General features: G+C 40.9%; 1 protein-coding gene across 1 annotated transcript; it reads right to left on the reverse strand.

The window, feature by feature from the left end:
* Positions 1-18,086: 18,086 nt before the first annotated feature.
* Positions 18,087-60,254, reverse strand: LOC149281546 (radical S-adenosyl methionine domain-containing protein 1, mitochondrial-like). The gene is made up of 12 exons (XM_089499132.1): positions 60,249-60,254; positions 59,531-59,641; positions 58,085-58,197; positions 57,233-57,338; positions 38,449-38,582; positions 38,044-38,248; positions 37,352-37,717; positions 36,884-36,947; positions 22,236-22,383; positions 21,829-21,883; positions 21,602-21,705; positions 18,087-18,192 (listed from the first exon to the last, which is right to left on the reverse strand). Exons 1-12 carry the CDS (start codon positions 60,252-60,254, stop codon positions 18,087-18,089), a joined length of 1,518 nt encoding a protein of 505 aa, XP_089355258.1.
* Between the last annotated feature and the right edge of the window lie 7,995 nt (positions 60,255-68,249).

Genomic DNA, 68,249 nt, shown 5'->3' on the forward strand with positions numbered 1-68,249 from the left:
ATACAAAAATAAAAAAAAAATATTAAAAAGATAATAATTTTTTTTTAAAAAAAACCTTATATATATTGGCAGCAGAGTCTAATATTTATATATATTGGCTGCAGGGGCTAATATTTATATATTTGGTCCCTGTCCCCCCATGCTCCCCCCTAAATATGAAAGCTGGAGATGCCACTGCAGAAATGGACAGTGACACCACACAAAAAAAAAAGTTTTAGATTTTAGAAAAGCTGACTTTTCTAAAATGAGAATGTGTGTAAAGGAGTCACAATGAGACTGGGGCCATTTTAATGGAGTCCAGGAGAAATGAGGTTATTTAAAAGTTGAATTATTGAACAGAAAATTGTACTAGGAGAGTCAATAAAGTAAAAAAATTAAAGAAACCACTGTACTCTGCAGGAGTGGACAGGATAGTAAAAAAAACAAGAAGTTAGCATAAATATAAAAACCAAAGTGAGAAAGATCTATAAGATTAGGAAGAAAGATGTAAAGTAAGTTATAAGAGCTGCCAAATCACACGCAGAAGAGACAATGTCCCAGTTAGTAAAGAATAAAAGAGATAAACCATTTTTTAGATATATAAACAAGAAAAGGAAAGTAAAAAAATTAGTTAGACTAAAAACAAAAGAAGGAAGGTATGTAGAAGAAGATAAAGGTCTAGTTGACTTGTGCTTTCGTATTCGGGCAAACATGAAAACGAACACAAAGGGTGCGTTTTCGTTGTTCAGTCCGAATACCGAAGAAACGAACATGTACACGAAGACAAGGAGACACAACACAAAGAATCTTAGTGTTCGCCTTCGTCTTCATTAATATCTCCAACTAATCTTCCTGGTCCCTTCCCCATCTAGCCTACCTTATCTACACAGCATCGCAGGGGTTAACAGGAGCGGAAATCCATAGGTTCGCGCAAGGAGTTAAAGGTGCGTGCTGGCGACTCTATTAGAGGAGCTCCCTGCCTGCAACCATACTTTTGGAGCGGGGAGACCAGGCGGAGTTTCGTCATCAGGAGTTAAAGGTCCATACGAGCACTTCATTGGTTGATGGCAGACCAATAGAGTTGCTTGTGCGGACCTTTAAAATCCTGGCGCCAAAGCTGCTGCATACTGCCTTCACCCCCTATTAACCCCTTCTAAAAAAATAAAAATAAAATGATCACTTAGATTGTACACGAATATTCGCCCAAACCGAACACAGGGACAGGTGAATATTCGTGGAATACGAAGATTTTTTTCCCAACAAAGACGAACACGAAGAGTTGGCCGCGCCCAAGTCTAATATTTATGTTCAGTTTTTTACAGATGAAAATGAAGAAAAGCAAAAAAAGACTAATGATTCATTTGATACATATGAGTTTATTGAGGAGGAGATTCTACTTCAGTTGTCTAAGGAAAAGACAAATAAGTCGATTGGGCCTGATGGGATACACTCCACGTTATTAAAAGAATTTGGTGGTGTAGTAGCAAAACCGTTAACCAATTTATTTAACCAATCATTGTTACAGACCAAAAAATAATTACAGATGGACTCACAAGTAAAATTGCACAGAGAACCAGCTTAAGTGCAAAAAACAGCTTATCAAATATGCAGGTTTCTCTTTAGCAGAAGACATGTTACTGGATAAGAGCCTCTCAAGCCATCAAAGGGTGTCCACCAAATTTAAATGTCAAACCTTGCATACATCCATCGAACAAATGATTTAAAGTACTTTAGCAAAGGTGGTTTTAAAGTGCTCTTGCAGAATAGTAAAATCCTGGGTCAGTGCCAGAAATAATAATCTTAAAAACAAAAGTGTCTTTCTTTAAATTAATCTATTTATTTCATGAAGAATTCAATGGCGAAATTGGCATCATCTGTTAGGATTCATTACCTATTCGGGTTAGGACACACAGAAAATCTCATCAGCATTCTCACCACCACCACCATCTATATGAGGAATACATAATTTAATCGCATCTGATCTGCAGATTAAAATAAAGTAAAATGACACAAAACCTTTACTCTTCCTCTCACTGATTTCTGGGCCTTGAAAGTTTTGCGACTACAAATTCAGGATTCCCTAGATTTATTCTAGGGATGAACTAAAATGAAAATTCTGGACCAAAACATTCAGGGTTCACTTAGCCAAAACCGAAAATGACCCCCACCTTTAAAAATAATAATAAAAACTCACATGTTTAATAAAAGTAGGTAACACACAATTGGACAAAATTAATTGGACAAGTCAGCCAGTACATGCTGGTACAGGGTGGCTGTAAGTGCAGACCCCATACTGCTCGCAGCATCACTACACAAGGGGGGCAGCTGGCCAGGTTTCAGCATGTACTGGCTGACTTGGCATGATAGGAGTGTGATTGCTAACAGCAATCACAGTCCCATCATGCCTAGGTTCCAGCACTTACACATCCATGCTATCACACACACTCATTTATTCATATAATCATTCATTCACAGATTCATTCCCTCAATCACACACACTCATTCAAACACCCTCCCCACCCCCTTACCTGCACTGCAGCTCCTCGATGCCGCTCACAGACTTCAGCAGGGGGCGCGGCCTCCCTCTGCCTTCTCTGCTAAAGCACAGAGGAAGTAGGATGTCACGTGAACTCCGCTTCTTCTGTGCAGTCCAGAAGACCCTCCCACAAGTAAGTAGCAGGGCTTGAGGTGCGGCTCGCGTAAGATCGGTTGCCCTGGCCGCATGTTGGACGCCCCTGCCTTATTTAAAAAAAAAAAAAAAAAAAAAAACGGAAAAAAGATTTCGGGCGGCCCCTTGGCTTGGGCCCCCCTGCCGCCGGGGCCCGGTCGCAGTCGCGACCCCTGCGACCCCGGTAGTTCCGCCACTGCTTCTACAGCAATGTAATATGTGTCCACACCGCTCAGCAACTCAACTCACAGGAAGTATAAGATTAATATTTGGGGTGCTGAAAGTTAGGGGAGGTGGGGGTTAATTTAGGGGCAGTTACGGTTAATGGGGTCTTTAGGGTTGGGGAGGACTGAGGAGTTAATTTAATTTAATAAGGTTAACTTAAGGTGCAGTTAGAGGTTAAGGGGTGCAAACTAAGGGGAATCTAAACTAGGGACAGCGAGACTGAGGCCTTGCGCTCCAACCACAGGACTTCACCAGGCTAAGTGAACTGCAAAGGGGGGTAGATAGTGAGTAGGGAGAAGAGAGAGGGTAGATAGTGAGAAGGGTGGTAGAAGGGGTAGACAGTGAGTAGGAAGGGAAAGTGGGTAGATTAATTGTGTGAATGAGTGAGAAAATGAATGATTTGGTGTATGGATGAATTGTGTGAATGCATTACATAATAAATGAATTAATGTCTGTGAATTGTGTGAACATGGGAAATAATGAATTAATATGTGGATGAATTGCGTGAAGGAGTTGGTATAAATTAATGTGTGGATGAATGTTGAGAATGAATTGTGAGAATGCATTAATGAATGTGTGTAAATGATTTATGTGAATGAGTGAGAATGAATAATTGTGTGAAGGAATTGTATAAATGACAGAGTGAATGAGTGAGTGACTGTATAAGTGTTTTGTGTGTATCTGTCATGTTCCACCCTTCGCAGCCTGGAATACTCAAGCCTCTGTGCTGCTCTTTTCCTTCAGCAACCACTAGTGGCTGCCCTTCTCACTCTGAAGCACCCAGACCTGATTACCATGTTCAGCTGCACCCTGTTACCAGATCAGCCTTCCTATATAAACCTGCCCAGCCCTTCAGTCAGGGCCTTTGAAGTTAGTGGGCCATTTTGCTCTGGCCCTGAGTACCTGATTCCTGACTTGCTATTTGGCTTCCTGAGTACCTGATCCTGACTTGTTCCTGCCTTGAGCCCTGCCAAGCGGGCTTACCTGTCATGCGCTCCACCCAGAGGGCTACCCGTCGTGCTCCCCATCCACAGGGCTTCCTGCCCTGTGCCCCATCCAGAGAGCTTCCTGCTGTGTGCCCCATCCAGATGGCTTCCTGCCGTGTGCCCCATCCAGAGGGCTTCCAGCCTAGAGACTTAACACCTGTATTTGTTGTTTATATCATCTGCAAAATACATCATATGCGCCAGTCTGTAACAACCCCCAAGTCATTATGCATCGCGGGATACAGACGGAACCCCTTGTATCCCCTGCACCTGGGCTCCTACCTGGTTCGTGACTGTATCATAGATATATAAGTGATTTGGGGAAAGGCAAAGATGGCACAAGCAGGGTGTTTGAGCTTTGGGGACCAAGATGTGCAGGGTGTTTATGGGGCAAAGATGGCACAGGGTGGGCTGTTTGGGGACAAAGATGTCTTGCGCTGGGCTGTTTGGGGCCAAAAATGGCTCAAGCTGGGCTGTTTGGGGACAAAAATAGCTCATGACACCAGGGCTGGCTTTGGGGTGTGCAACCTGCGATCTATGCCTGTAATTTAGTTTTTTTTATCTATACCTTTAATGCTGAGTTTATATGTGATTTCCAATTGATCGATACCCGCAAAGCCGGATTTGTGTGTTATTCTGTTGATCTATATCTGATATGCTATGTTTCCATACATTATTTATGCATGCCTGGGTTTGTATATCTTATTTAGTTGATATATACCTGTAGTGCTGTTTCCATGTGTTGTTTATTTGATTTATCAGTGCTTCAGTGCTGAGTTTACATGTGATCCCCAGTTGGTCTATACCTGCAAAGCAGGGTATGTGTGTTATTCTGTTGGACTATATCTGCAATATTATACACGCAAGTATTGTTTACATGTGTTGTTTATTTGATTTATACCTGAACTACAAGGAGGAAGGAAAAGAGATATGGCATAGTGAATGTGGGGACAAAGGGACTCTGGGGATGATTACGGGGGAGAGGACCTTTCAAAGTCACAGTGAGTCAGAAGGAGGGAAGACTGCACTCATTCACTCACAGTCTTCTCTTAATCTGCAGTTAGTGTGGCAATTTTTTTTTTTTTGGTGTGGGAGCGGAGGGAGTGATTACATGCTAGGGTGCGTGGAGGGAGTGCAAAGGAAATAATTGCCTAGTGTCCAATTTTTTCAGTATTTAAAGGAAATTGTTTTGTTACAAAGATTGTTTTTTTCCTATATTTAACATATTTAAGGTACATTATTGTTACGAATGTTCCCAGTTATATATTATTGTACTTGTTTTCACTTGAACATAAATAATCTCTAATTACAACTAGTTGTTTGTTACAAGACTTTTTTCCCTTCCTTTTTTGTCAAGGGGGGCACCAGAGAAGTAATCCACTCAAGGCACCTGAACACCTAGGGAAGGCCCTGTATGCACTGATCTTACGATTCCCTGACTCTACCTACCTTTACCATTAAAGTGGATGCTTCTGAAATGGGAGCAAAAGCTATTTTTTACAGTAAGACCCGAAAACAAAAAAGATGTATCCCTGTTCATTGTTTTCAACACAATTTACCGCAAGTGAAAGAAATTATAACATTGGCAATAGAGAACTTTTGACCAGAAAAATGGCCCTCCAAGAATGGCAACATCTTCTACAAAGTGCTTCAGTTCTTATCACAAGAAATTGTTATACCTAGAATCCGCAAAAAAACTAAACTGTAGACAGGCTAGATTAATCTACATTATTACGTATCGACATGAGCCTAGCAGACGCCTTATCGTAGATGCATTAGGTTGTACACCCTATCCTTTAGTTTCAAACAAAACTGAGAAGGCACAACTGTTCTTGTCAGGACCCATTCAGGCTGCGGAGCTGCTTATCTCTAGTTTCCCCGTCTCGCTACAGTTCCCCTGTCTCGCTACAGTTCCCCCAGTTCCTTTGTTTCAGTCCTGCTCTTAGCTTCTGTTTCCTTTATAAGTTGTGCCCCACCTGTTTGTTATGTTTGTCTCAGTCTGCAGTCTAAAGGTATGTACTTTTCTGTTCTGTGTTTAGATGTAATGTTTAGTTCCAGCTTATTAGTAATTCAGTAGACAGGGTACTGAAACAAGCATATTCATCTCCTTCATCAGACCATCAAGGACTAAACAAAACCCTAGAATTAATGTCTTTTTCTCAGCCTCTCAGGAATGCTAGATATTTTAACCCAAGCTTGAACTATATGTTCTAGATATTAATCTCCTAGATCAAGACCCTACTGTTACATCGTTTACCAGTACGCTCACAACTTTGGCCACATATTGCCATGGATTTTGTGGTAGATATTCCTATATCACAAGGCAGAAACACTACATTATCATTGTGACAGGGCCAGGCTAGCTGGCTCATATGACATATGAAGTTTAGCCGGGTCACGGAGCACTTTTGTGTCCGGTTCTGTATACTGTGACCCGGTAATATATTATATTGTGTTTATTGACACCAGCACTGATGTGGCTGCAGCTCCAGCCTTCAAGGAGACGATCCTATAATCTGGCTGGGGCTCTTAATCAGCCAACACAGCCCTGTCTGCCCAGACGGCACCCGCACTACAGGGGGGATAACACAGGTGGGGGAACCCATTGTATTCTGTAATCCCCTCACCTGATACATCCCCTGTATACTGACGGGATTTGTGATGGGATGTGGCTGATGGGATTGGGGGTTGGGTTCAGTACACATTGCATTGAGATTGTATATAAATTCTGTGTGTTTGTAATAAAGAGAGTTCTTCTTGGTTTGCTACGAATGGTGGTCTGGATGATCCGTGGATAGCTGAGTGCTATCCGTATGAGGGACTGACTGGTGATTCCTCAGCCCTCAAACAGGGGACCCAGCCTTGGGTACGGTGACCCTGTAACAATCATAACATCATATCCCTGGCCAAGCTCTGATGTGTCAAGCCCTAGCAGACATTAAATAAGTTATCAGGTTATATGGAATATCACAATTCCCAATTCAAATATCCGTTCTGCAAAGCACTATGTAGATCTATGAGAATAGAATTGCATGCTTCCTTCCTTATCACCCACAAACAAATGGTCAGATGGAGAAAAAACAACCAAACCCTGGAACAATACCTCTAAATACACAGTACATAGTGTACATAGTGTAATATGTCATGTGTTGTTGTTTACCTAAGGTCGTATTCACCTAATTTTTAGACCTGCAAAGGAACAGGTGATCGTTATTATGTCCTGATATGTAAAATCACAGAGGTGTACTTTCTGTAGGGTCTCTCACAGTTTTGTTGTAACATAGTAACATAGTAACATAGTTCATAAGGTTGAAAAAAGACCAAAGTCCATCAAGTTCAACCTATATACATATTGTGTCCCTACTGTGTTGATCCAGAGGAAGGCAAAAAACCCTTATGAAGCAGATGCCAATTGCCCCATACCAGGGGGAAAATTCCTTCCCGACTCCAAATATGGCAATCAGAATAAATCCCTGGATCAACGTTCTGTCCCTATTAATCTAATATCCATAACTTGTAATATTATTGCTTTCAAGAAACACGTCCAGGCTCCTTTTGAACTCTTTTATTGAGTTTACCATCACCACTTCCTCTGGCAGAGAGTTCCATAATCTCACCGCTCTTACTGTAAAGAACCCCCGTCTGTGCTGGTGTAGAAACCTTCTTTCCTCCAGCCGTAGAGTAAGGGACTGGCCCACCGGGATACCTAATCTAATTGAAAGCTGCCTCCTCGGGCGCCTAATGAAATTAAAGGGGCTGGCGTACATGCACCATGCCGCCCAATGGCCGTGCCTCAGCACTTCGTCCCACGTTTTAAAAGGGGAGGGACGAAGAGCTGAGGCACGGCCATTGCGTGGCGCGGTGCGTGCACGCCGGCCTCCTCCCGCAGCCGGGAGTGGTAAGTCGGGGGGGGAGTTATATGGGGGGCATAAGGCTTTTCTGGAGGCAGAGTGCCCCATGATATTCCTTTTAACCCCCTTTTTGTCACTCTGCCTCCAGAAATGCATTTTAACCCCCTATATGCCACTCTGCCTCTAGAAATGCCTTTTAACCTCCTATATGCCACTCTGCCTCCAGAAATGCCTTATACCACCCTATTTGCCACTCTGTCCCATGATATGCCTTTTAACCCCCTATATGCCAGAGTGGGTTGACAGATATGATTCAATATGTAATTTGTTGAAAAAAAAAACTGTTGTGTAAAAATCATGTTTTTTGGGGGGGTTAGGGGGACTTAACATATTCTTGCACCGGGGCCCTGACGCTTTTAGTTACGCCCCGTCTCTGAAAATGTATGTCTTGGATGACAGCTTGATGCTAATAAAAGAGTGTTACCAAAGAAATCACAAAGAATCAACAAATAATGGGATTTAAACCATTTGATTCACCATTAATGAGAACTATATTTATTCATCTTAACTTTTAATAGGTTTTGGTTTCTATAGTTATATTTATTTTCGTCTCTCAATTTAAGTTATAAAATTTGCTAATAAGGGGCCAAAACATGTACAGCATTATGTATGCGATGATTTTGTAAGGTATTTTCACTTTAATTACTCACTACTACTATGCCAATCGCTCTTGGCAACAAAATGATACCACTTAGGAGTCTCACAAAAGGGTTAAACACATTTGGACGTGAAGGTGCTTCTTTGACTTAATTTGAGTAAAGCATAAAATGTTTTTTTTTCATCTCTTTAGATGATGATCAAGTGAATTCATTTTATCAGCAGTCAGTCTCATAAGTGTTTTATAGTTTGGAGCACATATGTACTCCTTAGACATAATATTATTTATATTTGATATATGATAATTATTATGGTTATTGACACAAATAATACCTAATACATATTAGCTTATAACTTTGAAGCTACTTTTTTTCAATAGTCTCTCTTTATGTATTTGATTTATATAATTGTTTATCCAGCTTATGATCATTTATTCATGCATTGTGTTGTTTAGTTAAGGGTGATTTGACTCTTCCTTTAAACCCTTATTTTCAGGTCTACATATGTGCTTGAGCTTTTCCAAAAGTTAGCCTATGATTAAGAGCCATAAGCAGGGCCGGCCCGACAATGGAGCCGAGTGGGGCAACTATGCCGCCCCAAGCTTTTTTTTTTTTAAAGCGAAAGAGAGAGAAAGGGGCGCCGAGCTTACCAAGCTGTCAGTACCCGCTCGGCGCCCCTCTCTCTCTCCTCTGCGGCGAGTCTTCCTGTTCGGTCTCGGTGCCGGATTGTAATGCTGAGTGCCGGAAGATTTCCAGCGCTCAGCATTACAAGCCGGCACCGAGACCGAACAGGGAGATTCGCCGCAGGACTGCTGAAAGGTAAGTACAAGGGGGGGGGAAGGGTAGATAATGGGGGGGGCGGCGAGGAAGGGTAAATAAGGGGGGGGGCAGCATTTTAAAATTCGCCCCAGGCAGCATTTTGCCTTGGGCCGGCCCTGGCCATAAGACTCAAAATGCATTATGCTTTTTTTCTATTCCCTGTCTTTTGTCCCCTCATGTTTATAGATACCTTTTTGGTGGAATTTGAGTTTGGTTTCGCGGTCTTAGTTTGGGAGTGTTTGATTATTTTCTCTGCATCTTTGTTTTGCATTGGTTTTGGCTTGGACGCCGGATCTGAAGCCTGCTGATCGGGTAAGCCTTGGAGCGATATATATCTTGCTATAGTTTAGCGCTTTTCCAGTTTGTTTTTTGTCGGTTCATGACCTGTGTCTCTCTTTCACCATCATAACCTCTTTCCATACTTTCCCATGTGCTGTACTCTTTCTCTGGAATTCCGTACCTAATTCCATCAGACTTTCTCCCTTGTACGTAAATTTAAAAAGCTCTCTGAAAACCCACCTTTTTCCAGAAGTGAACAACCATTCCTTCCTAACACTTTGAGGCTAGGTTTCCACTTGGTTTTTTTATGCTAAAAACGCCCATAAAAACGCCAATAGCGCCACCTGGCGTTTTTTTAGTGGAAAAACGCAGCAGCCAGATGTTAGCTGTTTTTCAATAGGAAATCGCAAAATGCCATTTCCACTTGGCGTTTTTCTGTCTGGCGTTTTTTCAGTCCTCTTTGGCGTTTTTCTGCTTTTTTGGGCTCTGTGGCAGTTTTTCAAAATCGCAGCATGTTGACACTCAAGGAAATCTTGGCGTTTTTCTCCAATAGAAGTCTATGGGAGAGAAAAAACGCCATGAAAAAGCCATGTGGGTTTATTGCCTTGGCGTTTTTATGGCGTTTTTTCCACAGTTACAATGCAGAGGATGGACCCAGTATCTGTGTGTCCTACGAGAAATAGGCTGAAAACAAACAGTTTCACACAAAACAAAGTCCTGGACTGGTTCATATTGAATTTTACACCATTTGGAACAAACATGCCATTACAAACAAACATACCCGACGCATCAACTAGATCCTGCGTGCCAAAAGCAACAGCAAACAATTTGCACCATCATTTGGGGCCAATCTTCCTAGAGGAGCAGACATTCGGAATAAAGCATGCCTTACAAACCACAGAAAAGAGACAAAGGGGTCTACCAAGTAAATGACATCGGGGGCAGATACTTGCCATTTATCCTAATCCCTTTTAGCTGGGTGAAACTGCTAACTTGTAAAGGCTGGAAAAACTGCCTAAGGTCAAAAAAAGCAATTTCCACAGAAAGGCTAAAACGCCAGAAAAAACTCCAGAAAAAACGCCAAAACGCAGGAAAATGCAGTGGCAGTTTTCTTGGCGTTTTTCATCAAGAAAAAAAACGCAGGACAAAAACCCAAGTGGAAACCTAGCCTGAGGCAGATAAGAGAAGGCTAACTTTGGTTGCCCCTTTTCCCCAGGGGAAGTACTTCACAGCTGTTGGAAAGTGAAGGCTAAGGTACAGTACTAATCAGTAAGCAAGACAAATGGTCAGGGCAAGTGGAGTCCAATCAATGGTCAGAAACAAATTGAAAGGCCTACTTCATTGAAAAAGTAGAACTGTATCAATGTTCAGATCTGTCTCAGAAAACAAACAAAACACCGGAGGGAAGTGGAATAAATACCCTTGCATGAACAAATGCAGGAGACAGCAAGGAAACAATTTTGTACACTAAGTGCAACCATGCACATCTCCATAGCAGACAATGCAAAAGAACATGTCTGTGTATCGTTGCTTCAACCGCTACAGGCAAGGCCCTGAGAGTATATGGTGATTACTGTATGATGGGTGCAAACAGCTTCTGTAACCTACCATCCAGAACTACTACTTAGGTGTGGCTCTATATTCAGAATCTGTGTCTAACCACCTACTTCTTTCCATAACATTGTTGGGCCTCCTTCTGATTGTACCTTATGACAAACCTTTTTCCTTACATCCCCTGTACATTGTTTTATTTATATGGACTGCCATACAAAAACACACAATGCACTTTTAAGCCTTAAGTGACACAGGACTTTTTCTCTTACCTTCTCCAGGTCCTCATGCTTGATGGCAAGATCCTGCATCATAAATCTTGGGAACACATTTTTAGTGGCTGGCTCTGCTTCTTCTTGTACTGGTGAGGTTAGCTGTTCTGAACATTTCTTCTTTTTCTCTGAAATGCAAATAGTTCAAAATTCCCAGAATTATGTATATGTGTATGTATGTATGTATGTATGTATGTATGTATATATAGAGAGAGAGAGAGTGAGAGTGAGAGAGAGAGAGATCTGATCATTATGGCAGCCCTGGATGACCCTGCCCTAGAAAATGAGAAGGGTCTAGGTAATAATGAAAACCCCCCAAATTATTAATAAAAAATACATAATTATTACCTGATCACTTGCCAATGACATTTTAAGTCGCTGATTATTGATCGGTCTTTTTTTTATTTTTGGTTAGACTGACTGGAAGGCGCTGGTGTGGAATCAGCTCCATGGGACAGGCCAATATGGCCCTAACTAGATTGCCTGAGCGGTCTAGTTTTTGGAAACATATAGTTTAAGAGGGTTAAAATGAAATATGGGACGTCTAATGAGACCTGGACCCAGCAAACTGATCTCTCAAAATTCCATGTTTGAAAACTGTAATGTGCATGTTCCAATTTTGAACCTTCAGTGTCGAAGAGACATGCCCTACCCATGCATATGGGGATTATCCCTGTACTCGGGGGTGTTTCTGAATACAAATTATATAGTTTTGTTTAGCAGTTTTTCTTTTTCTGGCCACTATTGGGGCACATTTCCCAGCAGACCACATTTTTGGAAAATCTTGTTTAGAAACAGCGATGTCATTCATATTTAACGCTGTAAGTGCCAAAATAAATGAAAATACCAGGCATATGTGGTGTTTCCAAAAACAGGACAAATACCTAAATACACTTTTGGAGTTTTTCTTTCCATTTGCACTGGTTATATATGGCTTTTTGAATCAGTGAAAATGTTTAAATTTTTTCCTAATTTTCCCCACTTTTTAGATATTTTTCATACTAAATGATGGTTTATATATAATTATTATTTCAAAAGAAAGCCCTACTTGTGCTGAAAAAACAATATATAATGTGTGTGTGGGTGCAGTAAATGAGTTAGTGGACAATCAAAGTTATAGCAAAAGCACAAAAACTGCTCTGGTCATTTAGTCCAAACATGGTTAAAAAAAAACAAAAAACGGACCTGAGATTAAGACGTTTAAAAACAAACAAAAAAACCAACTACAATATTTTTGAAACCGTATTTTTAATCAGATACTAGTACTAAAAATGGAAAGAAGTTCTCTTTTAATTTACAACTAGGTGCTTATTCTGATTTAAAATAGAAAAAGCCTCCAGGCACTCAAGGGTTCCATCAGGCAGATTTATTGAAGGAGAAGGACAACAACGTTTCAACCTCACGATGAGGTCTTTATCAAGTTAACCACACAAGTAAAAGTAAAAGTTTAAATAGCACATATCAATAAATGGATAGCCAATCAAAAGACCGATCTAATCTAACACCATGTGTAGTATAATTGATAATCATGTATTAACATAAGTAAATATTCAAAAGTATACATCCCATAGTAAATAAATGATACTTGCAGATGTTAAAAGAAACCAGTGACAAATAAAGAAATATCTTAAGATCCATATGTATTAAATAACCAAAGGGAATATATTAAAAAAATACCCATAAAGTATGTGCAATCAGTGTCTGTAATAGACACTTACAGAGATTTAACTAGTGCAGTTCCATGTATAAACAATCAGTGTTAATACTCCAAAAAAAGTGTGAATTAAGTCAAACCAAACAACCAAATCGGCAAAAGCAAGTATACTGATTAAAATAAGAAAAAAAAGGCAAACATTTGTCAGCACTAAAGCGTGGTGACGTTCTGCGCATGCGCAAGCTTATTCTATGCATGCGCAGGAGCATTATCTCTGATAAAATGGTGCAGGTGTAATCATAAGGTGCAATGGCATTACCAAGTGCATGTATCATCAGATCACCATCTGTTGTCGTAAAGACCAGACAAATAGTAAAGAAACGATCTATTGTGAAGGAATAAATAGTTATATGACACATATTGTGAATAAAACAAATAAAAGTCACTGGTTCTTATAATATAGATAAAAAACTTGAATATTTACAAAAATAAAAAATGGCAAAGTCATCATAAATTATATTAATATAAAATGGTATATTATAATGTGGCACAATCAAATAAAGTGCAAAGTAGGTATAAAATTTAACCAACTCTAAGAAAGTTAATAAATTGCATTGATAATAGAGTTCAGCGAAAAAGTGTAACACATTCAGTGATGTATTTTAGAGAGGAGAAAGTTTTATTTTGCACAGAATACCTTAAAGTGACACAGTGCTATTAAATTATCGATGAAATCATGTGAATTATGAGGGTCTGAAACTAATATAGGACGACATCAGCACATATAGAACGAACAGAGAGTAAAGAAGTTGAATCTAAAAAAGAAAAATTGATCATAAAAAATGGAAAATAAAGAAAAAACATACATTTTAAATAAAATCAAATAAGAGGCATCAAGTCAAATTCATAATTAAGACCCCTAGGAAAGATGGTATCCAATTCTTTAATCCAAAACGCCTCCCTATATAATGTTTGCCTTTTTTTTCTTATTTTAATCAGTATACTTGCTTTTGCCGATTTGGTTGTTTGGTTTGACTTAATTCACACTTTTTTTGGAGTATTAACACTGATTGTTTATACATGGAACTGCACTAGTTAAATCTCTGTAAGTGTCTATTACAGACACTGATTGCACATACTTTATGGGTATTTTTTTAATATATTCCCTTTGGTTATTTAATACATATGGATCTTAAGATATTTCTTTATTTGTCACTGGTTTCTTTTAACATCTGCAAGTATCATTTATTTACTATGGGATGTATACTTTTGAATATTTACTTATGTTAATACATGATTATCAATTATACTACACATGGTGTTAGATTAGATCGGTCTTTTGATTGGCTATCCATTTATTGATATGTGCTATTTAACCCCTTAATGACAATTGCCGGTCCTGGCACGGCACGGAAAAGCATGTGCTTTACGACAATTGACGTGCCAGGACCGGCACGTCTTTAAACGGGTGCAGAAAGCGATCTACTATCGCTTTCTGCACCCAAAAAGCGTTGCTGAATGCCTCGACCTCGAGGCATTCAGCAACGCCGCGATCGGCACGAAGGGGCCATCTCTGGCCCCTCCACGGGGCGTCAACATCCGCCATACTTTGTATGGCGGCGGACGCCCGTTTTAAAAGCGTTTAGGAGGCGATCGACGATCGCCTCCTAAACTTAAATGGTGTCGCTGGAATGCCTCGATCAGGAGGCATCCAGCGACACCAAACACTAACCTTTTGATGGGCTGTGACCGCTCCGGAGAGCGGTCACAGCCGCAGCTGCCGGCAATCTTCGCCATCAAGGAAGATGGCCGCCGTCCTGTAACAGGAACCACAAATTTTAAAAGTTCGCTAGATAGTCCAGACCATCTAGAGAACTTTGGCTCCACTTGCAGGTTGAATACAGGTACTGCATTCACCATGCAAGTCAATGGAGCCCAGCTTTCTAATCACAGTGTGATTAGTAAAAATAAATTAAAAAATAAAATAAAATTAATAATAATTAGAAAAAAATAGTAAAAAAACAGTAAAATGTAAAAATCATTTCCCACTGATGTCACTATCAGGGGAACCTCCAAGTTGAAAAAAAATGTTAATTTAAAAAAAAAATATATATATATATATATATATATATATATAAAAAATATATTTTTGTGAGCAAGTCCTAAAATTAGCATATTAGCTTAAAACAATTCTCGCATGGAAAGAGTTAAAATACTGGCATATTAAATGCCCGTGGGGTGTCTACTTTTAAAAAATGTATGATTTGATGGGGTAAATTGAATGGGCCAGGTTCAACAACGTCCCAATTAACACGGGGGGAAGGATGGCCACACATCTAATTTCCAATTAGAAAAATGCACACGTACCAAATGTGGCCTTTTAGTTCCCCCCAAAAATGACACACCCATGCATGTGGGGTATCACTGCACTCAGGAGATGTTGCTGAACACATTATGGGGTGTCGTGTGACAGCGGCATATACCAGGAGCTGTAAATTCATACATAAAGTAGGTGTGTGTGGGAAAAATACACACACAAAAATATTACTGCAAACTTTGAAAAAATGCTGGTGGTAAAATATGTGCATGCAAAGAGTTAAAATACCAGCATTTAAAATACCCTGTGGTGTCTAGTTTTGAAAAATATACGGTTTTGTTGTGCACACTGAAATGGCCTGGCTCAAAGATGTACCAAATAGGGCATGGGCAGTGGATCCCAAAGTTCAACATTGAAAAAAGCGCATGCCCCAAATGTGGCCCTTTTGCCCCAAAACAGCCAGGCAAAATCATTCATGTGAGGTATCACCGCGCTCAGGAGATGTTGCTGAACACATATTGGGGTTTTTTGTGATAGTGACATATACGAGAACATTTTAATTCATACCTGAATTAAAATGTGTGTGGAAAACCAAATGCAAAAAAATGACTACCACAAAGTTTGACAAAGACTGGTGGTAGATATGGTGCATGGAAAGAGTTAAAATACTAGCATTTGAAATACCCTGGGGTGTCTAGTTTTCAAAAATATATGGGTTTATTGGGCACACTGAAATGGCCCGGCTCAAAGATGTACCAAATAGGGCATGGGCAGTGGATCCCCAAATGCCAAAGTTCAACATTGAAAAATGCGCATGCCCCAAATGTGGCCCTTTTGCCCCCAAACAGCCAGGCAAAATCATTCATGTGGGGTATCGCTGCGCTCAGGAGATGTTGCTGAACACATATTGGGGTGTTTTGTGATAGTGACATAAACTAGAACATTTTAATTCATACCTGAAGTAAAATGTGTATGACAAAACAAATGCAAAAAAATGACTACCATAAAGTTTGACAAAGACTGGTGGTAGATATGGTGCATGGAAAGAGTTAAAATACTAGCATTTGGAATACCCTGGGCTGTCTAGTTTTCAAAAATATATGACTTGATGGGGTAAATTGCATTGGCCGGGTTCAAAGATACCCGAAATGGCACATGGGGGGAAGAATTACCAGATTTGGAAAAAATGGCTTTGAAATAGCAAAACGCTACCTGTACTTATTGCCCCATAATGGGTAGAAAAAAGCAAAAAAACATAAAAACATTGGGTATTTCTAAACTCAGGACAAATAGTAGAATCTATTTAGCAGGTTTTTTCATTACCTTTTATAGATGAGTAAAAGATTTTTCAACTAAAAGTTAGAAACAGTCATTTTTTTCTAAATTTTTCACCATATTTTATAATTTTTTTAATAGTAAATAATATGATACAATCAAAACAATGTCATCTAAAGAAAGCCCTTCTTGTCCTGAAAAAAACAATATCTAATGTGTGTGGGTTCAGTAAACGGGAAAGAAGAAAATTACAGCTAAACACGAGCAGCGCAGAAATGTTAAAAAGGCCATTGTCACAAAGGGTACAAAAAGTAAAATCAGCCTTTGTCTCGAAGGGGTTAAACTTTTACTTTTACTTGTGTGGTTAACTTGATAAAGACCTCATCGTGAGGTCGAAACGTTGTTGTCCTTCTCCTTCAATAAATCTGCCTGATGGAACCCTTGAGTGCCTGGAGCCTTTTTCTATTTTGATTTACTGGGGAGTTGGCCCTTCCTGGCACAGCTAAGCACCTGAGTTCCTGTGGGGAGTGTGTGTGCAGATTCCTGATTTTGGTGACTTATTCTGATTTAGACATAACCTCATCTTAGACATTACTTTGATATTATGGAAATCTGAACTTATTTTATTTTACACAAATTGGTGGCACTTTCCTTCCATTAGTTCTAACACATATTGACATAGTAACAAAATTAGTCAGTACACAGAAACAAATCCATATCAATAATCATTAACTTTAATCAAGACCTCCAGTAATATTTTACACGCCAAGACTAAGCTGAGCTAACTATAAACAAGTCAGGTTTCTAGCTTGAAGATTAGTAAAGCACGAACACCTATTTCCGCTTGCAATCATGTACCAAAACAATTATTTTTGTTCTTACTGGAGCTGCCACAATTAACACAACATGCACCGTATATATCATTTGGCAGCAAAGACAAGAACAAGAAAAATATAATTTTGTTCTTGAGGCACTTAGTTTCGCATTTAGCAAAACTCACACGCATTTTGAAAATCAAACACCCAAAATCATTAACAGACGACGTAAATTACCCGGTGGTGTCCTTGTTCGGAAATCTCTCTTCCCCTGTTTGTTCGCCATGTTCCGTTAGTATAGCGTTACTGTCTCCAAGGCAACAGATCACGCCTTTACCCGCACCCCACAAACGCCGTTTGAAACTACAGTCAAAACTAGGCGTTGCTTACCAAGTGCCCAATATTAAAAAAAGCAGCAACGAGTGGGCTGCAATAATTGATTTATTGAATGAAATGTCTATAATCGTATCCTCCAATTCTAAGCATAATGAAAGCAAAGCTTGCAAGTGTTCCTTTCCCTGAGAGAAAATGATATGGTTGCATTTTTTTCAGTGACAAAAAGCATTTTTTTAAGCTACACTTCAAAAGGGCATCAAGGGACACCGCTGGATGTGTAACTTTTATTGAGGCACTTTTTATTTATGCAACTGAATCGAAAAACATTTAAACACACGTCATTTATCCAAATAGAGGGACAAGGGTGGGAGAATTGAGTCTGATGATGGTAACTGTGTATGCTTCAGACATCCATAATTGCATCAGTCCATGAATCTTGGATCTGTGACACAAGCGGCACCAACAGACAGTCCAGAACAGCAAGTCCTTTCCACGAGCACCGGAGACCCCTGGGGGGATAAAAGAGTACATTAAGCAAATCTAACCAGAATATAAGTGCTAAGTGACAGTTATTATTGTTATAGAATAGTAATAACAATAAAAATGTCTGTTCCCAATTCCTCTTTTTTTTGTTTAGTTCACCCACATAATTTATATACATATATTGAATACATTTAATGCAAATGACTTGTCTAGAAGTTTTGAAAATTAAACTTTTCACATGCACTTACACTTAATTGCCAACTGTACTGATTTAAGGAGCTTGGCCTGTAGTTGCTGGACCCCTGCCTACTGCCTTTTTGTGAATGGGCACAACATTTGCTAATTTCCAATCCCCAGGGATAACTGGTTACCAATGATTCGTTAAATAAATCAGTTAATGGTGTTGCTAGTATACCAGCAAGCTCTTTTAATAACATAGGGTGTATCCCAAGCCCCATCGACTTATTTGTCTTTACCTTAGAGAACTGAAGTAGAACCTCCACCTCGATAAAGTCACATATTTCAAATGACTCAGTGTTTTTTCCTAACCGAGGTCCCGTTCCCTCATTTTTTTATTTGTAAAAACTGAACAGAAATATTAATTGGGGCAGTCACCTACGTCTTTATCCTCTTCTACATACATTCCTTCTTTTGTTTTTTAATCTAACTAATCCTTGTTTTATTTTCCTTTTCTCATTTATAAATCTAAAAACATTGTTATCTCCCTTTTTTACAGACAGGGCAATTTTCTCTTCTGCATGTGATTTGGCAGCTCTTATAACTTTCTTTGCTTCTTTCTGCCTAATTTTATAGATCTGTCTATCTTCCTCACTATGGGTATTTTTGTATCTACTTATGATTTTGCCCACTTCTGCAGAGTACCTCAGCGGTTTCTTTAATTTTTTACTCTTACTGACCAGCATAATACAATTTTCTGTTATCTTCAATAATACAACTTTTAATAATCCCATTTCTCCTGGACTCCATTTAAGTTGCCCCAGTCTGACAATGACTCCTCTACACATATTCTCATTTTAGAAAAGTCAGCTTTTCTAAAATCCAAAACGTTTGTTTTTGTGTGGTGTGACTCTTGTGTCACTGTTTGTATGTTAAACAACACAGACTGATGATCACTAGATCTCAAACTTTCCCCTACAGAAATATCAGTTAACAAATCTAAATTTGTGAACACTAAAGCCATCAAATTCCGTCATTGCTAGGGGCCCCATCTAAACTCTGCTCAGTGAGCAAGAGACTCCTCTCCAGATTGTTATATATATATATATATATATATATATATATATATATATATATATCCATTTTCAATGTTTAATATTAATTGAATCCGGAATAACCCAGTCTCATATAATCTACAATATACAATGCTAAATATTTTTGAAGATTGACTTGTTATTTCAAGCATTAGGCACCACTATTGAAAATGCAGAGTGAAAGCTGATTTTCAAAAAATGCAATCTTCAATATAATGTTAAATTATCGTACTTTTGTTTACCTTAATGTTAACTTTAATGTTCAGTTTATTTGGGTATTATTTTTCCCTTTATGTATTTATTATCAGGACCAGGCTGGGGATACTTTAATGCTGTCACGGAGCTGGTTAGTCCGACCGACTACCTCCGCTGTCTTGTGCTCCCTTAGCCTGGGACAACACACTTTCCCCGGTTCCCCAGTCACTAGCCGAGACTCAGTGTAGGGTAAAACCAAACGAAGACTGATTTATTTTGGACACACAGAGCTGGATATATGCAGCAAAACACGCATTAACATAAAACAAGATATTGGGACACAAACCACCCCCTTAATTTGCCTCCCAGAGAGAACAGGGGCAGTAATGGGATTAACAATTCAATAAGGGGGGGGGAGAGACTGATTTATACAACATAATAATGCACCATAGGGTGGAGGGGTCTGATATTAAATTAAAACAATTGCGGTCACTCCCTGCTTGCAGATCCTGGCTGTCTGCTGGAGATAATCCCCTCAACCAGTGATGACATGATATACTACTGGGGTAGCCACAGAGGTCTTTACAAACCCAGGGCCCATAGTCAATAGGGAGGAGGCTGGCAGTCAGGCCTCTCCAGTGGTCCCAATGATGGAGGGTCCCGTCACAAATGCCATTAGTCAAATAACATAACTATATTTGTCGGTTGGATACATGCGGCCGCAAATCACATTTTTATACTGATGCAGTATGCGCTAGGAGTATGGAGCTTTGTCAGCCAGTGGCCCTCCAGCCATTTGCCCAGTTTGCCAGATGGCTAGTCCAAGTTTATTTGTTATTATTCTTTTCACTTCTTTACTTACACAAGTAACAACCAATATAGTAATCCACTCTCCACTTACTGGTCTCCCCTCTCCCACGTTTCACCTCTCTAATCCATCCTGAACACTGCTGTCAGACTTATTTTCCTTTCTTACCATTGTTCATCTACTGCTCCACTGGGCCAATAACTCATGCACACATACTCCCTATGCACCCTAGAATTAAATTCAAACTCTTGGCCTATGATATTAATTATGATATCAGGTGTCTAGCACAAAGTTAAAAGGTCTGATCTCTCTTAATATGCTCTAGGTGTAATATCATTTTCTAAGTGGGTGAGGCTTCTACAAAAAATTATTTGGCATGCATGGAAAATAATGTGAAAACAAATATTTATTTTGTATTTGCATTCAGTTTTCTGCTTGTGTGCTTAATTGCTTATTTACTTTATTCCTGTCATGCATTATCACATGTCACTTCCGGTTTTATTTACAGCTGTTGTAACTTGGTAAGATGGTGGCAAAGTTGACTAGAACCAACAATGGTTTTTAATAAAAGTTAGTAGGAAAACCAGCAACTCTGTAAGTAAGCTTGAATCAAATAAACTAAAAATAATAAAAAACATACCTAAAGGTAAATCTGATTTTAGCTTTCAACTGGAACTGCAAAATTGACATCAGTGAAAATAGTAGAACACAAAATCTATTTGTAGAGTTGTGCATGTCCTGTAGATGTAAGGTCTCATTTCTCACCATTTTCCATGTTATACACCAGATAATCAGCATGTGGTCTCTGGCAAATGTATAATTTGAAAAATTGCAGACTCCAAAAATATAGATTTTTTTCCCCCCACTATTAGGGATTACATTTACAACACATTTTTTGTAACATTGTTCTATACAATAGAAATAGGATGTATAATCCATATTTCATAATGAGATTTAAGATGAGATGTAAATTATGATGTGCCTAAAAAAAATATTATTTAGAAAGGGATTCCTCAAAAATCTAAATCAAAATCATCTGTTATTACCAGGTAGACTGTACCTGTAACTGTAAGATTTTCTATGATCTAAGAGACTTGGAACTTTTTCTATACACAAATCGTAATCCCACAAACCCACATTCTTTGAAAACATACTCCTTACCTTTCATCAAGCAGGAAAAATTCCTGTTGCCGAAGCTCCCTTAGTTCATCAGATGCATCAAAAATATGCTGCAAACCGAGGAATGGAGAATGCTGTTGCCAGCTCTGCATGATAGAAAAGGGACGTGAGGTACTGATTTGTTCCAGATTTCAATGTTCTTACCTAAAATGAGCCAATGATCCTGACAAACACTCATACTGCATCTAATTGCAATGTAGCGTTCTCACCTCATGAGTTATTCCAATGTCTGTTCGGAGCCCAAGAGCCAGCACTTCTAATAGTCTGTATAGAACAGAAGATGGAAAGTAAGAAGTAAAAACACAGCAAAGTAGCCAATAAGGATACCAAATTGGTCATTTACTGATACAGATACAGGCTTTATAAATAGTTCATTTAGACAATGAGAGTTCAAATCTCTGTTCAGAAATTTTATATTTTACAAAGATTTCAATAAAATGATATCTGAGAATTCAACTTGTGCATTTCCCATTGTCATTTCACATCTGAAATATCTCAATACAGATGATAATTCAGAAAATCTAATGGGGTTGATATGGTATTAACATCTCACCATAAAATCTTTAAGATCGCCTGTAATCATACAGAGTTTAGTTACAAAAAAAAAACCACTAACACATCCAGATGACTCTGTTCAATCACTTTCCGTGTACCATGCCCATGTTGGATCACTTCCATCATCCATGGATCAGGTTCTAGAGTCTGAATACGGGCCTGTCTTCGAGTACCACCATTTGCCCGAGCCACAAACCTGCCATGCGCTCCTGCAGAAAATTATACATATAAAATAATCCATGATAATCTTGAGATTGGATTACTATCTTGGATTACCAACAAGCAAAAACACCACTGATTTGGTTTCAAGACCTCTACATTAAGATAGCATAAAGTTAAGAAGCAGTGGTGTAACTACAGGGGCCAAAGTGGACGCAACTGTCTGTGCCTGTAATGTCTCCAAAATTGTTCAGAATTAAATTGTTTCAATTTTGAACCAGCACAGACAGGTGCATGACCCAGCAGTGAAACCGAGGCTGCTCGCACAGTGTGAACTGACATCTGCATGAATGGTAAGGAGGGAGGGAGGGAGCGGAGGTATGTTTGCATGTATATGAGCATGCATGTGCATAAGTGAGCATTACAAAGTCTATGTAAAAGTGTATACACACTTAGGAGACGTTCAGACAGCACCTTAACTGCACAAGCAGGGTTCCACCCAACACCCTCAAATGTAGTCAAGAATCACAAGGTGCTCAGCAATGCGAGTAAATCAGTGTGGTTTTATTTCCACATGAGTGCTTTTGCAAAGTTTGTACACCTTTACGCCACACCTTGAGCTCTTTGACCGGATTTACTGGCTAAAGTGCTGTCTACACCTAGAAAAGGTCCATGGACTCATGAAGTGTGATATTCTGCTCTGGGGTACAACTTTCACTGAATTTTGTACAAAAAAATTAAATAATAATGGGCCTTATCTATCGAACTGAGGGTCAGCTCTAGGGGGCATTGGGAGTTCAAATGGAGAAATCCTAGCATATTCAAATATCTGAACTTTTCATAATATAGCATAAGAATTTTTCTTATAACACTGAACAGTAGGGTCAAGGCACAGAATTTTCTCATTTCAAATGAGTCAGTGGGGTACCAGGTCTGACACCGCAGACCTGAGTAACATAAATATTAGATTGAGTTGTTAGGAGCTCAAAAAAAAGAATTAGGGTAAAACAAATGAAAAAAACGAATTGGCTCACTGGTAAAAAACCCTTTGAGACAATGTCTGATTTTATTTTTTGTACCCTACGTGTTTTTTACATTTCTGTATTTTCCATTTCCATTTTTACATTTGCTCGTGTTTAGCTGTAATTTTATTCTTTTCTGTTTACTGAACCCATACAAGAAGGGTTTTCTTTAGATGTCATTGTTTTGATTGTATCATATTAAAATATGGGGAAAAACTTTTTGAACTTTTACTTGAAAAATCCTTTACTCATCTATAAAAGGTAATAAAAAACAGGACTACTATTTGTCCTGCGTTTAGAAATACCCAATGTTTTTTTTCCTTTTTCTGCATGTTATGGGGCAATAAGTACAGGTAGCCCCAAGTGCTATTTCGGGTATATGAAAAGCTGGCTAATGCAATTTACCCCATCAAACCATATATTTTCGAAAACTAGACACCTCAAGGTATTTCCATGCACTAATTCTACTACTACCCTTTGTCAAACTTTGTGGTATTAATTTATTTTGTGTTTTTTTTTAATCACTAAAATTGCACTTCAGGTATGGATTTACAGCTCCTGGTATACGTCACTTTCAGACAAGACCCCAATATGTGTTCAGCAACATCTCCTGAGTACAGTGATACTTCCCATGCATGGGTTTGTCAGTTTGTTGTTTGAGAGGTAATTTAGGAAGTGTGCATTTTTTAACTTGGAACTTTTACATCTGGTCCTACCATCTTTGATGGTAATTCAAATTCTAGTATTTTAACTCTTTCCATGCACTAATTCTAAAACCAGTCGTTGTCAAACTTTGTGGTAGTCATTGTTTTGCATTTTTTTCACACACATTTCACTTCAGGTATGAATTATCAGGTCCTGGTATATGTCACAAAACACCCCAATATGTGTTCACAAACATCTCCTGAGAACAGTGATACCCCGCATAAATGGGTTTGCCTGGCTGTTTGGTGGCAAAAGGCGCACATTTGGGGCATGCACATTTTTCAGTGTTAAACTTTGACATTTGGTGATCCACAGCACATGCCCTATTTGATACATCTTTGAGCTTGGTCATTTCAGTGTGCAGAATAAAACCATATATTTTTGAAAACTAGACACCCCAGGGTATTTCAAATGCTGGTATTTTAACTCTTTGCATGCACACACTTTACCACCAGCATTTTTTCAAAGTTTGCAGTAGTATTTTTTGTGTGTATTTTTCCCCACACACGTACTTTAGGTATGAATTTACAGCTCCCGGTATATGTCGTTGTCACACAACACCAATATGTGTTCAGCAAAATCTCCTGAGTACAGTGATACCCCACATGCATGGGTTTGTCGGGTTTTTGGGGGCTAAAAGGCCACATTTGGTGCATATGCTTTTTTTTAAATTGGAAATTAGACGCATGGTCATCCTTCCCCCGGTGTTAATTGGGCCATTGTTGAACCCGGCCAATTCAATTTTCCCCGTCAAATCATACATTTTTTAAAAGACACCCCATAGGCATTTAACATGCCAGTATTTTAACGCCTTCCATGCAAGAATTGTTTTAAGCTAAAGCGCTAATTTTAGGACTTACTCATAAAAAAATATATATTTATTTTTTTTTTACATTTTTTGGAACTTGAAGGTTACATATTTTTACATTTTACTTTTTTTTTTTTTAACTATTTCTTTGTTTTAATCATTTTTATTATTTTAAATTTATTTTACTAATCACATCGTTCTCCGGAGCGGTCACGGCACATCCTGGGGTGGGAGTTTGGTGTCCCTGAATGCCTCTTGATCAAGGCAATTCAGCAACACCATTGAAGTTCAGGAGGCAATCGGTGAGCACAGGCTCACCAAAATTGGACAATGGAAGACTGGAAGAACGTTGCCTGGTCTGATGAGTCTCAATTCCAACCACGACATTCAGATGGCAGGGTCAGACTTTGGCGTAAACAACATGAAATCATGCATCCATCCTGTCTTGTATCAGCTGTGCAGGCTGGTGGTGGTGTATTGGTGTGGGGGACATTTTCTTGGCACACTTTGGGCCCCTTAGTACCAATTGAGCATTGTTTATATGCAGCAGCTTACCTGAGTATTGTTGCTCACCCTTTATGACCACAGTGTACCCATCATCTGATGGTTACTTCCAGCAGGATAATACACCACTTCACAAAGCACAAACATGACAACGAGTTAACTGTACTCCAATGGCCTCCACAGTCACCAGATCTCAATACAATAAAGCACCTTTGGGATGTGGTGGTAGGGAAGATTCACATCATGGATGTGCAGCCGATAAATCTGCAGCAACTGCGTGATGGCATCATGTCCATATGAACCAAAATCTCTGAGGAATGTTTCCAGCATCATGTAGAAAGTATGCCACAAAGAATGAAGGCAGTTCGGAAGGCAAAAGTTGGTCCAACCCAGTACTAGCAAGGTGTACCTAATAACATAATTACATAGTACATAAGGTTGAAAAAAGACCAAAATCTATCAAGTTCAACCCTTTTACCTAATCTTGATTCAAAAGAAGACCAAAAAAACCCTAATTAAGCTACTTGGAATTCTGGCATCAGGGGGAAAAAATCTTCTTGACTCCAAAAGGCAATTGAATTTCTCTTTGGATCAAGAAGATCTAAAATATGAATTCTGTTTATAGCCCTGTGACCAGTGAGTATATATATATTTATATATATATATATATACATACATATATATACACATATATGTTTGTTTCTTTCATGGTTTCATCTCCTTGAGGTCATTTGAAAATATACTTACTATACTCACTTTCCACTTGGGTCATCACTATGTGTACCTATAATTATTGAGATATTGTATCGTCCTTGATATTTCATCCATTTGAAGCCATTTCATGTCACTATTTATAAATATTTGAGTGTTCCACCAAGTTGTACCACTTTCTTCTTTGTTTGAATTTGCTTTTGTGTAATAAGGAGTACACTGATTCACTAGCAGCTGGTGTAATGGTTAAGCACCATAGTATATACTTTTTTCTTTGGTCTTCTGGTAAATAAAGAAAGCCCTGCTTGTCCTGATAAAATAAAAAATATGTAACTTGTGTGGGTACAGTAAATGAGAAAAAAGAAAATGACGGCTAAAGATGACGAAGGGTACAAAAAAAAATAGCTCTGTCCTTAAGGGGTTAAACGACACGTACTGATGATCACTGAAATCCCTAAAGTTACAGCTGAAATCAAAATCTGTATCTAAATACTAATAAACTGTTACGTACCTCACCTCTGTAGCTGCGAAGGAGGGGGAGACCCCCAGCCTCTGCACAGCAGCCTCAGCCACCGTGAAGAAGGGGGAGACCCCCCACCTCTACTCAGCAGCCACATCCGCCGCGAAGGCAAGGGAGACCTCCCGCCTCTACGCAGGAATCTCAGCTGCCGCAGGCTAATAAACCCATTAAAGAAATGAATAAATAGATAAAAATACAGTCACAAGGAGAATCCCTGATGAAGTCAATGTTGACCGTTGGTCGTAGTTGGGACTAAGTGAGCTTCCGCAGCTGCCACGATAACATCCAGATCTGGAAAGTCTTAGTGCAGAAGACTTTTTTTTGTTTATCAGCTGGGCTTTGTCGTTAAGGGGTTAAACAATATTTTATTATGTATTGAGAGGCAGATACTAACTATTGTAAGGCTGTCAAGGGGTTAAATATGTTGATTTGAGAGACTATATAAACGCTATGGATGCTGCTTAGAAACATAGAAACATATAAAGTGACGGCAGATAAGAACCAGTAGGCCCATCCAGTCTGCCCAACCTTTGAGTACTTTCCTTTAGTGCCCTTATCCTATATCTAGCTTGGCCTTATGCCTATCCCATGCTTGCTTAAATGCCTTTACTGTATTTAGATCTACCACTTCTGCTGGAAAGCTATTCCATGTTTCCACTACCCTTTCCGTAAAGTAATATTTTCTGATGTTACCATTAAACCTTTGCCCCTCTAGCTTATGGCTATGTCCTCACGTGGTAGTATTTCTCCTTTTAAATAAACTATCTTCCTTTACCTTTATGATTCCCTTTAAGTATTTCAATGTTTCTATCATATCCCCCTGTCTTCTAGGCTATATAGGTTAAGATCCTTTAACCTGTCCTGGTAAGGTTTATCTTGTAATCCATAAACCATTTTAGTAGCCCTTCTCTGTACTTTCTCCAACATTTCTATATCCTTCTGGAGATACGGCCTCCAGTACTGTACACAATACTCCAAGTGAGGTCTCACCAGTGATCTGTACAACGGCACGAGCACTTCCCTCTTTCTACTGCTAATACCTCTCGCTATACAACCAAGCTGCTAGCATTACCTGCTGCTCTACTGCATTGTCTGCCTACCTTTAAATCCTCAGAAATAATTACCCCTAAATCCCTTTCCTCACACGCTGAGGTTAGGACAGTATCAAATATTCTATACTCTGCACTTGGGTTTTTATGCCCCAGGTGTATTACTTTGCATTTATCCACATTAAATGCCAATTGCCACAGCTCTGACCATTTTTCCAGTTTACCTAGATCGTTTGCCATTTGGCTTCTTCCTCCAGGAACATCAACCCTGTTGCAAATGTTTGTGTCGTCAGCAAATACACATACCTTTCCATCAAGACCAATATCACTAATAAAAATATTAAAGAGAATGCGTCCAAGTACAGATCCTTGAGGTATCCCACTGGTAACAAGACCTTGTTCTGAATATACGCCATTGACTACAACCTTCTGTTGTCTGTCACTCAGCCACTCCCTAATCCATTCAACAACATTGGGATCTAAACCCAGAGATTGCAGTTTATTTATGTCTTCTATGTGGGACAGTGTCAAAGGGCTTACTGAAATCCAGAAACGCAATGTCTACTGCACCACCTTGATCAATTACTTTAGTCACCCAATCAAAAAAATCAATAAGATTTGTTTGGCATGATCTTCCTGAGGAAAACCCATGTTGTTTTTGATCTTGAAACCATGTGACTTCAGATGTTCAACAATCCTTTCCTTTAACATTGTTTCCATTAATTTCCCCACTAAAGATGTAAGACTAACTGGCCTGTAGTTGCCCGACTCCTCCCTACTGCCTTTTTTGTGAATGGGCACAACATTCGCTACTTTCCAATCCCCAGGGACGACTCCCGTTACCAATGATTCGTTAAATATATATGCTAGTACACGTATATATATATGCTAGTACACCCCCAAGCTCTTTTAATAACTTGGGGTATATCCCATCAGGCCCCATCAACTTATTTGTCTTTACCTTAGACAACTGAAGTAGAACCTCCGCCTCGATAAACTCACATATTTCAAATGATTCAGTCTTTTTTCCCAACTGAGGTCCCATTCCCAACTGAGGTCCCATTCCCTCATTTTCATTTGTAAAAGCTGAACAGAATATTCATTGAGGCAGTCAACCTTTATCCTCTTCTACATAAATTCCTTTTGTTTTTAGTCTAACTAATCCTTGTTTAACTTTCCTTTTCTCATTTATATATCTAAAAAAAATTTTTGCTCCATTTTTTACTGACAGGGCAATTCACTCTTCTGCATGTGATTTGGCAGATCTTATAACTTTCTTTGCCTCTTTCTGCCTAATTTTATAGATCTGTCTATCTTCCTCACTTTGGGTATTTTTGTATCTACTAAAGCCTAACTTCTTGTCTTTTACGATTTTGGCCACTTCTGCAGAGTACCACAGCGGTTTCTTTAATTTTTTACTCTTACTGACCAGCCTAATACAACTTTCTGTTATCTTCAATAATACAGCTTTTACATAATCCCATTTCTCCTGAACGTCAGTTAAATTGTCCCAGTCTGATAATGACTCCTCTATACATATTCTCATTTTAGAAAAGTCAGCTTTTCTAAAACCTAAAACTTTTGTTTTTGTGTGGTGTGACTCAGTCACTGTTCGTATATTAAACCACACAGACTGATGATCACTAGATCCCAAACTTTCACCTACAGAAATATCTGTTAACAAATCTCCATTTGTGAACACTAAATCCAATATGGCCTCCTTACGAGTTGGTTCCTCAACTACTTGTTTTAAAGATAATCCCAGTAGGGAGTTTAGAATATCTGCACTCCGGGTACAACCAGCTACTTTCGTTTTCCAGTTCACATCAGGGAGATTAAAGTCACCCATGATTATAACATCCCCCTTCACTGTCATTTTAGCTATTTCCTCCACTAGTAGATTATCTAGTTCTTCTACTTGTCCTGGGGGTCTATAAATCACACCTACGCGAGTTACTTTACTTTTGCCAAATTGTACTGTAACCCAAACCGACTCTGTTCTCCTCACCAACTTGTATTAAGTTAGATTTCTTGCCCTTTCTGTCTTTTCTATATAAAGAGTACCCCGGTATTGATATGTCCCAGTCATTTTTCTCATTATACCATGTCTCAGTAACAGCCACTATATCAACATTCTCAGTTGCCACAACTATTACAAGTTCATGGATCTTATTCCCTAAACTGCCAGCATTTGTAGACATGACCTTTAGCTTGTCATTTAACACTGATGCTGCAATCACTTTCTGTCCTTGCTTTAGGGAGCAAAATATATGCTTCTCCCTATTATCTGTATAGACCAAGCCCCCAGATCCACCCACCCGGTTACTAAGTAAATCGCCTTCCCTTTTTATACTGTCTAGCCCGGTATTTATTTCCCCCCCACACCATTCCTAGTTTAAAATCTCCTCCAACCGTCTAGCCATTCTCTCCCCAAGCACATTGGACCCTCTTACATTTAGGTGCAACCCATCACGACTATAGAGATTGTACCCCAAAGCAAAATCAACCCAGGGCTCTAAAAACCCAAAGCCCACCAAGACTTCATTAATGCATTTAGCTGCCTAATCTCCCACTGCCTTTCTGGTGTAGCGCATGGCACAGGTAGGATCTCTGAGAATACTACCTTGGGGGTCCTTTTTTAAAATTTTTACTCCTTAAATCCCTAGTTACCTTTTAGGACAGCTGGATCCTCGCCAGCCCCTCCCAATAATCTATCCACTCTGTCCGCAACATGCCGAACCCGGGCACCTGGGAGACAGCAAACCATTCAGTTGCTGCGATCAGAGCTACAGATTACCCTGTCTATTTTCCTAATTATTGAATCCCTTACCACCACAACCTGCCTGGGCTTCCCTTCCTTTCGGATCCCCTGCACATTGGATGAGCTGCTCTCCTGGCTGTTAGAGAGAACAGATTTTTCCAGAAAGCCCACCTCCGAGTCTGCCTCCTCAACGTGCTCACTTAAAAGGGCAAATTTGTTGGGATGGAGAAACTCTGGGCTGGCTTCCCTCTTCCTTTTCCCTCCCCCACTGCAACCACGTCTTACTGTTACCCAGCTATGGGCCTGACTCCCTTCTGCCTGATCTCCTCCCTCATTGCTAGGGGCCCCATCTAAACTCTGCTCAGTGAGCAAGAGACTCCTCTCAAGATTGTCAATGTCTCTCAGTGTTTCAATGTGCCTCTTCAGAGCACCAACCTCAGCTTCCAGAGAGACCAATTGTTCACACTTACCACAGCGATATGGACCCAGGAACTGCTGTTCCAAGCATGCATACATATGGCATGATGTGCACTGAGTGAAATCTCCAAGCTTGCTCATACTTTAGGGAGGGACGTGAGCACTTACAGAATGTAATCAATTGCTTTATGTCACTTACCCTCCTTTCTCTTACACTCTTGTGTTGCACTGCTGTGGTGCAAAAACTGGCCACTTACAGAAAGCAAGTCGCTTAGAAAATGCAAGCCCCTTACAATGAGCAAGCTCTGTGAGTTTAACCACTTCCTTTATACAGACCAACACAGTTAATTGATTATAAACCCCACCCTTAACTAATTACACTCTAGAAAATGTGGGGGGGGAAACACACAGGTTTTTTTTTGTTTGTTTTTTCGTCACAAACCCTTCAACCTTCTTGTTGCTGGTTGAGATACAAACCCACTGTTGGTATAGTTATAATACCACTTCTCTGCTGCTGCTGCTGCTGCTGCTGCTGCTGCTTTGGTGCAAAAACTGGTCACTTACAGAAACCAAGTGTTACTCCTTCAGTACCGGAAAGGTGTGGGCGGACGTCTGCTCGCACCCGCCAGTCTCAGAAATCTGTACTTACCAGGGCACGGTCCTCCTCTGGTCCTGCTGACATCATAGGGGGCGTGGCTAGGCAGGGCAGGAGGCTTGCTGCAGTGATGCCATCTGAGGGGCGGAACTTTGGGAAGGCAGTAGATTTAAAAACCAGGAAGTGCTCTCTCTAGTTACCTTGTTGTGGTCTTTGTGCTTCAGTATTGCTGTGAGTTTGTTTCCTGTGATTTTGACCATTTGCTTGCCTGACTTCCCTACTGCTTATCGATTTTGTACCTCTGCCTGTGATATCCGGTTATTTATTTGGCTCGTCTGACTACCCGCTCTGGTTTTGATCCCCGGCTTGTACGACTACCTGATTTGTGTACTGACCTGGCTATCCTGACCATCCTGATTGTGTTAACCCCGGCATTGCGGAGTTCCTCTGTGAATTCTGTTCTACGCTGAGTACTACACCTTGCAATCTCAACTCATACCTACCTCAACAACATACACCTCAACTCATGCTAGTTGCTGCTCAGGAGGGTCTCCTTTGGGAACGGTACTCCAGGTGGAAGAACTTCTGAGGTGAGTGCCGTGGTGTCAGCGGTCGCGACAGCAAGTCACTTAGAAAATAAAAGCTCCTTACAATGCTTGTGTGTAATTGCCCTGAGGGATGAAACGTGTTGGCTGAAATTGTTCGTCTGAGGACACCATAGTTTCCTGTTGCCGGTAAGGAGGTGTGGCTGTTAAGACTTTGGAGGTTTTCAGAGTTGGTGTGTGTACTGTACAAAAAAACGTCACTATCAGCCTTCGGTCAGCTTAGTTAAGCACTTCTTGGACTCTATTCGGTTTTTATGTGCTTTGGATCCAAATGGATTAACCCCTTGATGACAATTGACTGTCTGGGCACGTCACGCAACAAAATTCAGTTAGCGACAATTGACTTGCCAGGACCGCCATTGCTTTAAATGGGTGTAGAAAGCGATCTACATTTGCTTTCTGCTCCTAAATGGTGTTGCTGTAATGCCTCAATGTCGAGGCATTCCGCAACACCAAGATCTGCATCAGGGGACATGTCTGGCCCTTCCCCAGGGCATCAACGTTCGCCATACACTGTATGGCGGGGAACGCCCATCTTAGAGTTTAGGAGGCAAACTTCAATGATGTAGGCAAAATGCCTCGATAGCGAGACATTCAGCAACACCCAACACCCACCCCAGGACTCGCTGTGAACACTCCCCGGGTGCTCGGGTCCAGCATGTTGCTGACAGAGTGGATGGGTTATTGGGAGGGGCTGGGGAAGACCCGGCTGTCATGGTCCATACTGGTACCAATGACAAAGTCAGTGGAAAATGGAAGGTCCTAAAGAATAATTTCAGGGAATTAGGAGATAAACTGAAGAAAAGGACCTCCAAGGTAGTATTTTCAGAAATATTACCTGTGCCATGCGCAACAGTAGAAAGGCAGCGGGAGATCAGGGATGTAAATGCATGGCTAAAGTCATGGTGTAGGAAGGAGGGTTTGGAGATGGGGGAGGGGCAAGATCAGAACAGAGGAGGTATGTATTAATAAAAAATCTCACAAAATTCAAGAGACTCAGGGTAATATTAAATGTATGCTTGCTAATGCAAGGAACCTAAATAACAAAATGGGAGAACTAGAGGCAATAGCATACACTAAGCAATATGATATAATAGGCATAACAGAAACATGGTGGGATGAGACCCATGACTGGGCAGTTAACTTAAAAGGTTATATGTTATATAGGAAGGACAGAAAAAGCAGGAAGGGAGGAGGAGTATCCTTGTATGTTAACAACGAGCTAAAGTCAAATATTAAGCATCTTGAAGACGACAAGGGAAATGTGGAAGCTTTATGGGTAGATATCAACTTGGGGCAAAAAAAGGAAAATAACTACTGGTTGGGATATGTTATAAACCACCTAATGTTAATAATGATGAGGAAGAACAGCTGTTAGAGCAAATTGAGAAAGCTGCACATCTGGGTAACACTTTAATTATTGGAGATTTTAATTACCCGGACATAAATTGGGATAGAGGGACTAGTAGTTCTGCAAGGGGATTCAGGTTTTTGAACCTGTTTAATGACACCTTCATGTCACAACTGGTACAAGCACCAACTAGAAAGGATTCTTGTCTGGATTCGGTGGTAACAAACAATGTTGATCTTGTGTCTAACATTCAAGCAGGGGAGCACTTGGGTAATAGTGATCACAATATGGTCTCTTTTGAAATAAACTCAAAAAAGAAATTGCCCATGGGGAATACTAAAACGTATAATTTTAAGAGCCAATTTCAATAAGATAAGGGCAGCTTTACAACTTATTGACTGGCAAAAACTCTTCAGGGATAAAAACACTGAGGAAAAATGGGGTATTTTCAAACAAATATTAGCAGGCTACACTTCTCAGTATGTACCACTAGGAAACAAATATAAAAGAAACAAATTGAAACCAATGTGGCTTAGTGGGGACGTTAAGCAGAAAATTAAAAATAAGAAAATGGCTTTTACAGCATTTAAATCAGACGAATCAGAGGCATCCTATATAAGCATGCAAAAGGGTGATTATATGGGCTAAACTAGAAAATGAGAGGGTGATTGCCAAAGAGAGCAAAACCCCCAAAAATTGTTTAAGTACATAAATTAAAAAAACCAAAATGAAAACGTAGGTTCATTAAAAACAGAGAGGGGAGTGTTGGTCAAGGAGGACCAGGAAAAAGCAGAAACTTTAAATAACTATTTTTCCTCAGTATATATTAAGGAGGAACCTATGGCAATGGATATACATAGGACTACTGAAAAAAATCTGCAGTCAAACTGTGATTGGATGACTCAGGAGAAGGTGCTGCAGCAACTAAAGAAAATTAATGTTAACAAAGCTCCGGGGCCTGACGGAACTTAAGGAGCTGAGTCAGGAAATAAGTGAACCTCTGTTTCTAATCTTTCGGGAATTGTACCAGAGGATCGGAGGAAGGCAGATGTGGTCCCTATTTTCAAAAAGGGTTCAAACTCTGTGCCCGGAAATTATAGACCTGTGAGCTTAACTTCTGTGGTTGGGAAAGTATTTGAAGGGCTTTTTAGGGATAATATTCAAGAATTCATTGGGAAGAACAGTATTATTAGCAAAAATCAGCATTCTTTGAAGAAGTAAGTAGAAGTGTAGATCAGGGTGTTGCATTGGATGTAATTTACTTGGATTTTGCCAAGGCGTTTGACACGGTTCCACACAATAGGTTAGTATTCAAACTGAAGGAAATTGGTCTAGATGCAAATTCTTGTTCTTGGGTAAAACATTGGCTTAGAGATAGAGAACAGAGAGTTGTTATAAATGGTACATTTTCAAGCTGGTCAAAAGTGGTAAGTGGTGTCCCTCAGGGTTCTGTTCTGGGACCAATTTTATTCAACATATTTATAAATGACCTGGCAGTAGGCGTTGAAAGTCATGTTTCTGTGTTTGCAGATGACACTAAACTAGGTAAAGTAATACAGGACAAGCGGGATATTACAGTGCTGCAGAGGGACCTAGATAGACTGGGGGACTGGACACACAAATGGCAGATGAAATTCAATGTAGATAAATGTAAAGTTATGCACTTCGGGGTACAGAACGCATAAGCAACCTACACCCTAAACAGTAGTGAATTAGGGGTAATGACAAATCAGAAAGATTTGGGAATTGTTATAGACAACAAACTAGGCAACAATGTGCAATGTCAGTCAGCAGTTGCCAGTAAGGTATTGTCGTGTATAAAAAGGGGCATCAAGTCGCGGGATAAAAATATAATTTTGCCTCTGTATAAATCAATGGTAAGGCCGCACCTTGAATATGCTGTGCAATTTTGGGCACCTATTCTAAAGAAGGATATCATAGCACTAGAAAGGGTGCAGAGGCGGGCTACAAAATTAATAAAAGGAATGGAGCACTTTAGTTATGAAGAAAGGTTAACAAATTTAAATCTGTTTAGTTTAGAAAAAGGCACCTCAGAGGGGATATGATAACATTATATAAATATATTCGGGGCCAATACAAACCATTGTGTGGAAATCTGTTCATAAACAGGACTATGCATAGGACACGTGGTCATGCGTTTAGACTGGAAGAAAGGAGATTTAGTCTAAGGCTGAGGAAAGGTTTTTTTACAGTAAGGACAATAATGATGTAGAATTCTCTGCCTGCAGAGGTAGTTTTATCAGAGTCTGTACAGACATTTAAACAGAAACTGGATGGATAGTTGGAAAAACATAATATTCTGGGATATAATCTTTAATTATGGGTAAACAGCTTATTGATCCAAGGAGACATCTGACTGCCATTTTGGGGTCAAGAAGGAATTTTTTTTCCCTGGTTACTGCAAAATTAGAAAGAGCGAAACTGGGGTTTTTTGCCTTCTTTTGGATCAACAAACAAATTAACAGATATAGGAAAGGCTGAATTTGATGGACGCATGTCTTTTTTCATACTATATAACTATGTAACACTCTGGAGAGCAGTCACAACCGCCACTGCTAAATTTTGCCACTTGCAAAATAGCACGTCCTTTAAAAAAATAACCAAGTTGCCAAAGCTTCCAAGAGGGTCTTGCAGGTTGAATACAGGTCAACCATGCTGGAGCCCATCTTTCTAATCACAATGTGATTAGTAAATTATTTTTTCAAAAATAATAAGAATAGTATGGTAACATATAAAAAAAAATTGATGTCACCATCAGGGGAACCTTCCAGTTCCAAATTAGTTAATTTTCCAGGTCCAAACACATGTTAAATGATGTATGATTTGATCGGCTAAATTGAATTGGCCAGGTTCGACAAAGTCCCAATTAACACTGGGTAAGGATCATTTCCAATTTGAAAAATGCACACATCCCAAATGTGGCCTTTTAGCGCCCAAAACAACCTGACAAACCCATGCATGTGGGTAAAAAAGTGGAAAGAGTTAAAATAATAGCATTTGAAATACCCTGGGTTATAAAATATATGGTTTGATGGGGTAAATTGCATTGACCGGCTTCAAAGATACCCAAAATAGAAAAGATACCAGAAATAGCACGCTACTCGTACTAAGTGTCCCATTACGTGCAGAAAAAAGCAAAAAAATAAATAAAAACATTGGGTATTCCTAAACTCAGGACAAATAGTAGATGATATGATACATTTAAAATAATGACATCACGAAGGGTACAAAAAATAAAATCAGCCATTGTCACGAAGGGGTTAAAGAGGATCTGATCATTTTTTAAACACCTTTACACGCAGCTCCACTGCTGTCTTTGCTTACTTATTGATGATGCCAACCATGCTTTCTGGGTTAACCATCTGAGTGCTGAAGGACTCAGATGTATGTTTTCCAACCATAATTTTCAGCACCGGAATTCATCCTGTCACAGTGATATTTCTATTTCATAAGGAAAATCAGTGTCACCATGTAGCCTTACCTGGACCTATTCCAATGTACTGCTTCCCAAGCCAATAGGATAGATTGTGCTTGCTGATTTTTCCCTGTGGAAAAGAGGAGCTTTGAAATTAACTTGAAAATCAGTGTGGTATTACCATACCTGGAAACTCCGGGTTTGACCTGGAGATTTCCGGATAAAGCACCGCTTCTCCGGGTCAAGACCCGAATCCTCCGGGTTGCGGGAGCGGGGTCTTGACACGCCCCGCTTCCCGCCCATTTTCCCTTTAAATGGGGGTGTTTCCCGCCACCGTCAGCAGGAACCCCCGTCAGCGGGACCTCCCACTGACGTCAGTGGGAAATCCTACGGACGGCACAGGACTGCCTGCTGTCGTCAGTGGGCAGTCATGGCCGTGTCCTGCAAGGGAAGACTCTGGGTAGCCGGAGCCCAGAAGTTCCCAAGTATGGGTATTACTAATAACTTCAAAAATTATGAGGAAATCATACTTACATTTCTGGCAAAGTTGGAAACTTCATATTGCTGGAAACCAGCCTCATGCAACATTTTTCTGGCACAATCATACATTTGGGCAGTCTGTTCTTGGTCTGGGACAGAAAGGCATCCTGACTGAATTAGTTTGAAGAGACTAGTTCCTCTTTCCACAGTTAGCTGGTATAAGGACACATGATCATCACATTGTGCCAGTAGCCTCCTCAGGGTACTACACCAGGATGTCAAACTTTGCCATGGTAGCCCAAACATTACATCCACGGATGTATAGCCAGGAAAGAGCCTGCAAGCCTCCTCAATAGTTTGCTGAGCATCAAAGGCAGAGTGAGTTCTACCCAAAAGGTGCAGTTCAAAATCGTCAAGTGACTTCCATTCATACCGTGGTTATATATTATGGGAGATATGAAAATAAAGACAAATTCAAAAGTTATGTAGAGAAAAAAGGGTAATTATATATAAAAGGAGAGAAAATAATGCCAAACTACAATAAAAATGACAATAAAGAAACTGACAAAAAACACTACAGTATAGGTACGTAATCCAAGCATAAACAATTACTGCTATGCCACCAGTTTTTTTCTGTGAGCCTCTATGAATTGTCTCCATGAATTGTATCAGGGTAAAAACAATGCAATTTTCCTAAAATAATCCTAAGTGTGCTGAAGACTTTGAGTAAATGTTTAAAAACTTACTTGTACACCAATAGAAATGCGGTTAACCCCAACCTCACGGAACTGCTGCAGCCGACTTTTGTGAATAGATGTAGGGTTAACCTCCAGAGTAACTTCAGCATTTAATGGTAGCAATGAACTCTGAGATATAACTTCTAAAATAGCACCAATTGTATGAGGGCTGGCAAGGCTAGGTGTGCCACCACCGAAATACACAGAAGAGATCCTAAGCACAAAAAAAAAAAAACCCAAATAAATATAATATATATGATTAATACCTCCTATGTCTGGGATAGGAAAATGTTTTACCCAAATAACAGAGACTCCCAACAAATGATCTACAGATAACTAGATTTCAGTATTTAATGGTTTCCCACCAGGAAAAAGCATAATATTTTTATTTTTGTTGGAAAAGTAACTGCTTACCTGCTGACTTGGCTGAGTTTAATCAGTGTGCGAGCTTCCTTCAGAAGACAAGCTTGAATAACATCCTCATTATTAAAATGCTGAACATACTTGTTGAAGTTGCAGTAAATACAACGTTTCTCACAGTATGGCCACTAGTGGGTAAAAACAAATAGAAGGAGCAGTTTTACTATAAATTGTAATGCCTTGTCTTTACTATAACTTGTAGTGCAGAGGCCCGGTAATATTTTGACTGCAAATACATTTGGTAGCAATACACAGTCCTTTCTAAATCACATTCAACAGAAGTAAAAGCACAGAAACCTAGCACAGCCTAGCAAGGTTGAAAATGCTGACTAAATGGCTTACTCATAGGGTGACCACATGTCCCAGATTCAGTGCCCCCTCTATTGAAATGTCTTTTTTTTTGTTTTTCATGCATAGGAGAAGGAGGGGCACCAAGCAGTTGCTCATTAATACGTTTTCAGCAATCGCTCGGTGCCCCTTGCTCTCCTCAGCGAGGCCTCTAGCTTGGTCGCACCGCCGGAATTTCAAGTCCTATGTGTGTAATTTGGGTGCTGGCCAGGTTCTATGTTGGCAATGTGGATGCCAGGGCTGGCCTTTGGTGTGTGGAACCTGTGATCAATGCCTTAATTTAGGAGTTTTTATTTATACCTTTAATGCTGAGTTTTTATGGGAATTCCAATTGATCTATACCTGCAATGCTGGGTTTGTGTGTTATTCTGTTGATCCATAGCTGCTATGCTATGTTTCCAAACATTATTTATGTCGTCAAGACTTGGGTAATCAGGTCGGGTAGGAGCCCATGTGCAGGGGATACTTGGGGTTCGGTCTGTAACCCACGATGATTGATTATACAAAGACACCACAAGCAGAAATCTAGGTAATGCAATGTATTGTATGTATATGACAAGGCAAGCAAATAAGGGTTATACAGTCTGTAAGCAAGAAACCGGACGTATGGCAAGATAAATAAATACCGGTAATAAGTCTTTTGGCAGGGAGCCCACTGGGAAGGGCACAAAAGGCAGAGAGCCCACTGGGAAGGGCACGAAAGGCAGGGAGCCCACTGGGAAGGGCACAAAAGGCAGGGAGCCCACTGGGAAGGGCACAAAAGGCAGGGAGCCCACTGGGAAGGGCACAAAAGGCAGGGAGCCCACTGGGAAAGGCACAAAAGGCAGGGAGCCACTGGGAAGGGCACAAAAGGCAGGGAGCACACTGGGAAGGGCACAAAGGGCAGGGAGCCCACTGGGAACGGCAAGAAAGGCACGGAGTCCACTTCATAAGGACACAAAAGCAGGGAGTCCACTTGATAAGGACACAAAGCAGGTAACCAGGAAAGGTACAGGCCACAGCAGAATGGTCCACATACTTCAATACAAATGACCTGACTGAAGGGCAGGGCAGGTTCATAAAGGCAGGGTAATCCAGGTAACAAGGCCCAGCTGCTTGCAATAACGAGGTCTGGGTGCTCCAGAGAGAGAGGGGCGGCCACTAGTGGTTGTAAAACAACATGAGCGTCAATAAGTAGTGAAAAATTACTGCATAGTCCTGGCAGGCAGGGTGGATCCTGACATACCATATGTACACCTGCAAATACAGGGATTTTATGTTTTACTCAGTTGATCAATACCTGCAGTAATGTTTCCATGTGTCGTTTATTTGATCTATACCCTCAGTGTTGAGTTCGCATGTAAATTTCAAATGATGTAAAGCTGGGTTTGTGTGTTAATGTGTTGATCTATACCTGCTAAGCTATGTTTCCATACATTATTTATGTTTGTCTTATTCAGTTGATCTATACATGCAAGTGCTGTTTACATGTGTTGTTTATTTGATCTATACCTGAACTACAGGGAGTAAGTAAAAGAGAGGTGTGGCTTAGCGAATGAGGAGACAAAGGGACTCTGTGGGTGATTAAGGGAAAGAGGACCTCTCAGTGTCACACTAGGGTCAGAAGGAGCGTGAGACTCTCACAGTCTTCCCCTAATCTGCAGTCAGTGTGGCAAATAATTTTTTTTGGTGCAGGAGCGGAGGGAGTGATTGCATGCTAAGGAGCGGGGAGCGGAACCCAGGGAAATGCTTGCGCAGTGTCCAATTTTTTGTATTGGCAGAAGGGTCTAATATTAATATATATCGTAAGCAGGGTCTAATATTTATATTATATATATATATATATATATATATACACACCGGCAGCAGGGTATAATATTAGTATATATTGGCAGTAGGGTCTAATATTAAAGAATGAAAACTGCCAGCTGTTATTTTGAAATCATATTTCAATCACAATCTTCACTTCAAAGAGATAAGTACATATTATGCATGTCTAACGCATATATAGCATTTTATAATTAATTATTATTTATATATTTATATATATTTGCAGCATGCTCACACTGTTTGGTAGGCCTCATATTATACATTTGTATTATTTGAGCCTGAGACTAGCTTAGCGCACCGACATTTTTTCTTTTCCCTGTTTGCACATATTTGAGGTTGTTGGCTCCTCATCAGTCTGGTTGCAGCTTGCTGTCCAGGGGTTAAATGGGAGGAGGTTTAATTGCACCTCCCCCAATACATTAATCTGGTTTTGGTAGCAGTATAAACTGCTTTGTGTGCCCACTATGTAGGAGGTGAGAGTAGGTTCTCACCCTATTGAGAGTGTGCCTTGACGTGGCGGGTGAGCTTAATTATGCTTTGGCCAATTCATATAACCAAAACCTCTCATTTATATTATGTTTATATATTTGTTGCCAACTTTATTAGGGTGAGAAGCGCAGACAGTATTTTGTTTTTTGTATACATTGTACAGCCAACACACTGTATTTGCAGCATGCTCACACTGTTTGGTAGGCCTCATATTATACATTTGTATTATTTGAGCCTGAGACTAGCTTAGCGCACCGACATTTTTTCTTTTCCCTGTTTGCACATATTTGAGGTTGTTGGCTCCTCATCAGTCTGGTTGCAGCTTGCTGTCCAGGGGTTAAATGGGAGGAGGTTTAATTGCACCTCCCCCAATACATTAATCTGGTTTTGGTAGCAGTATAAACTGCTTTGTGTGCCCACTATGTAGGAGGTGAGAGTAGGTTCTCACCCTATTGAGAGTGTGCCTTGACGTGGCGGGTGAGCTTAATTATGCTTTGGCCAATTCATATAACCAAAACCTCTCATTTATATTATGTTTATATATTTGTTGCCAACTTTATTAGGGTGAGAAGCGCAGACAGTATTTTGTTTTTTGTATACATTGTACAGCCAACACACTGTATTTGCAGCATGCTCACACTGTTTGGTAGGCCTCATATTATACATTTGTATTATTTGAGCCTGAGACTAGCTTAGCGCACCGACATTTTTTCTTTTCCCTGTTTGCACATATTTGAGGTTGTTGGCTCCTCATCAGTCTGGTTGCAGCTTGCTGTCCAGGGGTTAAATGGGAGGAGGTTTAATTGCACCTCCCCCAATACATTAATCTGGTTTTGGTAGCAGTATAAACTGCTTTGTGTGCCCACTATGTAGGAGGTGAGAGTAGGTTCTCACCCTATTGAGAGTGTGCCTTGACGTGGCGGGTGAGCTTAATTATGCTTTGGCCAATTCATATAACCAAAACCTCTCATTTATATTATGTTTATATATTTGTTGCCAACTTTATTAGGGTGAGAAGCGCAGACAGTATTTTTTTTTATTTTTTTTTATTTATATACTGCAACCCCCCTACTTTGGTCCCTGTCCACCCATGTGCCCCCCCTAAAAATTAAAGCTGGAAACGCCACTGGCGTGAGAAGTCTGAGTGACCCTTGCTGTGCCTAAAATATGATTATATGTTGCTCTATTATACGTGAGTGTTTATATTATATGTAGGAATATGTACTAACAATTATATACATACAGGACATCCTATGTTATGTTGTGTCATTTTTTTGTATTTTATGTTATTTGCTGCCAATCATTGGAATATTATAGAAAATTTTCCTTGCTTTTTCTTCAAAGATTTCTTTATTTATTTATTTATCGCTCACCCTATATTTTATAAGACCTGTGGCGTATACTCAACACATTCAATCCAATTCATACCTTCAAAAGGCTTGCACGTGTATACTTAAATCTCAGCTTCATTCTAGCTCACAACATATTTATCCCAGCATACAACAATACTCCATGGATGGAGACACCCAACATAATACATCATCATATTATATTGCCGCAATACAACACATAGAGTGAGATATTTTTACATGAGCTCTTCACAGAGTGGGTCAACCCTGTCTTATTGGTAAGTTCCGCTCACACCTTCAACATCGGAGGGATTGTTGGGTGGTCTCCTGAGCCGCAATACCCCCTGCACTGCGGAAGCCATGCCACCACCGGCACAGGGACCGAAAAATATTTCTGCTCCATTGTCTATGAGCTGTGCCTTAAGTAGCCCCCTCTTCACAATTCTAATGTGGGAGAGTCGAGTATGAGTGGTTCCAGTTAAGCTATCTAGCCCTGGGTCTAAAGTCTCCCCCTAATACTATAATACCTTCCGCCAATTCATCTAAATGTTTGATTATCATTCTAACAAACAGATGTTGTCCAGGGAAGCCCAGGCATAACCTCCCAATAAATGAATGAATATCCCCCTCTGTGCACTCAAAATTCTTTTAATTTCATAAGATATAAAAACAAAACAAAGAGAGAAGGAAAAACAATTGCACAGTATCTAAAACAGGGTGTACTAAAATCCAGTGCACTTACAGGACACATCTCTGCCACTACAAGGGAGATCAGGCTGAGTTTGACAGCCTAAGCTGTCAGGGGGTCAGCAGAAGCCAGGCTTGCTGGCTTTCTGCTACCTGGTCTCTTGTAACGGCTGCCAGTGCAAGCTCTGGAAAGCTTAAAATGCCCAATCGTGCGATCGGGCATTCTCTTCTGCGTCGCGTCACCACGAAGTCATCGGAGGACAGGATAGCCTGTGTAGACCCTGCTGGGATATCCAACTGCTCCTCCTTAGCACTGATGACGGACACTGTAATCCCTATGGAGACTTGCATGGAGATCACAGTGTGATCTATGCAGGGGGGATCGCAGAGAGGAGAGTGAGAAACCATGTTTCAGTTACAGTTTTAAATGCGTGATCTGGCATTCCCTTCCGGGTCGTGCCACATAAAAGGCTCGTACATAAAATGAGAATGCTTGGGCTGGGGGAGAATGTGTGTATGTGGGTAAGTAACTGGCTCAGTGATAGGAAACAGAGGGTGGTTATTAATGGTACATACTCTGAGTGGGTGACTGTTGCTAGTGGGGTACCACAGGGGTCAGTTTTGGGTCCTATTCTTTTTAATATATTTATTAATGACCTTGTAGAGGGATTGCATAGTAAAGTATCAATCTTTGCAGACGATACTAAGCTCTGTAACGTGGTTAACACAATAGAGGACAGCGCACGATTACAAATGGATCTGCATAGGTTGGAGGCTTGGGCTGGGATGTGGCAGATGAGGTTCAACACAGATAAATGTAAGGTTATGCACATGGGGAAGAAAAATCCAGGCTGGGAATATGTATTAAATGGGAAAACACTGGGGACGACTGACATGGAAAAGGACTTAGGAGTTTTAGTTAACAGTAAATTTACCTGTAGCGACCAGTGTCAGGCAGCTGCTGCTAAGGCAAATAAAATCATGGGGTGCATCAAAAGGGGCATAGATGCCCACGACAAGGAAATAATTCTACCCCTGTACAAGTCACTAGTCAGACCACACATGGAATACTGTGTACAGTACTGGGCACCAGTGTACAAGAAAGATATAGTGGAGCTGGAGAGGGTTCAAAGACGGGCAACCAGAGTAATAAGGGGAATGGGAGGACTACAGTACCCAGAAAGATTATCAGAATTGGGGTTATTTAGTTTGGAAAAAAGACGGCTTAGGGGGGACTTAATAACTATGTATAAATATATAAGGGGACAGTACAGAGATCACTCCCAGGACCTATTTATACCCAGGACTGTATCTATAACAAGGGGACATCCTCTACGGCTGGAGGAAAGAAGGTTTCTACACCAGCACAGACGGGGGTTCTTTACAGTAAGAGCGGTGAGATTATGGAACTCTCTGCCAGAGGAAGTGGTGATGGTAAACTCAATAAAAGAGTTCAAAAGGAGCCTGGACGTGTTTCTTGAAAGCAATAATATTACAAGTTATGGATATTAGATTAATAGGGACAGAACGTTGATCCAGGGATTTATTCTGATTGCCATATTTGGAGTCGGGAAGGAATTTTCCCCCTGGTATGGGGCAATTGGCATCTGCTTCATAAGGGTTTTTTGCCTTCCTCTGGATCAACACAGTAGGGACACAATATGTATATAGGTTGAACTTGATGGACTTTGGTCTTTTTTCAACCTTATGAACTATGTTACTATGTTACTTCTGACATCACCCAGAAGTTCACCGGAGGACAGGATATCCCCTGCAGGGTCTGTGTAGACCCTGCTGGGATATCCAATCACTCCGATGAGGCACCTGTAACAGCTTTCAACGCGAACGCCGTAAAACTGTTAGTTTGAAATGCCACATCCGAGGCAGTCCCCCAGTGCCACCCATCCGGCAGTAATATCACACGATCGCTGTGATGATGAGAACTCCAGATGTTCTCCCTCTCTCCGCCATCATTGTGCTCTGGAGGAGAGAGACAGAGCATCGTGTATTTTGTGCATTTGCAATAGAATAACATTTAAAACTGCCTATAAGATCATAGATCATGAAGCTAGATATATCATACTGATTTGCTATCTGGAAGAGAAACTGTATACAATTATCAATATCTATGCCCCAAATATCAATCCAGACTATACTGGATAAAATAGAAGGAAAGGCACAAGGCCAAGTCCTGATAGCAGGACATTTCAACGCAGTGATAGATCCAGAATGGGATAAGAGTTTAACCCCTTAAGGTCAATGGGTGGTCCCGAAACCCATTGAAACGATGCATTTTGAGCCCGTACATGTACGGGCTTTGTCATTAAGGGGTTAAGGCAGCACCAAAAATATTCGAAAGAGGCTGCAAGCAAGAAAATTCCTATGCTGTATATGACTCATGCGAGTATTTAATCTTCGGAACAGAGATTTCACACACTTTTCAATGGTCTATTGTATATAGTGCAGTATCCAATTATAAATTAAACTAGAGTCTAGGTATGACTTTATATGGGTCAAAAAAGACACAGATTATTTGGGTAGAGAGATATCCTGGTGGGGGATTAAAAACATTAAGTCATATACTTCCAAAATAGCTTTATATACCGTATTTGCCCAAATACAGGCCGCACTTTTTCCCCCCACTTTAAGTCTTTAAAGTGGGGATGCGGCCTAACTCTTTCCATGGACTAATTCTACCACCAGTCTTTGTCAAACTTTGTGGTAGTCATGTTTTTACTTCAGGTATGAATAAACAGGTTCTGGTATATGCCCTATTTGGTACATCTTTGAGCCGGGCCATTTCAGTGTGCCCAATAAAACCATAATTTTTTTTTTTTTAAACTAGAGGGTATTTTAACTCTTTGCATGCACACATTTTACCACCAGTATTTTTTCATATTTTGCAGTAGTATTTTTTGTATTTTTTTTTTCCCCACACACCTACTTTATGTATGAATTTACAGCTCCTGGTATATGTCGCTGTCACACGACATCCCAATATGTGTTCAGCAACATCTCCTGAGTACAGTGATGCATGGGTTTGTAATTTTTTGTTTGAGCCTTGGGGACAAAGATAGCATAGGACGGGTTTTTATGCGAATTCCAATTGATATATACCTGCAAATCTGGGTTTGTGTGTTATTCTGCTGATCAGTATCTGTTATGCTATGTTTCCATACATTATTTATGTATACCTGCAAATACAGGGTTTGTATGTCGCATCCAGTTGATCAATACCTGCAATGCTGGATTTGTATGACTGATTCTATGCCTTCAGTAGTGAGTTCACATGTGAATTTCAATTGATCTATACCTGCAAAGCTGGGTTTGTGTGTTAATGTGTTGGTCTATACCTGCTACGCTATGTTTCCATACATTATTTATGTATACCTGCAAATATAAAGGTTTGTATGTCTTATTGATCTATACATGCAAGTGCTGTTTTTCTGTGTTTATTTGATCTGTATCTATTTTTTGGTGTGAGAGCGGAGGGAGTGATTGCATGCTAGGGAGCGTGGAGCAGGGGCAAAAGAAAATGCTTGTGTAGAGTCCAATAATTCCAATATAAAATGTATTGGCAGCAGGGTCTAATATCTCTCATATATATCTATATATATATATCTATATTGGCAGCAGGGGCTAATAGTTACCGTATTGGCCCGAATATAGGCTGCACTCCCCCCCCACACTTTAGGTCTTTAAAGTGGGGATGCGGCCAGTGTTCCCTCTAAGCTGTGCGCTTGTGCGCGCGCACATAACTTTTCGAAGGAGCGCACGCGTTTTAACATTGTGTGCACAGTACCTAACGGGGAGCTGGGGGGGGGGCGAGCAGTCCGTCCAGGGTGACGCTGGCACTCCTCCAGAGACGGACATTAATGCCTGCCGCTGGAGGAGCAAGCTCGGTTGGGGAGATCAAAAATCTCACGGCAACCAGCTTAAAATCAATCAAGGGAGCAGGAGGTTAATACAGACCTCCAATCCTGCTCCCTTGCTATGCGCGTGGCAACTGATGCTGTGCGTCGGGATTTGATGTCAGATCCCGGCACACAGCACTGAAGCCACGCCCACCTTCTTTACTGCACCGGAAGGACAGGACACAGAAGAAGAAGAAGAGTCAAGAGGAAGAACGAAGAGGAGGAGGAAAAGTAACAGAGGAAAGGTAGGAAAACATTAAGTGAGATTAGTAAGTGTGTGAGAGTGATGGGTGTTATGCTATAGTTTATGCTGAATGTTTGTGAATGAGTGTGTGTGATAGCATGGATGTGTAAGGGGGGGGATAGCATGGCATATGGAGGCTGTAATCACATTAATATGATGCCCAGGTTCCAGCATGTACTGGCTGCCTGTGCATGATAGGAGTATGATTGCTGTTGGCAATTATATATATATATATATATATGTGTGTGTGTGTATATATATATATATATATATATATATATATATATATATATATATGTATGTGTATATATATATGTGTGTGTGTATATATATATATGTGTGTGTATATATGTATATATATATATATATATATATATATATATATATATATATATATATATGTGTGTGTGTGTATATATATATATATATTATATATATATATATATATATATATATATATATATAATATTGTTGTTGGGGGTTTTTGTCCAATTTTGGTGTGTTATTTTTAATGAAGTGGGTTTTGTTTTTTTAAAGGGGGGGTCATTTTCAGTTTCAGTCAAGTGATTGCTGAATTTTCGGTCCAGAATTTTCATTTCGGTGCATCCCTATATACTAAGCCAGACACTGAAGCAGTATGCCTACACCACATCAATGTTTGGCTTAGTATATAGTGATAGGGGTTATGCTACATTATTGGTAATGTCTGGCTCAATGTATAGTGATAGGTGTTATGCTGTACCCCAGTCAATGTGTGCTTCAGTATATAGTGATAGGTGTTATGCTGTACTGTATATATATATATATTGATCCTTTATGCAGCCCGGAGCCCCCGCTCATGATTCGCTCATAATTAATTTTTGCGGTGAGAATTTCACCTTTAGAATAGACCATGGAGTCAAAAGGGTTGAAAATATATAGCTCCACCCCCTTGCAATGTGATTTTTTTTTTCAGCTCCACCAACTTTATATGGACTGTAGAAGCATATTGTGCGCACAAAATTTTGGCTCTGGGAAAAATTTTGCACAACAGAAATTTTCTGCGCACATCACCCAAGAAAAATTAGAGGGAACATTGGATGCGGCCTATATTTGGGGTTTAGTGCAGGGATGCATGGTTTTTTTCACATATTTATTCATCCCTGCTGCGGGATTCCTCTCCGGCAGCCGTGGACGTCTGCGCGATGCGCTTAGACAACCTCCGCTGCCGGCACTTCCGTCGGGGCTTCTTCGGTGCTCCACCATAGAACTCCCGGCGAAAGTGTCGGCAGCAGAGGTTGTCTACGCGTATCGTGCAGACGTTCACCGGCTGCAGCGATGCATGTAGACAACCTCTGCTGCCGGCACTTCCGCGGGGGCTTCTATGTCGGTTGTCTGCACGCATCGTGCAGATGTCCACTGGCCGGCCGGCCTCGCTAGACGCCAGGGAGTCTGGGGGTGCATTGGTAAGTTAGAAGGGTATGGCATTTCAGGGGGGCAGAGTGGCAATTCAAGGGGGCAGATTGGCACATCTATAAGTAAGGTGCACTATGAATTAGGGGGGGGGCTTAAAATGGCTATTGGTTTTCTGTCTGTATATAACATATGCTGACAAACTGTATGATACCAAAAATGTTAACATACATGTATTCCTGTGTATTAGATAAAATACTGTTTTACCATTTCACTCATGTATTTTTTCTTTAAAAATATTTTTTTCTTAAAATAGCACCAAACTTTAAGGGTGTGGCCTATATTCGGGTGCGGCCTATATTTAAGCCAATACAGCATATATTAGTAGCAGGGTCTAATAATATCTATCAGCAGTAGGGGCTAATATTAAAGAAACTGCCAGTTCAGCTGTTATTTTGAAAACATATTTCAATCATAGTCTTTACTTCAAAGAGATAAGTACATATTATGTAGTTAAAAATGCATGTCTAACGCATATATATATATATATATATATATATATATATATATATATACACACACACCCCTGTGTGTGTGTGATCTAATGCACTCCATAGTGTGTCCCTGAATGGCACCCTACCTCAGAACTGATAACAGGATAGTTCAAAACAAGTACAGGAGTTTTGGGAGGCACATTATTTTTAGGGAGACAATACACCCCCCTCCCCCACCCAGCATTATCTGGGGCTTGCCACCTCAAAACAAATCCTACATGATCTAGGTCGATCATGGACGGTATACCCTGATTCAGCCTATTTGCAAAAAATTTTGAATACAATTTAATCTCGGAATTAAGTAACAAAATTGGGCAGAAATTCTCGCATTTCGTTGTAGGCTTTCCGGGCTTAGAGTTCATTAAAATGGGAGAGTCTAGGAGCTCACTTCATACAGTACCCTGGGCAAAGATGAAGTTGTAAAGTTGATGAAGGTGAGACATGGGGCTGAAGGCATCTATAAAAAAATGTTAGTCCGTCAGGCCCCAGGGCTTTACCTGCCTTGAGGGCTTTAACTGCTGCTTGTACCTCCTGTAACATTATCTGTTGCAAGATCTTGTTGATCCATTCCCAGGGGGTGGACTTTGTGAGTGTTAAGAAACGTATAAATTTCCTCTTCCCTAGGTTGGTGCGTATCTGTATCTTGATTAAGATTGTACAATACGTGATAATATTTAGCAAACAATTTCCTTGTCACTTTCTCTAGCTTGGAAATTATTTCCTTATCGTTAAACAAGGACTCATTCAGACACCAAGTGCCATGCCTCCTAACTGCAGTCAGGGAGGGTAAATCTACAAACACCGGTGCATGATCAGACCATGTTATATGGCCTAACTTGTAAAGTGAATTCATCTACAAATATGAAATCAAATCTCGAATAAGTATTATGAGCCTCTGAGAAAAATGTGTAGTCCCTAGCAGTATCATTCAAAATTCGCCACGCATCATAAAGCTCATACTGCAACAAAAGATCCTGAAAACCCATACACAATACACATCCCAAACCAGATCCAAAGGGAAGATTAAAATTCCCGCAAACAAATGACCCTGCTGGATCTTAGAGAACTTCTCGACACAGGCACACAGAGAGGAGCTGCTCAGCACTGGGAACATACATACTCGCTATTGTAATGTCTTGATGATTCAGCTTCCCCTCTAGAATCTCCCCTGCGGATCAGTATTTTTTTTTTAGAAAGATAGAAACCCCTTTTGTTTTATTAGAAGCCATAGCCGCATAGTGCGTATCTTTTAGAATAAAAAGTCGGCGGGCATAAGAGAAATGAGTTTCCTGAATCACACAACTGCAGCACAAGCCTTACCTACTTCAGATAGCATTAGGTGGTGCTTGTGTGGGCTATTAAGGCTGTGACGGATCGTCCTGTGCCCCAGACTGGACACATCTGCCCGTCAGCTCCTTCCCTCTCCCAGTAAGAAGACACGCTGTGGCTGTCCGAAGAAAGCAGCCACAGACCAGCACTTCCCTCAATCATGAGACAGGACTTCATGCTTTGAGGTTAAAAACAGAACTCTCTTTATTACAAACACACAGAACTTATATACAATCTCCATTCACTGTGCACCGAACCCAACCCCCAATCCTATCAGCCACATCCCATCACAAATCCCATCAGCCACATCCCATCACAAATCCCATCAGCCACATCCCCTCACAAATCCCATCGGTATACAGGGGATGTATCAAGTGAGGGGATTAAGGGATACAATGGGTTTCCCCCACCTGTGTTATCCCCCCTGTAGTGCGGGTGGCCTCTTCCCCTTCACTCTCAGAGCTTTTGTCATGTGATGGGGATTGAGAACGCTGGCCACAACCATTTGCAGGCCTTGTTTAACCGTACGTGGGGTGAAGAAGTGTGCCGGTTTATCCTGTTCGCCGTTGGCTTCTGAGATGCCATGACCGCCTCTCCGTATCATTTGCAAGGTATAGTAGAGCTTGTAAACCCGCCACCATGTATAAGCAGCTGTAGTCCACCCTCCGTGTACATAAAAATCTATATATACACAAACATACTTTTATTTCTTCATTTAAACATAATGGAAAGTGGCTGTGTTTTAGCTTTTTGGTATATACAAGGATAAGTGGTATAATTACAGAGGCTGTATACACAGGACGGAAGACAATACGTTTGAGAAGTGTGATGACTAATGCGAAAGGACCGCATGGTCAGAGCGTGCAAAAAGCAAGTACAGTGAAAAAAAACTATGGATTACCTCTATGCTCCACCTGAAGAAACCACTTGTCTTTATTTGGGGAAATGCGTTTTGGGATTGAGTATTTGGAATAAATTGTCACATTTTTATTATTGACTGATTTTTATGTTATTATTTCTATTAATTTGTTTATTGATATATGTATTTATTTACCTATTGAATGAAATTATTCCGTTGATTAATTATTTCCACTGGGACCTTGATCCTTCCTAAATGAGATCCAGCACAAGCACTTTTAACAGAAGACACTTTCCTGAAGAAGCATCTTAAAGATAATATGGCACCTTAACCCTTAAGGACCAGGCTTTTTTTGTTTGATCATATCAGTTTCCTATAAAAAAAAATAATAAAATTATAAAAAAAATAAAAATTATTTAAAAAAACCCTCACTTCTATTTGAAAAATCTTTTACTCATCTAAATAAGTGTTCAGCAACATATCCCCTGTACAGTGATACCAACCACGCATGGGGTTTTGTCGGGTTGTTTGTGAGGTAAAAGGCCACATTTGGGAAGTGCGTTTTTTTTTTAACTTGGAGCTTTGACATACGGTCCTTCTGCCACCATGTCATATTTAGGACATCTTTGAAGCTGGTAAGTTGAATTTACCTCATCAAAAGCATATATGTTTGAAAACTATATACCCCAGGGTATTTCAAATGCTGGTATTTTAACCCTTTCCATGCGCTAATTTTACCACCAGCCTTTGTCAAAATTTGTGGTGGTATTTTTTGCTTGTTTCTTTTTCACACACATTGTACTTCCGATATAAAAATTAACGGTCAACCCCCCCCCCCAATGTGTTCAGCAACATATCCCAAGTACAGTGACACCACCCATGCATGGGTTGTTTGGGGCTAAAATGCCACATTTGGGAAGTTTGTGCCTATGCCCTATCCTTGAACTCCAATTCACCCCATCAAACCAATTTTTTTTTTAAGTAGACACCCCTTGGGTATTTTAAATGCTAATATTTTAACTCTTTCCATATCAGAATATTTAGAAAGATACAGCGCTAATTTTAGCACTCGCTCATAATAAACTTTGTTTTTTAATTTTATTTGTTTATTTTACATTTTGTTGGAACTGGATGGTTCCCTGACGGTAACATCACCGTCATTATTTTGGAATGATACCACTTTTTTTTTTTTTGATATTTTTATTTTTTCCATTTAAAAAATAAAATACAATTTTACTAATCACATTGTGATTAGAAAACTGGGCTCCATTGACTTGCATGGTTGTATGCAGTACCTGGCGTAACACTCAGAAAATGTCTTTGAAGTGAACGGCTTTTTGTCCCTCCCTGTTTGTTGATATAAGCCGCTACTGTGATGTTGTTGGAAAGAATACGGACTGCTTTGCCTACTAGGAGCAGTTCCCAGTGAGTTAACGCTTGCCACACCGCCAACATCTCTAGAAAGTTGATGTGATGAGTGGCCTCCTGAGGAGACCATAGGCCTTGAGCAATGTATCCTTCCAAGATGGCTCCCCATCCTTTATGGCTGGCATCCTTAGAAATGATTGACCTCTCAGCATATTCTCTTCTTTGTTCCAATGAAGGGACATGAGAACAGGAAAGCTGATGTGAATTTTCTTTCGTAGAGCCGATGGAGAAGGTCCAGAGTTGAAGACAGGTGAGAATTTAACAGACTTGCTGAGTGAGCTGCTATCAGCCAGTTGTCCGGGTAAGGTATAACTCTTATGCCTTGTAATCTGAGGAAGGCAGCCACTACTGACATAATCTTTGTGAAGATGCGTGGTGCCGAAGCCAAACCGAACGGAAGAGCCTGGAATTGAAGGTGTTGGATGCCGCAATTCGATGACACCGCCAAACGAAGGAATTGTTGATGCTGTTTGTGGATTGGAATATGTAGATAAGCATCTTGGAGGTCTATTGAGGCCAGGTAGTCTCTCTGAGAAACTCTGTAGTGGACTTACATAGAAAGTGACGGCAGATAAGGCCCATACAGTCTGCCCACCCTCTGAGTACTTTCCTTTAGTACCTGCCCTGATCCTATATCTAGCTTGGCCTTATGCCTATCCCATGCTTGCTTAAATGCCTTAACTGTATTAACATCTACCACTTCTGCTGGAAGGCTATTCCATGCATCCACTACCCTTTCCGTAAAGTAATATTTACTGATGTTACCGTTAAACCTTTGCCCCCTCTAGCTTATGACAATGTCCTCTTGTTGCGGTAGTATTTCTCCTTTTAAATAATCTCTCTTCCTTTATCTTGTTGATTCCTTTTAAGTACTTAAATGTTGCTATCATATCCCCCTGTCTTCCAGGCTATATAGGTTAAGATCCTTTAACCTGTCCTGGTAAGGTTTATCCTGTAATCCAGTATTATTACCCCTTCTCTGAACTTTCTCCAACATATCTATATCCTTCTGGAGATACGGTCTCCAGTACTGTACACAATACTCCAAGTGAAGTCTCACCAGGGATCTGTACAACGGCATGAGCACTTCCCTCTTTCTACTGCTAATACCTCTCGCTATACAACCAAGCATTCTGCTAGCATTACCTTCTGCTCTACTGCATTGTCTGCCTACCTTTAAATCCTCAGAAATAATTACCCCTAAATCCCTTTCCTCACATGTTGAGGTTAGGACAGTATCAAATATTCTATACTCTGCCCTTGGGTTTTTATGCCCTAGATGCATTACTTTGCATTTATCCACATTAAATGCCAGTTGCCACAAGCTCTGACCATTTTTCTAGTTTACCTAAATCATTTGCCATTTGGCTTCTTCCTCCAGGAACATCAACCCTGTTGCAAATTTTTGTGTAGTCAGCAAATAGACATACCTTGCCATCAAGACCATCTGCAATATCACTAATACAAATATTAAAGATAATGGGTCCAAGTACAGATCCCTGAGGTATCCCACTTTTTACAAGACCTTGCTCTGACTATATGCCATTGATTACAACCCTCTGGGTTATTATTATACAATAATACAACTTTTAAATAATCCCATTTCTCCTGGACTCTTTTGTTTTTGTGTGGTGTGACTCAGTCACTGTTCATATATTAAACTACACAGACTGATGATCACTAGATCCCAAACTTTCACCTACAGAAATATCTGTTAACAAATCTCCATTTATAAACACTAAATTCAATATAACCTCCTTACGAGTTGGTTCCTCAACTATTTGTTTTAAAGATAATCCCAGTAGGGAGTTCAGAATATCCGCACCCCGGGTCCAACCAGCTACTTTCGTTTTCCAGTGCACGTCAGGGAGATTAAAGTCACCCATGATTATAACACACCCTTCACTGTCATTTTAGCTATTTCCTCCACTAGTAGATTATCTAGTTCTTCTACTTGTCCTAGGGGTCTATAAATCACACCACGCAAGTTACTTTACGTTTGCCAAATTGTACTGTAACCCAAACCGACTCTGTTCTCCTCACCAACTTGTATTAAATTAGATTTTATGTTATTTTTCACATATAGGGCCACCCCTTCCCCTTTCTTGCCCTTTCTGTCTTTTCTATTTAAAGAGTACCCCGGTATTGATATGTCCCAGTCATTTTTCTCATGATACCATGTCTCAGTAACAGCCACTATATCAACATTCTCAGTTGCCACAACTGTTACAAGTTCATGGATCTTATTCCCTAAACTGCGAGCAATTGCAGACATGACCTTTAGCTTGTCTAACGCTGATGCTGCAATCGCTTCCTGTCCGTGTTTTGGGGCGCAAAATATATGCTTCTCCCTATTATCTGTATAGACCAAGCCCCCAGATCCACCCACCTGGTTACTAAGTAAATCGCCTTCCCTTTCTATACTGTCTAGCCTTTATCCCCCCATTCCTAGTTTAAAATCTCCTCCAACTGTCTAGCCATTCTCTCCCCAAGCACATTGGACCCTCTTACATTTAGGTGCAGCCCATCACGACTATAGAGATTGTACCCCAAAGCAAAATCAACCAAGTGTTCTAAAAACCCAAAGCCCACCAAGACTTCATTAATGCATTTAGCTGCCTAATCTCCCACTGCCTTTCTGGTGTAGCGCATGGCATAGGTAGGATCTCTGAGAATACTACCTTGGGGGTCCTTTTTTAAAATTTTACTCCCTAGATCCCTAGTTAGCTTTTAGGACTCTTCATCTTTCTCTTACTATGTCATTGGTGCCAATGTGCACCAAGACAGCTGGAGCCTCGCCAGCCCCTCCCAATAATCTATCCACTCTGTCCGCAACATGCTGAACCCAGGCACCTGGGAGACAGCAAACCATTTGGTTGCTGCGATCAGAGCTACAGATTACCCTGTCTGTTTTCCTAATTATTGAATCCCCTACCACCACAAACTGCCTGGTCTTTCCTTCCTTTCGGATCCCCTGCACACTGGATGAGCTGCTCTCCCGGGTTTTAGCGAGAACAGCTTTTTCCGGAAAGCCTACCTCTGAGTCTGCCTCCCCAACATGCTCACTTAAAAGGGCAAATTTGTTGGGATGGAGAAACTCTGGAGAAACGTCTTACTGTCACCCAGCTATGTGCCTGACACCCTTCTGATTGATCTCTTCCCTCATTACTAGAGGCCCCGTCTAAACTTTGCTTCAGCTCTGTTTCCTTTATAAGGTGAGCCCCACCCGTTTGTTATGTTTGTCTCAGTCTGCAGTCTAAAGGTATGTCCTATTTGGTTCTGTCTTTAGGTTCAATGTTTAGTTTTAACTTATTCGTCATTCAGTAGGCAGGGTTTAGTGCTAGGAGCCACCGAATATTGGAGTACTTTAGCATAGTGGTGGGCTAAGCATACTATAGCCATATGATGTGTCAGAATCTCCAAATGTTATTTTATACTCCTAGGCTAGTTCCTGTATTTATGCGTGTCGGTCTCTTATGTACTTTTGCCCTCTTTTCCCTGAATCATCTGAGGATCTCGGCTCTTCACTCCATCCCTTGTGTTCCTCGTTCCCTGTCCTTTGTTGTGTCCTGTACCATGTATGTCTTGTCTGGCTATGTTTCTTGCTTGGTCTCCCTGTCCCTTGCTTGCTATGTTTCAGCTGCTACTCTGCTTAGCTTCCCTACTCCCAGCCTGCAGCATCCTGCACCTTCGTCTGGAGAGCTATGTCTCATACCTGCTCCAGGGTGCCTGCAGGATATCACTTTGTTTTGTTCTGGACAACATCCACTGCTATGTCAGGGCCCTGGTATGTGGCTGCAGAACCCTAGGTGCCCAACACCCGGGTGAGTGCAGTCATCCTGCACCAGGCCCTGTCCAACTCCGCTACTGCGCAATAACTCCTGAACTCCATCTTTGTCTATATGGACCCAGTTCCTGACAAGTGGATTCTAAAATCTCGTCTAGGTTACTGCCAAACAGGAGTTTCCCTTGGAGAGGGATACTGCATAATTTGTTTTTGGAAGCAAGTGTCTGCAGACCGTGATTTAAGCCATAGGGCTCTCCTGGAAACTGCTGAAAAGGCCGTGGCCTTGGCCGAGGCACGAACAGATTCAATAGCCGCATCAGAAAGGAAATAAACCCGACAAGACATGTGTCAGAAAGATTCCTTGCCACTTGTTCAGCCCCTTGAATAAAGGGCTGCACCGGCTAAGAACACAGACCAACGTCTGAGAAGAACAGCCTGCATGCAGTCTCCCACCGACCAGAACCACCTAGATGGCGCAGGGGAGAAGGTAAGCTCACAACTCATTGTTGCTTTCAGCCTCCTTGGCACGTCCTCCACTTTAGTGCACGCATCGGCAGGAATCCCATGCCGACAATTAACCCTTCCTCACTGTAGCAGGGAACGAACTCACGCCGTCAGCATCCTGGCTCGTTACGCCACATGAGAGTGGCAGCGGGATCCCAAAGCCTACCCGCCGTGGTAGCTGAAGGGACAGGCTGTAATACAAAAAAAGTTATGAAATCTTCTGGGACCACATCCCCAGTACCTTCCTGCGCAAAGCAGGAAACTAAAACTGGGGATCTGGGAAGGTTCCGATTTTTTATAGGTTCCCTGTCTGGGGCGGAGACTATCTCTCCTTTGTGCCAACTGGAATGGCAAGGGAAAAGGTGCTTGCTCAACTAAATTGGTAGAGAACTCCCAGGCATCTCTCTAGAGGCCTGTCCTTTCAGATCACAGATTGGGTAGTTATTACAAAGGACACATCCAAAGTCAAATGGGGTGCCCACTTGCATTCTCAATTCAGGCAGGGTCTTTGGTCTCCAGAAGACTCAGCCAAATCCTTAGATTTCAGGGAACTGAAGGCTGTCTTTCTGGCCGTTAGATCCTTGCAATCCTGGATAAAGAAGAAAGTGGTCAGACTTCAGCCAGCCAAACGCATCACCGTTTCATATCTGAACAGGCAAGGGGGAACAAGTTTAATGAAACTACAGTCCCTTTGTGCAGAGATCATGGAATGGGCTCAGCTGAATCTGATAACATTGTCAGTTACACACAAAGGGATCAGACAACATCATTGCCGATGACCTGAGCAGACTGAAACGGTCTCAGGCAGAATGGTCTCTAGTAGGGATGCACCGAAATATCGGTGGCCAAAACATATCGGCTGAAAATGGCTTTATCGTCAAAACGGCAAAATAAAAAATGTCCGAAAATAATCGTCCGCTGGGGCCCTGCTGCTTACCTGTGCTCCGTTCCTGCTTCCCCTGAGCGGGACGAGAAGTTGTTAGCACAAGTCCGAGCAACGCAGAGAGACGCAGCAGGGCCCCTGCAGAAGTCTGCAAGTGGCACCAAGATCTGCAGTTCAGGTAAGGGGGTAGGGGGGAGTTTATGAACAAGTATGCATGATTGAGGGAATATCTATGAATAAGGGAATTAATGAGTATCTGTTAATGATTATTATCTGTGAATTAATGAGTATATGAATAAGTGAATGCATGTTTGTGAATGAATATATGTGTCTGATAGCATGGATGTGTAAGCGGGGGGCATGGCACACGGAGGCTTAAGTGATGTGCAGACCCTATGCTGGCAGGATCAATACGCAAAGTGGGCAGCAAGCCAGGTTTCAGCATGTATTGGCTGCTTGCGCATGATAGGAGTGCGATTTCTATATTAAATATAGATGATTGGTAACCGCAATCACACTTCTATCATGCCCAGGTTCCAGCATTTACGGGTTGCCCGGGCATGATAGGAGTGTGATTGTTGTTAATCACATATATATCATAGATTTTTTATAAAAAGTGTGTTTTTTTGGTTCTGGAATCTGGTTTCCAGGTTCGTCATCCATGGGCATGGGAAAACAGAAAAATGTAGGTCTTCGCATCCCTGAACAGAGGAGACTTTCCAAATTTTACTAGACGGCTATTCTTTCCATCGGAATTTAGAGATGGCATACACCTTTCCCCCAGTGGCTCTGATCTCAAGCATTCTTCAGAAAATCCGGGCAGAGAAGGCTTGATGGACAACAAACTGTAGCCATGTGCAAAGTGATGGCTTGGCTACTGCAAGGATATTCCAGCAAGAACATGGAATAGAGGGTGATATGGCCAATGTTCTTCTGAATTCAGTTAGAGGGTCTACCTCCAGGATATTTCTTAAGGTATGGAAGTTTCACTCATTCTCCAATTATTCCAATTCCTCTAAGGTTTTTTGTCCGGTTTTTTCGTGTCTAACCTAAAGAGACAAGTTTCGGCACCAAGTAATTTTTTACTTTTAGATTTAGCCTCAAATCTTATTAAGAGATTATTCAAAGCCGCAATTTTATAGCAACTACCTAAGAAGTCTATTTCCTTCATGGGATTTATCTCTGGTTCTGAAGGCCCCTTGCTCAGCTTCTTTTGAACATCTTGAAGAGGTTTCATTTAAGATGTTGTCACTCAAGACAGTTGTTTTCAGTCGCCATTGCATTGGCCCGAAGAGTTGGGGAGATACAAGCACTCTCCTCAGGATTTCATTATCTTTCATCAAAATAAAATTGCATCTTAAACCTTCCTTCTTCCCTAAGGTCATTTCCAGAGCCAACATCTATCAACCAATCGTACTTCTTACCTTCTTCCACTCATCATGATCTCCGGAAGAAGCCAAGTGATACACCTTAGATGTCAAAAGGGCATTGGAAGTTTACCTGAAAGGTACAGCAGATTTCCAAACCTCGGATCACCTGTTCTTGAACTACAGGGAAGGCTTTCTCAAAATCCACGATTGCCAGGTGGCTTATGGACACTATTAGGTTCTCCTACAAAGTCAGTGGTAAAATTATATCCTATTAGTGTCAAAGCCCACTCTACCAGAGCCAAGTCAGTGTCTTGGGCAGAAAAGGCAGTGGCCTCTCCAGAAGATATCTGTAAAGCGGCAACTTGGTTGTCATTTAATACGTTTTTTTAACCCCTGCAGGCTTGACATTTTTTCCTCCTATGAAGCTTCTTCTACAAAAATTTGTATTTACTGTAATTTTTTTCCCCAAATATAGCAGCAGTAGGGATTTCCCGGATTTTTTTTTTTTTTTTATTGCCACGTTTGTAGAAAATGAAAAACACAAAAACAATATAATGCAGATTATCCAATCAAACTAAAATAATATTGCTGAGATCAGGCTCATCTTAACATTAAGTCTTTACTTCCATATTCCTTAAAAACACAAAAGGAGATTTACAAATAATGAATACATTTAATTAAACAGGGTAAAATAAACATGCACAGGGGAAAGTTTGCTTTCCTCAACACATTTTCCCACTCCAATGGCTTCCTTAGGAGGAAAAAAGGTTTCTAAACGTTTCTTCTGTAATACTGTCTTTTATGCAGTCCTTAACTTCCTTATTCCAGGAGTTCCATGATTACATTACGTCCATCTTGCCGTTACATTACTTGCGAAAGTACAGTCTCAATCGCTATAACAGTTGTTTCTTCTGCCGAATGTGATTATGCTTATTGTTGGTTGAGTGCTTTGCATGATGGACCCCTTAGCTTACTCGAAATATATATTTTACAATTAAAGATTAATTTGTTTATCCCAATATGTGTAATTATGTACCGTCCTGGCCCGATTATAGGCCAGGGGTTTGGCGCAGGGATGTACACAATTCGTATTGCCCGACACCCGGGACATGCAGTTCTTGGCGCCAGGCAGGTGTTTTGTTTTTTTTTGGTCCATTTAGCCATTGTGATGGGACACCTCCGTCAAAAGCTGCTTCCTAGCTCTTACAAGAATTATATACGGTGTTGCAGAGAGCATATATCCCCTTCTATTTTGCAGGGTGGTTACCCTCAGTAGTGTTTTACCAGCCCCAGGGAGATGTCTGGAATTATTGGATGTCTGTTAATTGTGTATTTTGGGTCCCTGGGGTGGAGCACTTGGAGAGTAGGGCGGGCCAGTGCTCCACGCCGCACTTTGTGAGCAGCCGAAGAACAGCAGGTGGGAATCCGGACCGGAGATTCACGGATGCTCTCAATAGTACTCACCTGTTTCCACTAATTAATGGGAGAGGCAGTTAATAGCCTCCTGATCCAAGATAATTTTGCTCCCTGAGAGAGAGGGAGAGAGCCGCTAAGCTACTGAGTGCTGCTATTATCACATGTATTCTGCCATTTTGTTTTTTTGGTGACAGATAAGCCGTCCAACTGCAATTAGGTTGGAGAACCTTGTTTAGTTAGTGCTCATAAGAGCAAAGCTTTTGTTTTGATTTGTTTATTTTTCTGTTACGCCTGTTGTGAAAAATAAAAACAGGCCCAGCCTTTTATTTAACCCCCCTCGTGTCTGAGCCGTCTCTGCAACCTGGAAGACTGGTTGCAGAGTAAAGATTTCTGGACAAAGTACCAAGTTAAGGGGTATTGTGTCACAATGGGCACACTCTCCAGTCACCAAATCACTAGCTGAAGCTTAATGCAGGGTGAACTACAGGAACTGTTTATTCAGTGACACACAGGGTTTTTATTACAGACTTAAATTCCTTTTCAACATAGTGGAATACAAGGGGGAAGAGACCGATTAAAAAAAAAAAACATCTTAGTGCACCGGGGGGGGGGGCAGAGATTAAACGGATTAACTGAAACAATAATTTGTCACTCCCTGGTTGCAACCTGGTAATCTGCCAGACACTATCTCCTCAGCAAGTGAATAGACAATATACTTCTGGTGGTAGCTGAAAACATGGGGAGACATAGGGAAAAGTTATGACATACAATAAATAATTGCAATAAATAATTGTGTTGGCAAAGTATAGGACCAATCCCCACAGTACCCAGAGCCTTTAATATTTCCTAAATATGGAAAAACCTGTACCAGGGGAAAAAATGAGTAGAAACTGACCCCTGTGCTTACACACAGAAGACTTTACAGGGTCAGAGCCCATAGTCAATAGGGAGGAGGCTGGTTCTTAGGCCTCTCCAGGGGCCCCAGTAATGGAGGGTTCCGTTAGGATCTAGCCCCCCTGCAGCGCTGCTGCCGGCCCTAATGCTGGGGCTTCTATGACGGAGAGCTTCCGGTGCTCCACTACAGTGGAGGTTGTATGCGTGCATCGAACAGACGTTCCCCGGCTGCCAGAGATGAGGATCCTTTGCAGCGCTGTAGGGGACTTGTACCCTCCTCTCTGGCAGTATGTGAACATCTGTGCGATGCACGCAGACAACCTCCGCTGCTGCCAACATCCCGTCATAGAAGCCCCGGCGGAAGTGGTGAACAGCAGCAGAGGTTGTCTGCGTGCATTGAGCAGACATCCCCCGACTGCCCCGGCTAAACACCAGGGAGTCTATAAGTAAGATGCATTAAGGGGGGGACCTTAAAATGGCTATTGTTTTTCCAAGTTTCTGTTTGTATATAACATGCTTACTAATTGTATAAAACATACCAAAAAAGTTAATACATGTATTCCTGTTTATTAGGTAAAATACTGGTTTACTTTCTACTAAGGTGTATTTTTTTCTTTAAAAATAGCACCAACCTGTAAGGGTGTGGTCTTTAAACGAGCCAGTACGGTATATTCCTAATGGTATGTGCCTACTGTATTCCTAATATCTGATAATACCATTATATAAGTTATGGTGGGTGAAGGTGATGAAAAACTTCCACTTAAAATTAAGGGGTAGTAGAAGCATTATTAAACACTCATCTACAGACACCAGACAAGCTAGAAGGCTTGTTTTTTCCCTCAGAAATCTCATGGTGCTGCAACAACCACAAGGGATTCTGGGTAGGCACATGCAAATAAGGTCAACAATAATCACCTTTTGCCTCTATAGCCACTTTATAGTGAATATAGTGTGTAGATGAGTGTTTAATAATGCGTCTACTACCCCCTTAATTTTAAGTAGAAGGGTTTTCCCCATCACCTTTACCCACCATAACTTATGTAATCTTATTTCTTGTGCTACCCCAAGCCTCAAGTATTAAGCCGGTATCATAACCTCATGCTGGTGAGTCCCGTTAATGGCAAAACAGCTGTCAAAGGCTTCTCTGCCTTTTAGCTAAGATCAAGTGTAGTACCTCTAGGACAGGAGGGGGAAACACTGATCCTCTGGCCTTAGGGCCGGGAAAGCAATGGAGCCCGTGGTGCCGATTTACCCAGGCAGAAATGCTGGAGTCACTGTGTGCAGTCTTGCACGCCGCTGCACAATCTCACTGTCTTCTCTCACTTCCTTTTCCCCTTGTACCATCCGGTCTTGGCCAGAAATGGCCTGCCCTTATTTATTTTTGTAATTTATACATCACTACATTTTCACGAGTGCCAATTAATTTATTTCTGTTTTTTTGGATTTCACGTTTTTTTTTTTTACTTCACGGCGAGGCCATTTTCACGTTTTTGGCACACAATTTGGTACTCACATTTTGGACACTGTTTTCTTTTTAGAGGCAGTGAAGTCTAAACTTTGCTGGAGGAGGATTCTTCTCCAAAGAAGGGGTCACTTGCGGGAGTGACCCTTCGCGGTGAGACTCAAAGATCCGACCCTCCCATGGGGGGGGGGGGATTTGTCTGGGTTTCCCCTTGTGGTTGTGGGAGCACCATGAGATTTCTGAGGGAAAAACAAGCCTTCTGGCTTGTCTGGCATCTGTAGATGAGTGTTTAATAATGCATCTACTACCCCCTTAATATCCGATAAGGAAATGTTATTACCATGTTAGATTTAGTTGAATTTTTGTACAACAAACCCACACAATATGATTAAACTAGTTGTCATGCCTCCAGCATCTATATGTACTGTGTACTGACTTTGCCTTTCAGTATTTTGCCCCTCTGCTGTTCCCATCCCTCCTCAGTGAAGTGAGGCATTCTGGGAAAGAGAACTCCATTTTACTGGACTGTGCTAAGAAGAGAAAGACTGTAACTAATGGCAGCATCGCTGGTAAGCTTGTGGACTTACTCCACAGTTATTCTCAGTCACAGCTGCCACCAGTTACACAGACTCTTATATTCAGGAGCAGCAGCTGTATTTGTCTTAAATTGTGACTAGCAGACCAGTTCTCCACATGTCATCTATGTTATTACATGTTATGTTTCAGCCATCTTGTATTATGCTAACATGTTAGTTGTATATGAACATGTGCTTATTCATGTTTTCTGCTCTATTGTTTTCTAGTTTCACCGCACATTTCCTATAATTCAATAAATCTACTGACTTCATCATACAGTCTTGTCTATTGAAAAGTAGGGCGGTTTATCTGCATCTCAAACTACACACACGCCACAGGGTAACGTGTAGCAAGGAAAGAACAGTGAAACAGCGGCTACCCAGCCAGTGGGACTCAAGACACAGAGACCTGCTATAGTATAGCTACCTGCTTACATATACACAGCATTCTCTGCACAGCCAGGCATCTTCTTAAAGGCACAATGTCTCAGAAGTCTTCACACAAAACAAGATCTGTTGCTTCTGTCTCCTCAAAAGCTTCATCTATTAGCAGTGCAGCTGCCATTGCCCGCGCAAAAGCTGAAGCAGCTACAATGCGAGCAGCATTTGCTGAGCAAGAGATGCAATTAAAAATAGAGAAGGCACGCCTAGAAGCAAGATTAGAGAAACTTGCTGCAGAAAAGGAAGCTGCAGCCACCATTGCTGAAGCAGAGTTCTTAGAGGCTATAGAGTACCCCAAAACACAAAGACCTGACAGCATACCAGGTATAAAGCTTAAATCACAAGATTCATTGCAACGCACGTCAGAGTATGTTAATAAGCTCCCTGGATCAAACAGCAATACTGATCCAGTACAAAAACTAGAACGTGGTATCAATAGTGAAATAGGCCCAGTGCAGTATGAAGTGCAATCCCGGGTCAACTACAAACAAGAGAGCAACCCCGCTGATGAAAACATCATTACAGGCCAAGCAATCCAATTAGATTACCTCAACGATGCATCTCCTGTAATGCCAAGGCAGCATGATACTAGCCAGCACAACCTACAGAATACTAACAGGTATGAACACACCCCATATTCTCACCAGGGTAGTTCACCACCAGTATACCCTGCTGTTAACCAAGCCATAATAGACTTTGCTAAGTTTTTTACAAAGCGTGAACTAGTTGCAAAGGGACTTGTAAAGTTCAATGATCGTCCTGAAGGCTATAGAGCCTGGAGAGCTTCCTTTCAAAATGTCACCAGAGACTTACAACTGTCCTGTAGTGAAGAAATGGACCTCTTGGTCAAATATCTAGGGGAAGAGTCAAGCAAACATGCAGCTAGGATCAGGGCTATCAATATAAACTACCCTGAGACTGGCCTTAAAATGATTTGGATCAGATTTGATGAGTGCTATGGCTCAGCAGAGGTAATAGAAAATACCCTGTTCAAAAGAATTGAGGACTTCCCCAAAATAACCAACAAGGACTATCAGAAACTCAGGGAACTAAGTGACTAACTTCATGTTGCCAAATCTCAAGGGGACTTACAAGGACTTGCATTCCTTGACACAGCAAGGGGTGTCAACCCAATAGTCCAAAAATTGCCCTACAACCTACAAGAGAAGTGGATTACCCATGGTTCCACATATAAACATAAACACCAGGTTCAATTTCCTCCATTCTCTGTTTTTGTTGAATTTGTGCATTACCAAGCAAGGATTAGAAATGACCCTAGTTTTGATTTTACGTTGTCATGCGCCACTCCAACCCTCAATCCACGCAAATCATCAGTGACAGTACACAAGACTAATATTTTTCCTCCAGATTTTATCCACAGGTCTGCAGACCAATAAGAAGTGAAAGTACAGAATCCTAGCAAGCAGTGTCCTATACATCAGAAGCCTCATCCTCTCCAAAAATGTAGAGCCTTCAGAGAGAAACCAGTGGAAGACCGCAAAAGATTCTTGAAAGAGAATGGCATCTGTTACAAGTGCTGTGCATCCACATCTCATTTTGCCAAGGATTGCAAGGTCAGTGTAAAATGCACAGAATGTGACACCACAGATCACAGCACAGCTTTACATCCTGGTCCAGCGCCATGGAGTTCACAAAGCACTTCAAGTGACACTAAGCATGGCGGGGAGGAAGGGAGTACTGCTACAACTTCACCAGTGGTCACTTCACAATGCACAGAAGTGTGTAAAGGAACATTAGACAGCAGATCCTACTCCAAAATCTGCCTTGTACGAGTCTATCCAAAGGGACACAAAGATAAAGCTGTAAAACTGTATGCTATCCTGGATGATCAGAGTAATAGATCCTTAGCCCGATCAACATTCTTTGACATCTTCAAAATTCAAGGACCAAGCACTCCCTACTCCTTAAAAACCTGTTCAGGTACCACATCAACAATGGGAAGGAAGCCCACTGGCTTCCAAATTGAATCCTTAGATGGTCAGACATGCCTGCCCTTGCCTACCATAATTGAGTGCAACCAAATTCCTGACAACAGGTCTGAAATTCCTACACCAGATGTAGCCAGCTACCATGCACACTTAAAGTGTATGGCACATCTTATACCAGAACTTAATTATCAGGCCCAGATAATCCTACTTCTTGGGAGAGATATCTTGCAAGTACACAAAGTAAGGCATCATATTAATGGGCCCCGCAACGCTCCCTTTGCCCAAAGGCTAGACCTAGGATGGGTCATAATAGGAGATGTATGCTTGGGACGCACGCACGCTCCCACCTCTGTGACCAGTATGCTCACAAATATGCTAGAAAATGGTCGCCCTTCCCTGTTCCAAGCATGCCACAATAATTTTCATGTCAAAGAACTGCCATACAGCACCCAACTGCTCTGTCCCTACACAGATCTTCCTTGTGACAGCTATGCAACGTCTAACATTTATGAAGATCAGTTAGGATGTACAGTTTTTCAGAGAACAAAGGACAATCAGGTGGCCAGGTCTATAGAAGACAAGTTATTTTTAGTTTTTAGATTTGTTAAAGATGAAACTAATAGCTGGGTCGCACCTCTTCCATTCAGGAGTCCCAGACAGCGCCTGCCTAACAACAGAGAACAAGCTCTAAAACGTTTCTCTTCTCTCAAGCACAATCTGCAGAGAAAACAAGAAATGAGAAATCACTTCTTCACCTTCATGGAAAAGGTATTTGAAAATGGCCACGCAGAGGTAGCTCCCACACTCAAAGACTTTGAAGAATGCTAGTACCTACAAATGTTTGGAGTATACCACCCAAAGAAACCAGGCCAGATTAGGGTGGTGTTCGACTCTAGTGCCAAGTTTCAGAGTGTTTCTTTAAATGATGTTCTCTTGACAGGTCCAGACCTGAACAACAAACTTCTGGGAGTGCTCATGCGCTTCCGAAAAGATTCTGTTGCTTTTATCGCTGACATTCAACAAATGTTTCACTGTTTCCTCATTAAAGAGAAAGACAGGAATTTCTTAAGATTTCTCTGGTACAGAGACAATTATCCTTCTAAAGACGTTATAGAGTACCGTATGAGAGTACACATTTTTGGCAACAGTCCTTCTCCTGCAGTGGCAATTTATGGACTGAAAAGGTCTGCTCAAGAAGGTGAGGCAGAATATGGATCAGATGTCAGACAATTTGTAGAAAGGGACTTCTATGTTGATGACTGCTTGAAAGCTATGCCTTCAAATGAGACTGCTATTAATCTCCTCAGGAGAGCTCAGGAAATGCTTGCTTGCTCTAACCTCAGGCTTCACAAAATAGCCTCCAATAGTCAAGAACTAATGGAAGCCTTTCCATCTCAGGATCGCTGTAGTGATTTGAGAGACTTGGATTTAGGGACCGACCCTGTGCCAATGCAACGTAGCCTTGGACTTCTCTGGAATCTAAAATCAGACACCTTCACCTTCCAAGCCAGCCAGGAAGAAAAGCCCTTCACGCGTCGAGGTGTTCTGTCCACCATTAATAGCTTGTACGATCCCTTAGGGTTTGCAGCTCCTGTTACAATTCAAGGTAAAGCCTTACTCAGAGACTTAACCCATGAAACATCTGACTGGGACGATTTATCTAAGCTCAATGTAGCTAGATTCTATGCACCTGTGCCCTCTACAGAAATACAAAGCCAAAAATTTTACATATTCTCAGATGCTTCTGTCAAAGCAATTGCTGCTGTGGCCTATATTAAAACCATGGACTCTAAAGGACAATGTCATATTGGATTTGTCATGGGTAAAACAAAACTTGCACCATACCCTGAGCACACTGTACCCAGACTAGAATTATGTGCTGCTGTACTAGCTGTTGAGGTAGCTGAATTCATTACATCTGAAATAGGCATTGACCTCAAAGATACTGAGTTCTACACAGACAGTAAAGTGGTTTTAGGCTACATCTACAATGAAACCAGACGATTCTATGTATATGTTAACAGAGTGCTTCGGATTAGGAGATCTGTCCATCCAAACCAGTGGCACTATGTACCTACAGATCAGAACCCTGCTGATCACGCTACTAGAGCC

The sequence above is a fragment of the Sceloporus occidentalis genome, unplaced genomic scaffold (assembly GCF_023333645.1).
Source record: "Sceloporus occidentalis isolate IW3139 unplaced genomic scaffold, rSceOcc1.0.p SCAF_130, whole genome shotgun sequence".
Taxonomy (NCBI): Eukaryota; Metazoa; Chordata; class Lepidosauria; order Squamata; family Phrynosomatidae; genus Sceloporus; species Sceloporus occidentalis.

Bases quoted from the DNA above. Each gene is read 5' to 3' on its own strand.
- LOC149281546 (XM_089499132.1), bottom strand. The intron at 22,384-36,883 runs GTAAGGCTACAT...AATTTTCTGCAG, and splicing joins GTACATTGGAATAGGTCCAG to GAGCGCATGGCAGGTTTGTG. The intron at 21,884-22,235 runs GTTAGTGGTTTT...TGTTCTATACAG, and splicing joins GAACAGAGTCATCTGGATGT to ACTATTAGAAGTGCTGGCTC.